Source organism: Typopeltis vanoorti, chromosome 4 (genome assembly GCF_054136105.1).
Source record: "Typopeltis vanoorti isolate ZY-2024b chromosome 4, IOZ_Tvanoo_1.0, whole genome shotgun sequence".
Classification (NCBI taxonomy): Eukaryota; Metazoa; Arthropoda; class Arachnida; order Uropygi; family Thelyphonidae; genus Typopeltis; species Typopeltis vanoorti.
The window spans coordinates 94,314,215-94,377,936 of NC_143552.1; the positions used below are offsets into that span (position 1 = coordinate 94,314,215).

Consider the following 63,722-nt stretch of genomic DNA (forward strand, 5'->3'; position numbering starts at 1 on the left):
TTATCATTTTTAGTAGATTTCTGTATACGAAATTAAGCAATTTAAATTTAGAGTTACAAGGTAGAGATAAAAATTTAATTGATATGTTAAGTTCAATTAAAACTTTCCAACAATACTTACTTTTATTAAAGAAAAATATAAATGACCGCGAATTTAGACATCTCCCATATTTATTAAAAATTTTTGAACAAAATCAAGAAATGCGTCGTTATGATTGAAAAGAATTTATTCGTGAAATAGAATTAGTTGAGGAAGAAATAAATTCAAGATTTAAAGATTTTAATAAAACTGAAATGATTGTATCTTTTATCAATAATCCATTTCAAGAAAACTTGAAACATCACAGAAATTTCAAATAACATTAGTCGGCTATATGATATAAACCAAGCTGAAGTAGAACTTGAGATAATAAACATTTAGAATAGTTGACATTTAAAATCAATAAACAATGAAGTCATTTGGAAGTATGCACATGAAAAAATTCCCAATATTAACTGATATTGCGCGAAAAATTCTGTCGTCTTTCGGATCTACATACTTGTCAGAATCCGCTTTTTCAAATATGCCTGTCATAAAAAAAAAATCAATTAAGAAACCAAATTACAAATGATAATTTGGATGATTGTCTGCGATTGGCCACTTCTTCATATCAACTTGACTATGAAAATATTGCGAGGTCCAAATAATGCCAAATTTCACATTAACTTTTTTTTTCTTTTAATCAACCAGCATTTCCTGTAACTTGTGAGTTTGTAATCAATCTGTTGTTTTTTCTAACTTTGGTTTTCCAAAATAGAGAAATAAATATTTTATTCCAATATATATATATATATATTCCAATTTATATATTCCAATATATATATATATATTGGAATATATATATATTGGAATATATATATATATACAGTATATATATATATATATATATATATATATATATATATATATATATATATATATATATATATATATATTGGAATAAAATATTTGTTGTATTAAAATAATTAAAAGTGATAAATAAATTTTTAAATACACCAATAAAGTTTTAATTGTGTATTTTTTTTGTTGTTTATTTTTAGTTGTTTATTTGTGCGTAATCAGATATCAGGTTGGGGGAACGTGATCTACATAAGAGAGTATATCGCTGAATAACTTTTTATAGAAAAGTAGCTCGCGTAGTAAAAAAGGTTGAACACTACTGGTATATGGGCTCAAACACTTGTACGTACCCAAACAGTATGCATGGTTGAAAAAAAGTTGTAAAATAAAATAAATTCTAAAGTGAAATACAACTCTGTAATACAAATAAGTTTTCAATCTTTGCAAATCCACCAGCGATATCGATTCACATTAAATGAAAAAAATAACTTTTGATGCTGGGTTGTGAGGAAACTAGACATCTATAGACATCCATAACTTTGTTAATTCGATCGCAAGCGTCATCCATAATGGACCTATGAAAGAATTATCAAAAAATTGTCAAATTTAAAGTTCAGAGAAAAATTACACGTAAAACGTATTGTACTTTAAATACAATATGTAAAACAGGAAACATGCCATCTCAGTTAAAACAAACTGAGTAGGGAAAATTCTTGTTGGACAAATGTTTAAATTGGGGGGAATATCTTTTTTTTTAATAATTGGAAGTTCGCTTTTGTGAATGCCCATTCGCAGAATGAGAAGAGAAGGAAAATAGAAGCATGAGGACTGTGCTACGTTCATTTCATCTAAGCGGAAAAAAATATAAAAAGTAACCACTGACTATTTAAGAAAAACATTATTTCCGAAACGCAAAAGTGTTCTATGATTAGGAATTGGAAAAATTGTCAGTTTTTCCAATTTATCTTGTAAATGAATAATTGATATTTTTTTCGATCTTCAATGGTCTTCATTGTCTCTCTGTCACGGTAGGCCTTATCTTTGTCGGAACAGACGGATCTATTTGTTTTTCTCGTTTCTTTATCATTTGCAACTACAAGATATTTCTTCCCTCCGTAAGGCGTGAAGGAATAACTCTTTCAATCGCACGGTCTCTTTCTGTAATTTAGAGGCAGTCACCCAGCATTTCCCTTTGAAATTCAATGAACATCAAGTACAATAAATATTAGTTTCGAACTTATTGTCTGAATTGGTTACGTGAAAGTTCATCGAAAAACAGTTAATCGAAAGACAGTTTATCAAATGCTATTCCACGTACGGCCATTCATCGAAAAAGTAATTCGCCGAATATACATTTCATCGAAAGACAGTTTACCGTATAAGTTAATTAGTAAAATTAGTATAATACTAATTGTTTTGAGCAGTGTATGTGTTAGCTGTTGAAGAAGCATGGTCATGATTATGTTAATATCTCCTATTAGGATGCGCCGATGTGTTGTACGGGGTTCAGTGCTGCTTAGCCATGATTCTAATTCATGTAGAAAACTGAGTGGATTACTAAAGGACGGTCATGTTTTAACAATTTCCTCATATTCTATAACATTGTTACGCTGCGTTGGATAAAGGGAATGGATACACTATGATAATGTTGGATTTTTCTAAGGCATTTGATAGGATACCACACGAAAGGCTGTTGCCTAAACCGGAGAATATGGGATTGGAATATAAACTTTTGTCTTGAATAAGGGGGATGGTTGACAGACATCAAAAAGTGGTATACAGTGGGTGTGAATTTGCCAGATTTATGGTGACCAGTGGTGCAACTCAGATGCGAAGATAGACTGGGAAATCCGGGATGCTACTGATATTCAGCAATCACAAAAGGATTTGAATAGACTGGAAATTTAGGCAAACGAAAATATCTGCCAGTTTAATGTTAGTAAGTGTATGAATTGGGACATTGGGAAATCCCAATGGAACACTCTAATTTGGAGTGTCCCAAATTAGAGTTCCAGCGGCATATTATATTAGCGGGGTTATGCTACAAGAAACTGAAGAGACAAGGGATCTTTGCCTATGTATTCTACCAGTAAGTAAGGAAACTACATTATATACTGCTTGGAAAGAAGTTATACACTCCCCCCCCCATGGGCAAGGTCCACCGTGCCATGTAATGAGGAACATGATGCTCCTAAGCCAGTGCAATTCTGTCCATGTGAAATGGCCACGAGAAGGAAACTAACGGAGTTTGAAAGAGGCGTTGTGATAGAATGTTGACTAATTTTGACTAATATATCAGATCACAGAAATATAAGTAAATAATTATTTTCCAGGTGTTCTATAAAAACTAGCTATCAATATCAATACAGCTACTCTCAAACCAACGCTTTGGCAACGCTATGTTGACGATACGCTTGCTATTTGAACACATGGTCCAGACACATTGGATACATTCTTAGCACATTTAAATAGCCAACACAAAAATCCACTTTACAATGGAACTTGAAGCTAATAACTGTCTGCCCTTCCTGGATACACTAATCACACATCTTTCAGATGGTTTCTTATCATTCTCAGTTTTTAGAAAACCCACACATACAGGGAAATATTTACACGAACAATCACACTATCACCCTTCTCAACAATATGGTATCTTAGAAACGCTAATCCACAGAGCGAGAGCAATCTGTTCCAATGACAATGCTGTTACAGCTGAACTGGCTCATTTACTCCACACTTTCTTAGCCAATGGCTATAATTCTCATAAGATAGACCAAATACTAAATGCTCTCAAGAAATCCCTCTGACAATCTGCCATGGAGAACTATAACAAAACAGTCACCATCCCATACATTAACGGCACATCAGAAAAGGTATCTAGAGTTCGCAATAAACATCAAGTACGCACTGTATTCAGATCGTGTGTCAAATTAGCAACTCTCATCCGTTTACCCAAGGATAGCATCCCTCTTTCATCACACCCTGAAGTCTACGATCACATGAGCAGTACCCTACTCATGTGATCAAACACATGAGTAGGGTACGGTCAAACAGGAAGAACTGTGGACATCCACCTCAGTGAGCATAAAAGATACATCCGGCACTATCGCTATGGCAAGTCGGGCCTAGAAGATCATGTTTTGGATACCTCTATACACGGGATCAACTGGAAGAAAAAAGTATTGCACAAAAACTTTTACAAGTCAGAGAGATTATTCTTAAAAGCAACAGAAGCCTTGAAACATACTCTGAATCTTAACAAATATGGCTATATAAATTTACCTAAGATTTGGGAGACAGTAATCTTAAGACATAACTAGTATCTGCTTTTTCTCTTTATTTTTTTTTAACATAAAGGGTGCCTAATTAGGAGTTTAGTCTTTGTGTTGTTGGTACAATTTTTCAAACTAGTCCCATTATTACACCATGTTGTAGTCTCGGGTATTGTGACAAACTATGTTTTATGCTATGAAGATGCTAGTTATAACACCAGCGAAATATCAGCAATAAGTCAATAAATAATTATTTACTTATCTTTCTTTGTTCTGATATATTATAGTCAAAATTGATCAACATGTACGACGAACAAATAAGCCTTTCTACACATTGTGATAGAATGTTGCAGGCCTATCTGTTAGACAAATTGGGCCACCCCAGATCAACAATCAGTGATACCATGCTCAGATGGAAACGTCAGGAGTCAACTGTAAGTGCTATCCACAGTGGGCGACTCACCACACTCTCCAAACTTGACCATAGGTTGCTATGAAGGATAATACGTAAACTGCCGTTCGTCTGACGACATGCTCAATGAGTAGTTCAAGGCATCGACTGGAAGACGAATCTGCACAAAAACATTCAGACTGAGGCTCATGACATGAGTTTCCATGGTAGGACTGCAATATTCAAACCCAGCGTTACCCGAACCAACATGCAGCATCGTCTTAAGTAGCGCAAAGAGCATGTACAGCAGGATGTGGAAGCTTGGAAAATTGTGTTATGGAACGATGAATCACGTTGCATCCTCTAGCGAGCAGATGGACGAATGTGGATATGGCGGATGCCTAGGTGGTAGTGTGATGGTATGGTCCTGTTTTGGCCTCGGAACTCTGTGATGCCCGAAACACAGAATTTCGAGAGGTATCTGATATCTGGACAATGTACCGAGTCATAAGGATACTACTGTAACTGCGAGGTTTGTAGATATGAACATCACCACACTTGGCTAACCTCTACAGAGGATCTTGATCTCAGCTCTGTTGAACATCTGTGGGATGAGGTCATGCCCCACACAAGTCCAGGGCCTCATTACATGCCTACAGAAGAATGGTCCAAAATTCCCATTGATCGCTATCGTACGCTTGTGGAAAGTATTCCCCATAAGATTGCTGCAGTCATTGCAGCAAAATGAGCTCCTACATTTTAAGGTGGGCGCGATGGCTGTCTGTTCCTCACACTAAGGTATCTGCTGACTTTTTTCCAAGCAGTGTGTTTCTTATTATAGAACTTAAATACCATATTTGAAAAACCAGGCGCAGAGACTGGCTCGACACCCCCAAATGAACAGAAGAGCGCTTTGTTCAGTGAGAGAGTGGAAGCACAAAGTTAGGAAAACTAAATTATTTTATTTTTTTTTTATTTATTTAGGCCTCCAGGGAGTCAAAGATTCATCGAGGAAGACTATAAATCGCCCAACCCAGCTATCATACCTTCCCTTAAACTCCACACTAGATGCACTCACTACCACTAAGTGCAAATTACTTAACTCACTCACCGCTCTCTGTGAGAAAAAAAATAGCTCTTACCCCCTTTCTTGACTGTGAACAAATTTAACTTCCGTGGATGCCCCCCGTGTTCTTTCCCCACCTTCCATAACTTTTTTTTTTAATTTCATCAGTTGAAATGCTATAACAGTCATTCAAAAGTTTACAGACCTCTATCATATCACTCCTCTTTCTCCTGTTAACCAGAGTCTGCAATCCACATACTTGCAATCTGTCCTCATAATCTAAATCTCATAATCCGGATATAATCTTTGAAACTATTCTTTTCATCCTTTCCACACATTCTTTATCCTCTTGGAACCCGGGAAACCAAATCTGCACACAATAATCCAGGTGTAGTCTTATCAAAGCCTTATGAAAAAGCAAAAATGACTCCCTTATCCTTATATCGTGTCAAGGCGCCCTTCAACATTGCACTTATTCTCTGGGTTGTATTTGCAACTTTTGATACGTGACCTTTGAACTTTAAATTCCTATCTACCAATAGGTTATCGCTCATAGATTAGCTGATTTTGATTTGATTTTTTTACTAGATTCGAACCAATGTCTTTCTTACGAAGGGCATTGTCGTTGCTGAAAGAGCAACGGAGGATTCAAAATCGGTGGATAGCTAGCTTTATCCTTAGCCGTCAACGCTAACTTACTTCACAGCTACAGATGATTTTGAAGACATTGGTGTGTGTGTGTGTGTGCGCGCGCGCGCGCTTGAGAGAGAGAGAGAGAGAGAGTGAATGAGTATAGCAGACAACTGTTTCCATCTCGTGATTTAAACCTAACTCGTAATATATTCTTAAATGCTGCGAGCTTAGGTAGCTGTGTGTAGGCCTGTGGAAATGGCATTTGCTTCCATAGTGTTAGGCCGCTTGAAGAAAGACCACTATAGTTTCGATTCTACTTGTCGATTAAAGGAACTTTTTCTAGTCTTTTCTTCATCAAGTTCCCAAGTTAGTTCTCCTTTGGCATCGGCAAGTGGGGTTTGTTCTCCTAGAAACTTGGGCTATTAACTCAGTAAAATTGGCTGTAGAACTCAAACTAATTCAGACGATATGACATACCTGTTAGGATTTGGAACCAAGGGATGTATTCCATACTCCCCCCCCCCCACACACACACCTCTGGTAAGCCTTGATTCACTGATGAAAATCTTAAGCTCAGTGAATCACTGAGCTCAAAGATGGAAACCGGCTGCACATCTGTCTTCAAAAAGTTAGATTTGAAAGAGCCCAAGAGGCCTAATAGAGTGAATTTTACAATAGAGGTTTATTATTATCATTGTTATTATTTTGAGGTTAAAACCCAACTTTCCAGAAGGAAAACTAAATTTAGCTGTATGTAACTAAAAATTGTCACTCGAGTACACGGCTTCAAAAAATATCATTTCAGGTTGTTTTGCCAATGAAAGAGAAATTATATTAGAATTGCGAGGAAAAAACAGGCGTACCGATTAATCACTTCGAGTCGTTTTATCAATTAAATAAGTTTTAGTCAAAAGAGGAAAAAAATTATTGTTGAAAACTGCATTGCTCATAAAAATGGAATTATAACGTTCATCTCATCTCATCTTCCTTCCCCCCTCTTTTACCTTGCAGTGTCGAGGGTTTAATAATCATCGGACCTCTAACCGTTCACAGGATAAGGTGGTCAGCCCTACGCCCTGGTGTATCCTATGTTCTGTAGTGTTGAGTTCTCAAGGCTGGCTTGCTTGCTTTGCGGGATGAAAAATCCCAGAATAAACTGGAGGGGAAAAAACCTACTGTCCACGCCCAAGACCGGCTAACTTGACTATGGCTGAGGAAGATCCTTCAGCTCCTCACTTCATCGATGGGAATTGAACCTGGGACACTCCTTCCCCAGGCATATAGTTGCGAAGCGCACAACCACTAAGCTAAAAAGAATCATAATTTTCCAAGTTAAATCTAGGCATGTGTTTAGTGATTACTAACGAAGAAAGATTTCAAACTAATAATATCTTCCTATATTAGCAGCTAATAAACTAAATGCTTCCACTGTACCAAAGATTTTGAAATTAAAAGTAAACCTTGCTAATTTGTCGAAAGATATGCTCAACAGAATTCGTTTTTAAAAACTGCTATTTTCATCTTAAAAAGCGCATGTATCATCGTATAAAGTAGACTATTAGAATTTAATTATAACTATATTTTATATTTACGAAAAGGAGAAGAGAACGTGAAAATAGATAGCTGCTGAAAGAACAGGACGCTAGTTTAAAAAAAATAATAATAAAATAAAAATCAGAATATTACATATTAAAATACGTAGCACATATTAAAACTAAGAAAATCACTTGTTTACATGTTACAGATCCAACAGACGATTGCTGCAAATATTACATTTCATGTTCAAAATCGGAACTCTGCATTTATACTAAAAGTTTCCTTAAAAATATCATCATAATAACTGAAAAGCAAGTCCAAAACAGTTCATCTCATTGAGAACTATTACACAAATTTTGTTTTTGTGTGTGTTCGTTCAGTTAAGTACTTACTTGAAATCGGAGTTGACAACTCATGCGACAGTATCACTAGGTGGCGATAAAAGAGATTTCTTCGAGATAAAAGATGATATTGATCTTGAGCTGTTTACCTACTACCGATGAATATATCGTGTGTCTAAAAATGTTTTGTAACTTGGCTCTAAATGAACTACTAGAACAAAGTTATTAGGAATGTATTGTACAGGTGTATGTGACTGATTCGACGTCATGCTTCAACTCTTAGAGCACAACATCGAGTTGCCGTGGTTACACCACGTGCTAACAACAAACTGGTACGGACGATAAACCACTGCACATACACACCGACATCTCATTCTTTTAGTTTCATATTCTGGTAACGGAAGGCTCCATTTGTATAGTATTGTTATGGCTACCAATCACGGGCGGGTAAGTAAAGAAGAATCATTTCAGAAAGATAGCCAACTTTAAAATCGTGTTTTGTTTTGTTTTTTCTCATAGAAGAAGTATGCTTAATTTTAAATTTCTAAGAAGTGTTTCGTAATTTATATGTATATATTTTGGCATGTCGATTGGTTACAGTTTATTAATCTTTTTTATTTCTTCTATATATTGTATTTCATATTCGATATTACTTTCATTAGCCATGACAACTGTGTTTTAAAAAACTCTACAATATTCACTGAGTCTTCCAAAGTTAAGGTAGTCGCTCTCCCTCTATCTTAAAAATAATTTCATCGCATTTTTTTATGTGTATGTGTGTAATATTAATTATTATAATAAGTATTTAAGTAACGTCTAAAATAATAAATTAATATATGTTGTATGAAGATATACAAATAATAATAATGGATCAAATTAAAAGTATTCAAAGTATAGCAACACTGGGGAGGAGTTATCTCTCTCTCTCTCTCCTCGCTTCACGACCAAGCTTCTGATCTTCGTTTCTTTGCTGGGCGTGAAACAAATTCCTCCACGTTCACCAACACACAAATGTCATTTAATTAAAGTACAAAGGAGTTTATTATTTTTCTGCGATACTCCTTCACTCTCCTCAAAGCCTCCGTAGGTCAGTCGGTATCGATGATGCCCATTAGTTGAAATCATCCGTCTAGTGCAGTGTTTCTCAACCGCCGGACCCTGGCATCAATTATACCGAGCAGCGAGAGGTTCTCCTCGCGACATATTTTCTTACATAAACGAGTTGAATTTAATACTTCAAGGTCCAGATACAACAACATTTAATGCTTGGAACAAGATCGAATCTTGGAATTTGTCATTTTAGTTTTCTAAGCATTTTTCTAAGTATAGTCACTAAAATTAAGGCTATGGAGGGCAAGAACCTATTGTCAACGCATTGCTACGTTCATAGACAAAATCTGGCCTCCAAAAAAATGTCACCTGAGCTTAATGAAGTCCTGTCTTAATCTGTTACAATTATTAATTATAGAAAAAAATTGCTTTAAATACAAGACTGTTAAAAGCATTGTGCAATGAAATGGGCTCTGATCATCATAATCTTCTTTTCCATTCGGAAGTTCGTTGGCTTTCCCATGGTAAAGTTCTCAAGAGGTTATATGAACTCCGAAAGGAAGTTGAGCTGTTTATAATTGATAAGAAAAGTGACCTGTCCCATTATTTCCAGGAAAACAAATGGGTAGCCAGGCTGGCAAATCTCAGGCGACATATTTTCTTACATAAACGAGTTGAATTTAAAACTTCAAGGTCCAGATACAACAATATTTAATGCTTGGAACAAGATCGAATCCTTCAAGCAGAAACTCAAATTCTGGCTTAATATGATTGCAGAGAGAAATAATGAAATGTTTCAGTCATACTCAGATTATATTATGGAAGTAGATGATTTCTATTCACAGAATTCAGTTTCAGATATTATTGCAGCCCACTTGAAGATATTGTTGTCGTTTGCAAAGTATTACTTCGAACGTGAGGATCCCCGGAGGCAAAACATGTGGATCGTGAACTCTTTTGTTGAACACAAACAGACAGCCCTTTCCTATGAAGAAACCCTTCAACTCATTGAATTACCATCGGACAAAGGACTGGAAAGTACTTTTAATTCTATGAATAATTCATAATTCTAGATAAGAATGAAAAATGAAAGATCCAAATTTACATGAAATAGCATTGAGACTTCTTCTTTGTTTTTCCATCACATATCTTTGTGAAACTGCATTTTTTGTCATGATTATGCTTAAAACGAAACAGAGGAACCGCTTGCAACTTTCTGACTGTCTCCGTTTGGCTGTCACTTTAATTCATCCCATAATTAATAAGCTAACGTGCGGAAAACAGCAACAAAAGTCTCACTAGCCTAACTAAAACCTTCAAAAACTCAGTTGTAATAAAAGAAACCAAGTTTGACTTTTTCAGTAACTTATAATTATAGTGTTAAAGTGCTCGTTTTTAAATTCAAAATATTAATTAGTGTCTTAACTAGTGTTTAGAATTGAGAGATTCATACATTTTTATTTATTAAATTACATACTTTGCATATATAAATATTTGGCGTGTGCATGTGATATTAAGTGTTTGAACCATATGCCTGGGGAAGGAGTGTCCCAGGTTCGATTCCCGTTGTAGATGTGAGGAATTTGAGGATCTTCCTCAGGCATAGCCAAGTTAGCCGGTCTTGGGCGCGGTCAGTAGGGTTTTTTCCGCCAGTTTATCAGGCGTTTTTCATCCCGCAAGCAGGCAAACCGGCCCGTGAACATACGCTTCTACAGTCAAAAATATATCCCTCCCAAGCGGCAGACCAGACGACCGGTCGGTTGGGAGTAGTACTAACAAGAAGTCGCATCTAAGTAACACGCGGACCCTGCATAGGAAGCGGGAATAACGCGTAGAAGATGGGATATTAAGTGTTTCGCCGACAAGTTGACATCCTTCTGCTGCTTCCCCTGCTCAGCTGACTTCTATGAATTACAATGCATAAATATTTTTCTCACTACCTTTTTTTTTTCAAACCAACATCATCAAAGTTAATTTAATAATACAATAATAAATTATTGTAATTAAATATAATTTTATATGTGTCAACATGCCACACCGTATATATAAGTGTTCTGATACTTTTTGTGATTATGCCATAATAAATTGTTAATACTTATGTTAGTTTAACATATGAACTTTAAAGAAAATGGAAAGGTATTTACGAGTAAATTTGTTGGGACCGAGCCCTCGTCTTATAAAAAAAAATTACAGGACCGCGGTCTCACACAGGTCGAGAACCACTGGTCTAGAATGCAAAGAATCTTTATTAGGACGTTTTTTCAACTGAAGTTGAGTTAGACTGTCTCATATGAGACAGTCTAGCTCAACATATGAGACTGTCTCTTTTCCATCTCTGTAAAATCTCCGGTTTTTCATCCCTCTAAACCGGCAAACCTCCCAGAAGAACACACGCAATTTACAGACATAATACACTGCCCTCATAGCTTTAGTTACTTCGGCAGTAAATTTAAAACAATCCCCCCCCCCACCACCACCCCCAATGACATACGTGCGGCCCATTAACGTTCAAAGCTAGAAAAGTTAATGTCCAAGCATGGTGCCTCTATTTCTTTTGAGTACGATAGCTATTGTGGTTTCTGAGTGTTCGACCTCCCGCAATGAGTTCGGATTCCATGGAGGCTTGGAAGTAATACTAATACTCTATACTTCATGGAAGCATGACTTTGCTTGTCGATTATCTGCTTGGATTAATGCTCATTAGAATTGTAATTGTTAATTGCTTAAATAGAAACTCTTTATTTGATTAGTGTCCAAAACTTGAAAAATTAACTAGTGTTAAAATGCATGATTTGAACTTTTTTTTTTGTATGAAAACTGCATCTGTTTACAACCTGCAACTTATGGAAGTTGATTTACAGCTGTAGTCCGGAAATTTAGGCTTCAACATTCCCACTTGTAAGAAGTCACATATAAAGAGATATGACCTTGAATGAATCTACTGCTGGCAGTAGTAGAAGTAGTAGTGACCAACCCTTTCACTCTTTTCCCTCCAACTTACAAAAGGAATCTGAGTGACGTTATTCCTGACTTCATAATGAGTTGCTGTCGTATTGAACTCTAATTGAAGATCAGCGCTCAAATACATTCATGGGCCAAAACATTATGATCCCACCCTGTAAAATAAAACCAATCGTTACGAAATCCAAAGATATAACTGCTGGATGGACTAAGTGGGAAATGTCTTAAGGATTTGAAAATTGGATCATGGAATGTACTTTCTCTTTACCGATCTGGAGCTTTAAAAATGCTGCTGGAGCAATTGGATAAATACAAGATACTTGTTATGGCTATACAAGAAATGAGATTTACAGGAGAGGGGATTATGGAACCGAAAAATCATATTATTTTTTATAGCTGCCAAAAGCACGATCACCTGTTTGGAACAGGTTTCATTGTAAACAAGAGGATAAAACATCTTATCATGGACTTCAAAGAAAACTCATCTCGAATGTGTAGGTTACGAATTAAAGGACAGTTTTTTAACTATCTGTGTAGATGTTTTATCTGTGTACATGCTTCAAACTGAAGAAAAGAATGATGCTAAAAAAAGAGTTGTTTTATGATGAATTAGATAAGTAAGATCTATGGGGAATGTCCAGAGAAGGATGTAAAAATTATTATAGGTGATTTAAATGCCAAGATAGGCAAAGAAGATCGACACAGGCCAACCTTTGGAAAATATAGTTTACATAATGAGACTAATGATAATGGGACTAGATTGATCAACCTTGCTTCTTCAAGAAATATGATTATTGGTAGTACAATGTTTAACAGAGACATAGTGAGGAATTTTGGCACCTATGGCCAGGAAAGAAAATTGCGCCGTTCTAAAAAAAAAACAAAAAAACTCAGATATTTTTATACTTTTTATCTCAATACAATAATTTTATTTTCTGAAGTTTTATTTGAACAAAATAAACTAGTGGTGTGCCGCAGGGTTCTGTTCTTGAACTACTACCATTTAATTTGTCCATTAATGATAACGCAAAGGATCTGAAATTCATTTGTTTGCTGATGATGCAAAGTTGGGTAGAGCAATAGTGAATGCACATGACGTCAAAATTTGGCAAGATGATTTGGATAGATTGGGGGACTGGGCTAAGGAGAATGGATGTCGATTTAATGTGGCAAAGTGTAAGGTTATGCATTTTGAGGTGAAAAGATTAACAGCAGTATACCACATTGGTGGAACTGCACTCCAGGAGATTGATGAAGCCATGGATTTGTAGGTGTTAGTGGATAGGGAGTTGAAGTTTGGGGGGGGGGGCACATTGCGAAAGTGGCTAAATCAGCTCATCAAATTACTTGGTTACTGAAGAATACTTTGACGAGCAGAGACAAGCAAGTTATTGTTCCTCTGTGTCGACCTTGATAAGACCCCATCTTGACTACTGTGCCCAGATCTGGACGCCAGGGTCTTCTTGATGGGGAGGAGGTAGAGAGGATCCAGAGGCGAGTAACCATGATGATAGCATGTCTATGGAATGAATCTTATGCGAACAGGTTGAAGATTTGTGGGTTGTAGACATTGATTGATAGGCGGAAGAGGGGTGATATGATTGAGACATTCAAGTTACTGAAGGGTATCTATAAGATTAATTCAGAGGATATTTTTCAGAACAGGTCTGGTGGTGGGAGGACTAGGGGCCATCCATGGAAACTGGGCAAGAGTGTGGTTAGCAAGGGTGTTAGAACTAGTTTTTTGGCATGGAGAGTCGTGAATGAGTGGAATAAGCTGCCAGAGTCTGTTTTGGGTGCCATGACTGTGAGTGGGTTCAAGGCAAGGTATGATACTGTGATACTGTGTGGAAGCTGAATAGTTGTAGACATGATGTTTAGGCCTCCCTCGATGAGTCTAAGGACTCCTTGGAGTTGCCCGTAATAATAATAATAATAATAATAATAATAATAATAATAATAATAATAATAATAATAATAATAATAATAATAATAATAATAAATTATCAATTACATTGTCGAAATTTGCTTCACAAAACATTTCAGATTCTATTGATAAAATACTTAAATTGGGCACACGTTCCTGACTCCTTTTTGATCTTAATGTTTTATCATTTTTAATTTACTAAAACTCCGTTCTCCTGAAGCAATTGTTATCTTTAAAGAAGTATTAAACGTAATAATATTACTATGTTAGGGTAAGATTCACGTAATTCAGATTATACTTTTATGATTTATTTAATTTATTATTCGGTATAATTAACAGTTATATAATACAACTAACAAAACTATAATGACATATATTATTATATTAAAAAATAACTTATTCCCAAAAGAAAACACTCGGTTTGTTTCACTAAATTTATTTATTGTCTGATATATTTCGGCTGTTAGGCTATTGTAAAAGACCGTACAAGAATGGTGTATTCGCAATTCGCATCTGTTTAAACTGATTCTCAGGTAAACACAGATGTTGAGAAACTAACGGATTAAGAATTACCAGAATATCTAAAGGCTTTATATGATAAGGCTATAAGATTACTGACTGACGGAAAATTGCTGGTAACTCAGTTACCAGCAATTTTACGAAAGGTGCGTCAAAGAGATCTAATTGTTCGTTGAGGACTGTTTTTGACGAAAATCTGCTGTTGAATCGCATTTTGTATTTCAAAAGCTTCTAAGAAATTCAATTTTACTGGATTATTTTCTACGTGCAGTATTTTTTTTTATTATTATAGTTTTTATTTATTATAATTAATAATTTTAATGGAAACAATTTTAATCGATTAAAAATGTATATTTTTCAACTCAACATAAAAATTACTGTAAAAAAAAAAAAAAACGAATGAAGCATTCTTTTGAATTTATCACGTGACTAGAACCGCAGCGTGCGAAGAAGCGGGGTATCGTTACCATCGTTACTTGAAATAAAATTCGTCACAAGATACACGAAAAGGTGGGAGGTGTTTTACAAAGATATTTTACGCGCGAATATTAGATAATTAATTACTGCCGTATTTTTGCAAATTATCAAAAATACAAAAATATGTCAAAAATATTTTTTTTATGTCTCTATCATTTTCAATTTTTTTAAAAAATGTTTTTTAATAATATATTTCGCAGTTAAAAATCTCAATTTTTGCGCCTATGTAAAATTAGCGCCTATGGCCGGGGCCACATTGGCCATAGCCTCATTACGCTTCTGAATTGTTTAATCATAAAGATATTCATGAAATGATCTGATGGACACACCTTTAACCAAACCGATCATCTTTTAATAGACGCAAGACACCTATCTAATTTGATGGATGTTAGAACCTACAGAGAAGCAAATATTGATTCGGATCCCTATTTGATTATATCAAAGATTAGAAGTAGAATCTCTAATACAAGGAAGATATATGAGTCACATGCTAGTAAGTTTAATAAGGAAAAATTAAAGGAATTAGAAGTTAAAGCCAAATATAGTGAGAGAATCAGTGAAAACCTGTCTGGTCTAACCATTGGTGAGAGTGTTAATGAAGCTTGGGATGTTCTTAGGGATGTCATAGTGACAACAGCAGACATAGTATTAGGAAAAGTCAGTAAAGTTAAGTATAACCATTGGTTTGATGCCGAATGTGAATGTGTGACTATCAAAAAAGGAGACATACAAACAAATGCAGCAAAGGAACCACACTCGTAAAGCTGTGGAGGAATATCGTTTGGCTACTAAAGAAGAAAAAAGAGTGCATAAGAATAAAAAGAAGAAACACTATGAGGATGAACTTAAGAAATTTGGAACATCTCAGAAGTATGAATGAAAGCAGATCTTTCTATCAAAAGCTTGGGATGTTCTTGGGACAGTAGTCGGAAAGATTTCCAGCGTAGAACAACGTTATGTAGGGATAAGGCGAGTATAATTTTGAGTGTGAATGAAATGATACTAGGAAGATGGGCAAAGCATTTTGATGAAGTATTGAATTCAAATATATCTGGTCAATTAGATGATATGGAAGAGAGCCAAGATATAGATGTTGAACCAGTACCAACAGATACAGAAGTGGAGGCAGCTATTAAAAAAACTTAAGAACAATAAGGTCCCAGGAATGCATAGGATACAAACAGAATTAATTAAAAGTGCAGGTATAGAATACTTTAAGCAGCTGTTTCAACTTGTTAACAAAATCTGGATTAATGAAACAATTCCAGACGAATGGAATCTGAGCGTCATGTGCTCCGTCCATAAGAAAGGTGATGTAATGATAGGTTCTAACTATAGAGCAGTCAGCAGGTCTTAACCAGTGTTCTGCGAACTGGTTACAAGTGTTCCGCCGGTGAAAGATATCAGATGACACAGTTCTGAGTGTAATTGGCTACTCTGATCCTAACAACTGAAGACCACTTTTTGAAATTTTAAAATTTCATGGGAGCTGTGTGTGTGTGGGTGTGTAGAAATTTGTACGGACTGTGCTCCATCAATGGTAGGCTCTCTTAAAGGATTTGTTGCCCTTGCGAAGAAAATAAACCCAAATATTATATCTATGCACTGTCTCTTTTTTTGGCACAGAGAATCTCTAGTTTCAAAAACATTACCGGCAATATTAAAACCTGTACTAGACTAAGTTATAAATATGGTAAACTACATGAAGTCAAGACTTTTAAAAGAACGCCTTTTTAAAAAATGCATATCTGTGGAAGCCAAGTACAAATCTTTGCTTTTGCACACTGAAATAAGATGGTTATTCAGGGATAAAGTGCTATTCCGAATTTTAGAACTTACGAATGAATTATTGATCTTTTTTTTTTTCAAAATGAAGGTACACATGCTTTTGTAAAAAATGTCTTCGAAAGTTTTAATAGCGTTAATACAAATATCCAAGGGAAAAATGAAAATAATTTGACATCCACTTACAAATTGTCAGCTTTTCAGAAAAAAGTATCTCTTTGGAAAAACCGTATATCAGAAAAAAAAAAAACAATAGATATGTTTTCCTCGCCCCATAATAAAAATATCGAGGGAATTATTTCCATTATAACAGAACATTTAACAATATTGGAAGAAAAGATTTCAAGTTACTTTCCTTCCTTAAATACACACAATTATGACGATACGAAATCCGTTTCGCAAGTTGATACATTGAGTTGAGAATTTTCGTTACAAGAAGAAGAAGAACAATTCTTTACCTTGTCAACGGATCGTACCCTCCCCCCCCCCCCCTTTCACACAGACGTATGGTCTCTGCAGTATGTATATTCTACAAATATTTGCATGGGAAATGCTCATCTGAAATAACATCAATAATTCCTCCGCTCAGTACTAAACTCATTAGAACACGTGCAGCTGCTGCACAACATCCCTTCACCGTACACCTAGAAACAAACAGAACAAATTTCTTCATCCCTGCAACTGCTGCACTGTGGAACAGTCTCCCACCTGCTGTGTTTCCCAACGAATACAATTTAAAGTCATTCAAATCAAATGTAAACAAATTCCTCCTTTCCCAACCTACTATCCATACACGGTACTAACGTACTATAGGTTGACCAACCAACCTCCTGTGTATGGGCCCAACATTAAAAAAAAATTAAAAAAAAACTAAACATGAAATTCTCTGAAATAACTCTTGAAGAAGTTTGGATTTTTGTCCAAGCCGAATACCCAGCTCTCTCCACAAGGACGCTGAAAATTTTGTTACAGTTTTCAACATCATATTTGTGTGAGCGCGGTTTCTTAATATTAACCAATATAAAAACTAAAAAGCGTGAAAGACTTACTAATATACTCGTAGACAAAGAGATGAGGATAGCTATATCACATATTAGACATGATATTACTGAAATCTGCAAAAGCAGACAAGCTCAAGTATCGCATTAAAATAAGTTCCATTTTTATAAAAGGCAACTCCATGCATAATTTTATTGTTAGTTTTATGATGACCTTAATGCTTTCGGTGTTCCCCAAATTTTTCTTATAATCAAGAGTGTTCCGTGACTTCGAAAAGGCTAAGAACCACTGTTATAGAGGAATTAATTTACTATGTACAACTTATAAAATTTTCTCTAACATTCTATTTAAGAGACTTTATCCCTATGTAGAGAATGTTATTGGCGATTATCAGTGTGGATTCCGTCAAGGAAGATCCACGGTACTTCAAAAATGTAATGAATTTGGAATTGAAACACACCACCTTTTCATAAATTTTAGAGACGCATATGATAGCATAGATAGACCGAACTTATTTATTGCAACTGGAGGAAAATTATAGATTCCACGAAAACTTATTGCTTTAGTTAAAGCTACAATTTATTTTATTCGTGTGGGGAGTTCCCCCCCCCCCACTTCCACGACTGCCCCTTAGAACTGGTTAAACCCTCCTAATGAGGGATTAAGTATGTATTTTTGATTGTAGCCTGTATGTTCACGGGGTCGGTTTGCCTGCTTGCGGGATGAAAACCCCCAGATAAACTGGGGGGGGGGGGGGGCTGTCCACGCCCAAGACCGACTAGACTTTGTACATCATTTGGAATTGAAACACACCACCTTTTCATAGATTTTAGAGACGCATATGATAGCATAGATAGACCGAACTTATTATGGCGGAGAAAGATCCTTAAGCTCCTCGCGACGTCGACGGGAATCGAACTCCTTCCCCAGGCATATGGTTGCGAAGCGCATAGCCACTACGCTAACCGCGCGGACAAAGCTAAATCAGAAATACTCATTGTCAGATCAAAATTCAGAACATGTTGTCTGATTCAATATATATATATATATAATGGTATTGGACAAGGGAATGGCTTAGCTTGCTTACTGTTTAACATAGCACTTGAAAAGGTTTTCAGAGAGATGCTGGCATTAATACAAGGAGAACTATTTTCTACAAGGCAGTACAAATTATGGCATATGCAGACGATATCGACATTATAGGAAGGACACAAAAAGCAATGGAAGAAACTTTCATCAGTTTATAACAGGCAGCAAAGAAGATGAATTTGAAGATTAACCAGGAAAAAACAAAGTATATGCCAGTAACTAGAAAGATTCGTGATAATAATCTTTCTCAAACTGAAATTGATTCCTATAAATTTGAATTTGTACATAGTTTCATATACTTGGGATCAGAAGTTAATTGTAAAAATGATATCAGTACTGAGATTCAGAGACATATTCTTTCCATAAATAGATGCTTTTGTGGACTTAGGAAACACCTAAAGTCACATCTGATCTCAAGAAAAACAAAGTAATGATGTACAAAGTACTTGTAAGATCAGTGTTAATCTATGCCTCTGAAAACTGGGTATTATCAATGGCAGATGAAAGATTGCTAGGTCTGTTATCGCCACCAAGCATCGTCGTAGTAAGTCCATTCAAATTAGGGAACTATTTACATAATGCATAGATAACTGATAAATGATACATGACACGTTGCTGATTGGTAATAATTCGTTTCTTTTCAGCTCGTCCATCCCGTAGCACGAGTAGAATCCACGGATTAGGAATTGGTATTTTAATACAGCTGGTATACCACTCCTCTCCCTCATCCCCTAAGAACGAGTATTTTAATTCTCTAGATATGTGTGTTCACGGGACCGGTTTATCAGTTTTAAGGAATGAAAATTTCGAGTTTCCGGAGAGAGAGAGAGAGAGAGAGAGAGAGCAAAAAAAAAAAAAAAACAGACTCTTCTCCTCCGTATGAAGCTTACTAACTTACCTCTTACCTTTAATTGAAAATCGAACCTAGATCTTTCCAATTAAAGGGCTTGGTCGAAAATGACTGACCTACGAAGCTCCAGTTGGTAATATTAATATGAAATTCTAACCGTGCATCGCTAAGAATTTTTAGTTCGAGCTTTGACGAACTAAAAATTTTGTACAGACAGAATTTTTAGTTCGACTAGTTTCGACTATTTTGTACAGACAAAATGAAAATAATATAAAAATTACAAATGCGATCAACAGCAGTTTAATCCATCCTCCACAGCAATGAAATTTTATATAGAGCTATACGATTGTTATTTTGTTTCCGCCTTCTCTTTTGTTCGACCCTGAAAAACTGTAAATCTGGCTTTTTTGGGGTGCAGTGCTTCCTTCTCTGTTGGTACATGATAATTCAGCTAAAAAAAAAAAAAAAGCCTTTAACTTTCTAAATGATATAAATTTGCAGCATAATAATATTATGGAGATGAACAGTTGAATATCTTGGTCTGCCGAAAAAATGAGAATAATTTAATTCATGTGCTGGGTTGGCTTCTCTGTTCAATTGCGTTTATTCTTTTGCCCGGTTATGCCTATTTTGTGGGAGAAAAAACTCAATTTTCCGAAATGAAAAAACCCTTCCACCTCTATATGAGAACCAGTTAATTCACTTTTAGTTTAACTGGATCTTTAAAGTTTCTTAGAATTCGAGAATTCGAACCCAGATCTTTCCGTGTGATGAACAAACGTGATGATAGTTTACAAACTGCTTATAAAGACATTGCGTAGGGGCTTCTAAAAATGAATGAAAGCACCTTATCCTACTCGTATACGCAATGCATACGCATGACATCATCACTCATGTTTGAGTTTATAATGCTCTTATTTATGTATTCACTTCGAATAAAATTATTTTCAAGCTTTTTTTTATCATCTACAGCTACATGCCTGAATTTTTTATCACGCTAAAAATACTTAAGTGGAAAATGATGCCACGAACACAATTTACATATTGAATAAAGCTCTCAAAATAATTAAATGCTTTGTACAGAATTAGAGAGTTTAAAAATTGTAAATGCTAATGGAAATTCATATTCCATTAGTTCTGATAACATTAACGTGTAGCCCAGTTAAGTAATTGCTGTCAGTATTTTCATCCACATTTCACATTGACGCTGTGAGTATTAAAAAAATGCAATCCCTTATTATTTTCAAGTAATCGAATCCAAATTAAGGATAGAAACCAAAGCTTTTAAAAGTAGATGAATGACTATATTTGTGCTAAACTTTTGAGAAGTGGCGCGTGTACATTTTAGTAAGTTTTTATACCAAAAAAATGTATATACATCAACAGACAATGTGTGAACTGCTAAATGAATCCAGTAAAGCCTAACTACTGTCCGACCACAGATGCGAGAACCCTGGCTGGCAGATTGCCAAGAAGAGTCAAGGGAAGAAGAGAATAAAGCAATTCGTCATCAACACGCACGTGCTTTATACGTACAATTTTCCAACTGTTGTACAAGCAAAATAGTAAAAAACGAGAATTTTCATAAAAGAAAAAAAAGCTAATTTTCCAACGTATAATAATAAACACTCATTCCAAAACGCATTGATTATCGGAATGGATTCGTCTTCTTCTGCCGTGCGCAGAAGTGTTGAAGGGTCTCGCATCTGTGGTCGGACAGTATCTGCGTGTACAATGAATCATCGATGTTCATAATAGTTCATAATAGCCGGCCCTGGTTGGCCAAGTGATTAACATGTCCTCTCTGCAACCAAAAGGATGTGGGTTCGAATCCTGTCCTGGGTATGAATGTTTGTGATTTCGTTTAGGAGAGAGATGAATTTTGTCGTCCGGTGTGAGACCCGCGCTCCACTTTTTGGAGGCCTGAAGCGGCACTTGAAAATGCTCTGTATGGTTTCTAGAGCAGGGTTTCCAGATCGCTTAAAAATCAATAAAAATACAACCAATGTATCATTATAAAATACAAAAAAAAAAAAAAAAAAAATTAGTCCACCCATATTTCTAATGTTCTGATGTAAAATTACGTAAGTGAGAGTAATTAAAAAAGTAAATAGTTTTTCACCCATTTAATTTACGGTGGAGAGAGATCTCGGTTTGAATTCCGTCTAGTACGCGAAGACCTTTATAAGAGTTTTTCGACTTAAGGTGAGTTAGCAGTTTTATACGGAAGTGGAAAGGGTTGTTTCCTTCCGAGTTTCTGAAGGAAATAACCCTTTTCCTTCCGAGTTTTTTCATCACACATATTGGCCTCATAATTTTAGGGCTTCGACCATAATTTACCACAATCGATTTACCTGAATGTTATCCCTGAATGCCCTATTTGGAAAATTATAGAAATATGCTTTGATCTTTACTAGCATTCTGTAGTTTTGCTTTTCGATTTAACTTTCTTTATTTCAGCATTCATTAAATAAAAATTAAGGTGATGAATCAGCTTCACACTTATCATTAAGAAATTTTAGTTTAGCTATTTGAAGAATTATCTTACAGCAAATTCTTCCAGATGTGTATCAGATCATATTTAATACTCCACGGTTCAATTTCAACAATATATGCTTTGCCGACTAGAGGAAATTTTTCTAAGCCTTTCTTCGACCGGTTTCCGAGTTATTCGATCTCTGGCACTGGCAAGCAGGTTTTTTCTCCCGAAAACTCTAGTTTTTCGTCCCATAAACTCAAAAAATTGACCGTAGACCCGCAGTATTTCAGACAATAACATATTCTGTAAGAGTTAAGGCCTACGAGATTGCAACACTGGTTCGCCAACCTCTTCATCGGTTGGCGCTTATAATTAGTGATATTCTTCAGCCAGCTATCTCTGATTGGCTACTAGTGGATATTGAACTTCCCACTTAGTGTCCATAAGTTAGATAGGACTAAAATGATCTCGCCTACTCTCTCTAAGGAAATAAAAGGCATTAACTGGTTTTTTTATGCTGAGATGAAATTTATAATTCTTTTGTTTTCACTACTGTGATAATCGTTAAATTTTTTTTAGGGAACCATTCATGGAGTGGAAAATTTTAATGCTGAAAAAGCAGCAAGTCGTCTTCGAAAAGCCATGAAAGGAATAGGTAAGTATACTATGAACTTAAAAAAAAAAAACAACATGAAATTATTTAAAGTGTTTAAAATTTACCAGTATAAGTTCAATGTTTTGAGAATGAATATTTAGGTGGAGAACAATGATTATTGTTCGCAACACCATAAATGGTATTTTAGCTAAAGCAGCCTTTTATTTAATAATACCTGCATTCACACTCTGAGCTACAATGCCTCTTTTCGAGACCGATGTCTCGAAAAGAATAACATCATTATTCTTATAAAGATTTACGTATATGAAAACTAAGAGTTGCAGGTTTTCATTGGAGAGGGAGGGGAATGTGACTTTCTTCAATTACCTCCTTCCAAGAAACGAGAAAACTTATATTTGGATATCGGAAATGTCATAAGAAATCAGAAAAGGGAAATTCTATTCTGGTGCTATATTAATTAATTCCACATCCTAGAGACTACTCTGGTACATGAGTGCCATGTGGGCATGCAGCTGAGAAGAAAGAACGAACGACCCAGTTGATATGTTTCTTGAACATATAACAGGTTACAGTTCTTTGGGAAAAACAGTGTAATGAAGACCATTCCATAAGAGAGGCAATATGGAATGAAAGAGGAGGAACAGAAGCCAACTAACAAATAATGAGAATAACTCTGACAGTGCAGTAAAATTAGTTGTATCAAATCCCCATTACATAATAGTGACGACTTCAATAAGTTCTTTCTTGAAGTATCCTGCAGTTACTGAAAGATCTTCTTTCTAGGTATAACTTGAGAATAAACCTAAAATGTATTTTGAGATGAGGAATTCCCTTACAAAATATATATATATATATATTATTCCTATATATTTTGTTCAGTTTCTTTTGTTATATGAAGTCTTGTTGAAAATTATGTTGTTATGTACACTCTTTTAAAACTATACTTGACATAAAAAGGGAAAATAAATTACGAATAAGATTTTATAGTTTCCAAAACTGACAAATTTAATTACAGAACTATATTTTCTAATAATAGAAAGTGGTAAAAATTAATAAATCAAACTTGACTCAAATTCTTGTAGACTGAGAATAACGGCTCAAGGAAAGATTTCATTCTTTTAGATGGCAGTTTCGTCTTGCATGCACACATCCCTTGCTATATGACGTGGTCTGATTTCGTTGGCACAGCAGAATCATATTTGAGATTTTAGGAGTGGGACACAGGAGCTTCTTGTTATTTAGTACTTCCGCTACATTAAAAATGGGGGGGGGGATATTCTTTATTACGATAAATGATAACGAATCATTTCACTGTTTGAACATTTTAAACTCACGATTTGAGGTTCATTGTTCTTATCCATTCTTCCTCTGCGATGCTACATGAAGTTTCCCAATCTGTGAGTTAGTCATCTGATTTGAATCACCTGTGCATATCGATACTTCGCAACGATTACGTAGACATAAGTTGGTCTTGGTTATTTCTATTGTCTTGAATTTGTTTGAGCTCAGATACTATCGTGATTCGTGTTAAAACTTATCGTTGGTCTCTTAATGAATCATAAAATAGTTTTGGTGTGTTTTTGTATCAAATATACTGTGTGGCATAAAAACTCAACAGAATCGTTTTAATGATTGAACCGAAGGCACAGTCACTTGAAATGTTTTCAAAGAAACTTACTCCGTTATCCTATATGAGAATTATTTTAGTTGTTTCTTTCGGAAAGGAATAGGTAAGCAAAAGATACGTATCTTGTTCATATCTGATTTAACATGGTACATCACGAAGAAACAAGATTTACGCAGCTGTGCCAATTTGCTAGTACTGCTACCAATCTTGGATTGCACGCCATCGTTAGTGAGTAAACAGCACGTGGTCAATTACAATAAAACATTTCGTGAGAAACTTCCTCCTGTGGTAATTATGTGCCTCAGATATGTTTTTCAAGGAAGTTTATCTAGTCATGACTTTGCTATAAGATATGCTTATTTATAAGCATGACCGAACGAAAACAACTGCAGATCTATTTGAGAGAGAGAGAGAGAGAGAGACAGAGAGAGAGAGAGAGAGAGGCTACAGGTAATCGTCATAAAACTATCTGAATAACAATTTAGCGATCGTTATACTGACCTTGGCTTCAACACGCAGTTCTCTTGTGCTGACCCCTTCTGGACGCTTGATGATGAATTCCAAAAACGTAATAAAATAGCAACGATGTACTAGAATCGAAATGATTGTATTACACTTCTACTAAAATTTGAATTTCGTCAAGGTTGCGAGGAATCTTTAAAAGGATTTTTCTACTAAAGTCAAGTTAACAATTCTTGATAAAGGCGACAGTCTTATTTTTTTTTTTTTTGCTAGAAATCATCCCCCCCCCCCCCCCCATGCAAAACGACAAACCGGTCAGAAAGCACACCCAATGGAAAGCGATTATTACCGACGTCTAATTAGGACGTGGCATTCGATCTGAGTGTGGAGTCCTAATTAGATTCCCCTTTCATTCCCCCGATACTATCCCCTCCATATGTATTTGTTTGGTTAAATGTGAAAAATTTAATAGCAATTTATTCTCCATTTATAACTTTAATTTCATTGAAAATTTATCTTTCGAAAAAAATGTTCAAAAGTAAGTAGAACTTTCTGAAGTCATGTGTTAAAGATCATTCAACTTATTCCAAAGTCTTCTCTTCTTCTTCTTCCTATCCAGGCTTATAAGCCAAGTGGCCTGTTCCAGACTCAATTCCATCTTTTTTTTTTTTTTAAGGAGCTTTCTCTGATTCGAATACCTTTTGGTTGGTAATTTAGAATTCGTTTAGTATTCTGCTTCTCTTCATTCTTAGTATGTGTTCTTTCCATTTTTCTTTAAAGCAAATAATTGTTTCATTTAGGGAGGTTGTAATTCCAATTTTTTTTTTTCTGATTTCGCTGCTTTTCATTTTGTCCATTATTGTGACTTCTTCAGTTCTGCGCAGAAATTTCATTTTGGATGATTCGATTCTTCTTTCATCTACTTTTTTTATTGTCCATATCCCACTGCCATAAAGTAAGGTTGGTTTAGCTACTATATTGTAGATTCTTATTCGTTTGTGGTTTTGTACATAATTGGGTTTAAAAATTTTATTTATAATGCCTGTTACTTTTAAAAAGTTTGATATCTTTGGTTCTATATCAGCTTCATTTTCATATGACATTGTGCAACCTAAATATTTGAATGTATTTACTTGCTCTATTATTTTGTTGTTTATTACTATTTTGCTTCTTATTGGATTGGCACCTTTGAAGGCCATGACTTTTGTTTTGTCTGTTGATATTTCCATACCATATGTTTTTATCAGATTATTTAGACTGCATAATGATTTTTGTAGTTCATCTTCATTGTTTCCAAGTATTATTTGGTCATCAGCAAAAATAAGAGTAGCTAATCTGGTGTTACGGTTTATCTTGAATCCTCCTTCATTAATTATCTTCCATTCTTTTATGATTTTATCTATGTATATATTAAATAAAACCGGTGAGAGAGGGCGACCCTGGCATACTCCTCTATTTATTGGTTTCCAGCTTGATGTTGAATTATTGTACTTCACAGATATTTTATTATCTTGATATATTATTATTATCATTATTATTATTTGACATCTCCAGGGAGTCCAAAGACTCATCGAGGGAAGGCACCTGCTCTACAACTCTGTCTCCATCACTCAATCCACCAACTGACCGCAACTACACCAACGCCATCTACCGCCAACCACTACCACCACCACCAGTTTTTCCAGAGACAATCACAACATCCATGCCCATATATTATATAAGGATCGAAAGAGTTGGTTTGGTATTTCAGATTCTTCATGAATTTTGTCTTTTACTTTGGAATAAGAATTCTAAATTACAACTTGGAGATTCTTTTCATTTTTAATAATATTCATGAAAAATGAAAAGAATCTCCAAGTTGTAATCCAGGTTTAGGCAGAAGAAAGTGGTGTATCACGGTATTGCAACATCATAGCCTCAAAAAGAGAAGGGAGAGTTGATTTCTGACATTTTTTTTTTTTTTGTATTCTTTTCCCAACATGTAAAGATAATTTTGAGTCTTCCCTTTTCCCCGCCGAGTTAAGCCCAGAACAACTTCCTCCATTCTGTTGTCTGTCACTGTACTTCTGAACAACAGGGGCGAATTGCTGCGCAAGCTCATTAATTGAGAAAGAAGTAACATTTATTTGTTAATAAATGCATGCATTTATAAGCATTCCATTTAGGCTTATATTTTCGTAGACAGAAGACGTCTTAAGCTTGCTCGGCAATAAATGAGCTTTGCGTTGTTTATCGAAAACAGATGCTTTGCTCGTCTAGTCAAAAGTTACCTTGGTTTGCTCGGTTGTAGGAGCTTCCAGGTCCTCGCAGCAGCAGCAGCACTGTGATTTCGTGCGCGCGCATAGCCATTTCACGTCGTCTCATTCTGTTGCTTAAACACAGGCCATACGCAGTCAACGTAGCTCTAGCCAGTGAGCTTCAACCAGCCTTTACAAGTGTGCGTGTTGCTTGGGAAAATTAAGTTACAACCAACTTTTTTTTATGACGATGTTATTGACCACTTCATAAAGAAGAACTGTAGGGTAGAATTTGTATTCAAATAGCTAAATTGAAAAAAGATAGAATATCATTTGTAAAATAAATGTTGTATTTGTATAATTAAATGTACATAAATTTCTAAATATAGAGTTTTAAATGGTCAGCAATTAATTATTCCGCTAATTAGACTTCAATCACACCTCTCACTTACTGAATGATAACAAGAGCAAGCGTGAATTTCAAGACCAGCATTCGCCCTGCTGAACAAGGTGCCAAGTTATTCTTTACAACTAAAAATATTCTCAAATTGATATTCTGCGGTTGTAATCAGTAACATATCGTTGCTGTAGGAATCTATTATCGAGATGATGCGATAATTAAATGCGAGTTGTGGACAACAGCACTAAAGAGAGAGAGAGAGAGAGAGAGAGAGAGAGAATTTCATTCCACATATACCTCATCGATTATTTATAGCCAACGAATTTCTGATCAACATTTTTGTAGAGGAGTATTCTCGAAATATTTGTGAATTTTATTTTAATCTGAATAAAATAAATAAATAAATAAATAAATTTTATTTAATTTAATTCACACTTGTTAGATGTATTCTGAAATCTTATAAAGGATTAGGTTTGTTTAATGACCTCATTACCTTATTGAATAATTTAAAAAGAAATGCTGAATCATTGGAAGGAAGGTCGTCATCTGGAAAAAGAGTCCGTTACCAGGAATTTCGAAGTTAACGCACGCGAATCAGAACATACGTTTGGCGATGCGTGAACCACAAAAAAAAAAAAAAAAAAAAAAAAAACTATAATCCATTTAATAAAGCACTTTACAGACCATCACGTAAATGCTGATGTAAGCTCTCAGCCCTTTTATAATTCTCACGAACCAAACCATATAATAATTTTTTTCCTGCTGATATCATCATAACATTTATGGCTGCGAACGACTAATTAAAAACACATAAAGATGAGTTGCCGATTGGTTGGCCAAGTTGTTAGCGTACCCGCTCTAAGAGGCTGCAGGTTCGAATCCCGCATTGAGCATGGATGAGAGATGAATTTCATCGCCCGTTGTGAGGCCACCTCCCCAATTATTGGAGGCCTGAGGTGGCTTGCAAACAGTTTCATGTTTGGTTTCTGGACTATATAAATAAATAAAAAAAAAAATTAAATACAATATATATAATTGATACAAATAGGAAAAACATTTTAGTCCACCCACGGTACAAAATGCACTATAGGTTTACTAATAACCTTTCGTGAGTGGGAGCAACATAAAAAAATGTACATAATATTGCTGAATAGAAGTATAATGTTTATCGTCTATCCATTAAAGTAACGACATAAGCACTTAAAAAAAGTTTGTTCTAACTGTGCGTTCTTGTCTCTTACTGATTCAAAGCTTCATAAAACTAAGCTGATTGGCAGTAATTTATATTCGAATCAGACAAATTGGAAGTTTGCAGTTTTGTTTTTCTTTCTTAAATATATTTTATCGTTTGTTAGTTTACTGTTGTAGACGAGAAATTGTAATCACTGCGCTAATGGAACTGAAAATAACTATAAGTTCTGTTTTTATTATTGATTCTTTTTCTTTTAGTTGCAGGATTAGGCGGTGTCGTTATCTTTTCCCCATTACTTTCTTAATTGCCAGGCTAGTTGGCATGTTTAATATATTCCGTTGTTGTTTAAAATATCCAGAGTTAATTTCACGGTTCTTGCTATATTTTATCGCGGATATTATCATTTTTAATTTAGGAATACTCAATTGCGTCACAGGTATAAACGCCACTTCCTGTGAATACGAGCCCATCAAAAAGAGGAAAGAAAAGATCGGATTATTATTATTATTTTTTTTTAAATCTGGTTCACTATTTTTGCTAATAGATGGGTTATTTTATTTACTCAGCAATACCAACACTGCTCAGAAATAAATATTAGCACTGTTGGCAATATGCCAAAATAGTTAATATCTGCAAAGCTATAGAATTACTTTTTTTTTTTTTCGTTTTAAGGAATATTTGGTGATTTATAAATAATAATCTTGTGGCCATTACTAAATAAGGTACAAAGACAAATAACGTCCCCCCCCCCAACATCATTTGGTTACTTCTAAAACATATTTCAATTCCATAAAATGGAGCATGCATTTGGTTCCAAAAATATTTCCTTTTATGCTTGTATATTCATAATTAATCTCATTCATAAGAAGACTATGTTGTGCTATTTGCTGATGACCAAACAAAATGCTTTTTTGTAGACTTAATAGATCCAATTTTTTGAATCCACAACGTGTGGAAGTTTATATATGCAAAACAATAGTGTCCCTATATTTTCTAAGATATTTACTATTTTAACGAATGATTTCAATGTTAATTGTAGATGTCGCTGTGGGTGTGTCTCGTTAATTTTCATGTCAGAGCTTCAGTACGTACTTCAAATGTCCTGATTGCGTGGCGGAATGTGGCATTTTTCTTCTATAGTAACACAAGTCATATCGATCGTAATTTATTTAACCGTTACATGCACACATATATAAAAAAGTAATCAGCCGAAGTGCTAAAACCAATTCAAGTAGTAGTAGTGTCACTAGTAGTAGAATTAGCTCTAATAACATCGTTATCCGTGACAAAATTAAATGCATCTACCCCGATCTTATTAAATATATATATATATATATATATATATATATCCAGACAAAATAAAGACATAGAGTTCACTGGAACAAGACAAGAGTTATATTTATATTTTGATAAACATGCTCGTAGTCTACTTTTTTCTTTTTTTGCTTTGGCAGGGACAGATGAAAGAATTATCATTGAAGTACTGACGACACATAACAACGCTCAGAGACAAGTGATCAAGAGAAAGTACAAGACGATGTATGGGAGAGTAAGCACAGATTTTACTTTGTCATTTTCTTAGAAATAATTCTAGATCACATTTCGATTTCTTGGAAAACTCGAAAAAGATAGATAATGTCTGTAATTTGACAATAACGTTAGCATGTATTCAGTAATGTCCTTCACATTTCATATATCTGTTATTGCAAGTTGGCCGTATAGGTAAAAGCTACCCTGGATATTTAGGGTAGACGCTGCATGTTCATTCAATAGAACACATCTGTGTTTATTTTCTTTCCTTCATGTTATTTATTCATCAGCAAGTTTTACTGCAGCCACTCGAGAGACATCAAAACTGACCATTATGTCAGTGTTTTGGCATGTAAAGTTTTCTATACTGGCTTCAAAATGGGCTGAGAATATCTCGGCACCTTGGAACACCTTTCATTGAACAGAGAATAAAATGGTTAGTCTTTTAAGTACTAGATTAACTGGCTTTGATCGGTCTTCGAGCACAATCTTTAAGGTTTTTAAAGAGCGATAGGATTAAGTTCATGCTTGTATGAACTTATCTCTGGTGGTTTACTTCCAAGATAACGTGAAACCTCTTGGTTTACTTCCAAGATAACCTGAAAAAGACTGTAAAATAAAATACACGCTAAGGATACTATAGGTCAATATTGTTTTATGAAAGGTGTAGGGGGATCGCAAGATTTTTTTTTCACAAAAAAGAGGGCGTCTCTTTAAGAGGTTTGAAAACCACTACTCTAAGTCATGATAAGAGTACAGTATATCAAAATTGTTGGGCCTAATTCTTAAGGTGATCTAAAATAATTCTACTTTCTAAGATGCAGAAATTTATTGTAATAAATAAGCATCACTAAAACTATATATTATATAAAAAGGAAAGACTAATGCCATAGTCTTTCCTTTCCTCTTAGGACACGTGATCGTATCTTTCAAGAAGTTTTTTATTATTTGGGGGGAGAGGGGAATAACAAATTACAGAATTTTGTATGATATATTTAATTTATTATATAATATTATTATAGTGATATCTAGATAAAAATATACCAAAATGTCTTACATTTCGGGTTGGATAAATTGATATCTATTTTTTTATATTCGATTTCTGTTGATATTTTTGTGGTTTACTTTCTTAGCATTTTTTACAATGTCTTCTCAAGACAATTTTCATATATGATATTCTAATATGAGATAACACGTTATTCCATCCAGGATCTCGCCGAAGATTTAAAAGCAGAACTTGGTGGACATTTCGAAGATGTATGTTTGGCTCTCTTAACTCCGATGTCAGAATATATTGTAGACTGTCTTTACAATGCTGTAAAGGTAAATCGGAAATATTAATTTTAAAACAAAATCTTTTAGAAAAGTAAAGAGACTGTGTGTGTGTGTGTGTGTGTGTGTGTGTGTGTGTGTGTGTGTGTGTGTGTGTGTGTGTGTGTGTGTGTGTGTGTGTGTGTGTGTGTGTGTGTGTGTGTGTGTGTGTGTGTGTGTGTGTGTGTGTGTGTGTGTGTGTGTGTTCCACCAGCTAAAAGTTGTAAACATAGCGAACATTTCGTACTACATGTTGCTCTGCTCTAGAGATCAAATACAATACTTTTTCAGCCATTTCAACACTATAATAATGATTGTGACTTCACACTGGCTGGCGAAATATGTCTGTTACCTAAGAAAGGTCAACCCAATTTCCTTTCCACAATAATTCAGGAGTTTTTCATCCCTCCAAAACAAGCTAAGCAAGCAAAAGAATACACACCGTTAACAAACATATTGCACTGGTCTCATCGTTTAATTGCTTTTGTCATAATAATAATAATAATAATAATAATAATAATAATAATAATAATAATAATAATAATAATAAATAATGTCTTAATTGCTTCTGTCACACGTATATTCTAGGATTAAATATTATGTCAGATCTGAGGCGATGCTTCTCAGATTATAAAATCGCTTACAATGAAGAACATTCATGGACAAATACATTGTCACATTTTATTATCGCTGTACGGTCGCATCGTTTTGGTGGTCAGATGATTTTGATCGTCCGGTGTGAAAACACTACTTCGCTTGTTGGAGACCCTAAGTGGCTTAAAAAAAGTTGTGGTCTCTAGAGCGGAGTTCCCGTATTAAAAAAAGAAGTGAAAACGAACTCTTTGAAGTCATTAGTACTGCTTTATAGGATAAAGTGCTAAAATGTATCCTTTTTTATTGTTTCAACTAACTTATTTGAATATCGCAGTACCTCTGAGGAATACGAATCCAGCCTTTTTTTTTTCTTTTCAGGGTTTTGGAACCAATGACAAGTGTATCATTGAAATCGTATGTACTCTTGAATCACTAGTAAGTGTTTATTTTAGTATTTTTAATCTATAGAGGATAATTTCTTTATAATCTGATAAAATTAACGGATTACTTAAAGTAAATTTCCCTTGCCAAACTTTTTTTTTTTCACTATTCTTGTTCAAGAATCGTATGACAAAAGTCTCGAGCTAAAGTCCATATTTCTAGTTGTTATCACAAATCGAGGCACTGATAAAAGAGTTTCTTGAGAGTTAGAGAAAAGCATGAAATGTAGGATTGACAGATAAGTACCATTCTCTGAAAATAAACCGCATATCTCGGTTTCTAAGAAACACCAAATGTTACTGGGTATTCAGCGTTGTGACCAATTCAGTAAGATCACAAAAAATATTAGGCAACACTAGAAAGATATTTTCAAGAAATATAAATAAAAAGCTTACTAGGTGGAGTGCTTAAACGTTATCAACATCAATTGAGACGATCATAAATCCATTTATATTTTATGAAGTTTGAAACCGACAGTTCTTTAAAAATACTTTTTTTTTTTTTTTTTTTTTTTTCATGAAGCATTTTCTGCTTCCTAAACTTCCATAAAGTATTTTCTGGATTGATGAAATAAACCTATGAGGTTTTGATTTTCATTTGAACTTGAATTTAAGAAGCTGACTGATACAAGCTGTCTGTTTAAACTTAAAATAAGAATCTACATTGAGGATATAATTTCTCAGGAAAATTGACTGCGTTTATTATTATTATTATTATTATTATTATAAATGTTGAAGTTACAAGGATTCCATATATGCACTTCTAGTATTACGGCAAATGTTTAGTATGTACTCAAACTCCCGGCAATATAATAATACATCAATCTAAATTGATTCGTTATTTAAAAAAAAAAAAAAACGCAGATTTAACAAAAGTTTTAAATTAGTTATCAATATTATCATTAAACGAAGTAGCGCTCGGCACGCCGAGCACTGCTTCGTTCGCCTTGCGTTCACAGCGGCCATGATTCTCGAGAGTTATAGGGTATTCCCACCTTATGTGACCGCTAATTCATAAGTAGTATAGAAATAGAAGACACAACTTAAATAAAAAAATGAATTTTAATTAGGAAAAGATTTTTGGAAATTTTTCCAGTGTTTTTTTTTGGGGGGAGGACCTTCCCCTCCCCCCTCTCCCCCCCAAAAAATGTAGACCTCACATCCCTGCTAACAACTCCTTTACTCAAATTTCAACAACAACCTGTTGTTCTTTACCTTCCTGACATATACTGAAAATTTTACTCCTCTCTATTCTATAGCGCGTTTTCTATCATATTCCCTCTCCTCCGTCTAACAACCAATTAATATCGATAATAAAAAAATCGCGTTCGTTGCTCATTCAGCTGAAATTGTTTAAACGACATTGCATCGTATACGATCGATGGACATAACTTAGAAAACATAACTTAGAAGACATAACTTAGTACATCCTATACGAGAGTACGCTTACGAACATCGTAGGACTCCAATCATGCTTCTTTCCCAAAGCATATACATATGGAAACCGACCTTCAAGGGGTTTCAACTCTGCATAGATCATATTAAATATTTATTATGATTACTAGCTGCATATTGGTATGCAATCTAATTGTTTTTTATATAAAGTTTATTTCATTCGAATCAATAAAAAAGTACATTTTATTTCGTAAGTGCCTGACAATACTGCAGTCTGGGACTATTGGCTACGAGTGCAATCACCAAAGCAACGGATTCGGGAAACTTTCACTTTCACCGTGTTCTTGTAGGGTAGAATGTAAACACGTTCTGTGATTTACCTGCAGAGATCTAGTCACGGTATGGAATTAATTATTTTCTTCACGACTGAAGCTTTTTGATTTGACAGTTAATTTTTTATTTTTTATTTTTTGCTTCTAAAGTAACATTAGTGATATAAGCATTTCATAAAGAGCCTGACCGATTACAAATGTAATCGATTAGGCTTTATGAAACATCTTGTATGTATATATATATATATATATATATATATATATATATATATATATATATATATATGCATATATATATATGCATATATTTTTCTTTTATTCATTGTTACTCCAAAAATACTGTGAGTAAGATAAGCCCCCCCCCCCCCCCAATAATGAAATAAATTTTCTGCGACAAATTTAACGTTATTCATAAAACTTTTGAAAGGACAGAGGTGAATGGATAAATGAGGAAAAGAGAAGAAGATATTCGCTATGTTGGACTGAAAAGGGATGTTGAACACTTGCTGCTCTTGTTTTCACAAGTCCAACAGAAAGGGTTGGAATGATTGCCAATTCAATGAAGCAGAGGCTGTAGAAGTACCTGTAGAAAAAAAAACCCAGAGGTGATACGGGGGCTTTTGTTTGTGTGAGATAGTGATTGAAGTGAGCCAATGAGAAAGGGATCATCTATCGACTAAATCGTTCTCCTTTGGACAGCATCAGGAATTTTTAAAGATGTTTTGGGTGCGCTTCCCCAAACATGTGAACCGTATTCTAAGGATGGGTGGATTTGGAATTTATGTAGATTTAGTAGCTGGATGTGTGAAAAGCAATGTCTAGATTTTAGCGATTGCAGAAGTTGTGGATGTGATGCATTATGCTAGGAGAGATTAGATGTAAACATCAATCCGTGGAGAGAGAGAGAGAGAGAGAGAGAGAGAGAGAGAGAGAGAGAGAGAGAGAGATCTGGTCCTGCCTAGTGATCTGTGTGTTACTGAGGGTAAGAGTAGATGAGCTGCGATCCCTTTTACGGAAAAAAGAAACTCAGAACATCTATTTTCTATTGACCCCCCCCCAACACACAGACGTACGTGTGTGGGGGGGGGATGTTTATGATAACAAAAAACTTAGAATAATGGAATATTAAAATATAACAACATAATAAAATCCCTGAAAGTAATTTACTTGTTGTTAGTCGCGTGTTACTGTTGGTTTCCATTTAAATTGAAGATGCTTCTAATATTCAGCTTCTGTGGCAAAAATATTAGAAGCATATTTTTATTAAGTACTCGTAAGCTAACCCGTACATAAGCTATAATCCTTCAAACACTCAAAATCACGTGGTTCCTCTCTCTCTTTTCGAGAAAATAAAAGGTGGCCCGATTCACTTAAGTCATTAACGAGGGTAAAAAATCTAGTGGAGAATTCAACTCTTTAAATCTATAAGCTTGTTTTCATCGAGTTGATTTTGACTGCTGTATGATACTCGTGTAATAATCCTTGCTGTTTTTTAAAAGGAAATTTACTCTTTTTTCCCTTTGTTTGTTTGTAGGAACTGAGATACATTACGACTGTCTTCAAAGAGAGTAAGTATTTTTTACGTACAAAATTAATTCAAAATATGCATTTATGAATTTTTGATAGGTAGGTTGAAATATTTATTTTCTTTAAACAACTGAGACATGTTACTACATGAGAACTACGTCACCAGTTTTAAAAATTTCTTCATTTTTTGTGGGGAGTGAGGAGAAATGTAAATATTCAAAAACATCTCGTTTGAAAAATGAAACGGAAAAAAAAAACGAACTTCACTCATTTAACGTAGATTTAAATCATATTAACTATTAATATCTAGCTACATCTTTCACTATGGATAGTCATTATTTTTCTGATATACAAACACGCTACTTAACACACACACACACACACACACACACACAGTACATACATACATCTATACATACTGTTTTCTTTATTATTGCAATTTTCTAGCAATCAAGAATTGAATTTTCCCATTATGTTGAAATTATTGCACATCCATATCATATTCAATGAAATAAAGGCGATTGATTTAACTTTTCTTAAGTGAAACTAGCTTATTAACCCACCTGGTAAAACTGCAGAGATTACCTTTCTTTATATTATCGAATATAGCATATTTTATAGCAAAAGTCATTTATATAACCGATTGACCAGTTGACTCTGAGATTGCTTGCAAACTAAAAAATTACATTATTTATCTAGATGTTAATGGGAGTTGGTGTTAAGGATAACGCTGCATAGCAACTCTCTCTCATAATATTAATGAATTCCACTGTTTGGAAGGATAGGCTGCTCGTTAGTTTTAGATTCTAGAATACACAAATTCGTCTTACAGAAGAAACAATCTCACTACATATATATATATATATATATATATATATATATATATATATATATATATATATATATATATATATATACACAGTATATACATTTGTTTATAATTTACGTGCTACGAAGGTTCTGTGAATTTGCACGTTCTGAATAAACTTTATATTCAGAACGTGCATATATATATATGCACGTTATAATTTACGTCTTTTTTTTCCCCCATAAACTCGTATTTTATTTTATTTTTTTCCATCACGCAAAATTGACCGTAGAACATACATGTAATTAATTAACCTTCTCCCGACTACAGAAAGACCTAGAAAAAATAGTAATTAGAATGCAACAGATTTTGGGGGGGGGGGGGGATCTATCATGAAAGTTGTCCAGAGGCTGTGCTATCATTATTTATATACCATGTATTTATATTTTAGTGAAACACTTAAAAATAATACATTCTGAGTCCAAAAAGATGCACTGGTGCAAATATATCCGCTAACTCATTTTACTCCCCAAAGGCAGTAGGTGAAGTCGTTTTTAGTCCTATCTAACTTTTGGAAACTGAGGAGCAGTCAGTCTCTCCACCATTAGCTAATCAGATTTATCTGGCTCAAACTATCTCTGAATTTTTAAACAGCATCTGGTGACGAGAGTACGTCAAACTACTGCTATCATGTCGTGATCCCTAACTCTAACTTTTGAACGTAGTTTCATATTCTAAATATCTCTGAAATGTATTATCACTAGACGACCCAACCCATCAGCAACAATGTTGATGCAAAAATTATTTACTGAAAGAAGATTAATGAAATTCATTTCTAGGATTAGAACTGCAATTTGTATGTTCGTGTAAGCAATTTTCAAATATTCGCGTTCATTATACATATTCGTTATCTGGGGGATGAGGAATAAAATTTAAGTTTTAAGAAATTACTAAGTATCTTCTTTAAACGTACGCTGTCCAGAAAATTCCTTGTACGTTATTACTATGGTAGAAAGAGAAACAGATGGTGTTAACGAGAGAGAGGAATAAATTGCAAAACAGCGTACATTGTGGATTAAGGATTATGTTTTTCTTATTGCTGAATTTTTAATCTGAATTTTGCGAGGGTTGGTTGAAAAGTTTGGTAAATTTCCAATAGACATATACAGCGACATAATTCGTTCATTCCTACCAATGTCGGCATATCATCTTTTTCATGACCCCTGGCAAAATTTTAGCCACCTGTGATGGGTAGTTTTTGTTTGGCAAACATTTAAAATGACTGTGTTTGCACTTTTCATAAAAATGGAGAAAAATGAGTTTCGTGCGGTGATAAAACACTTTTATTTGAAGAAGTGGACGGCCGCGCAGATCAAAGCCGAGTTAGGTGCAGTTCATGGGAACTCTGCATCAGCATTAAAGACTATTTATTTTTGGATAAATGAGTTTAAACGTGATCGTAAGTCCATCGAAGATGAGGCGCTCTCCGGATGCCCGATTGTGATCACTACGAAGGAAATGATTGACGCAATCCACACTGAACGGGTGTATAATATCCTGCACGAAAAATTGCACATGAAAAAGCTGTGTGCGCGATGGGTCCCGCGATTGTTGACTGTCGATCAAAAACGCATGCGAAAAGATATTTCAACGCAGTGTATGGCGATGTTTAATCGCGATTCGCAGAATTTTTTTGCGCCAATTCCTGACTGTAGACGAAACTTGGATCCACCAGTGGCGCACCCAGAGGAGGGGGGGGGAGCCTTTCCCCACCAAAGAAAAAGGAAAAAACACTAGAAAATTTTCCAAAAATATTTTCCTAATTAAAATTCTTTTTTTTTTTTTATTTATGTTGTGTCGTGTCTTCTATTTCTATACTACTTATGAATCAGCAATCGTTGCAGATGCTTAGTCATAGGTCGTGTGACTGAGCATCTGTATTCTGAAATATATTCTCAAATCATCTACTCAAGTCGGCTTCCCCCCCCCCCCCCAAGATTAAATCCGGAGTTGCCTACTGGGATCCACCACTACACACCTGAGTCCAAGCAGCAGTCAAAATAGTGGCCAATGCCTGGTGAAAGAGCACCAAAAAAAAAAAAAAAAAAGCGAAGACCGTTTTGTCAGCTGGGAAGGTGATAGCCACTGTTTTTCGGGATTCCGAAGGAATTATCATGATAGACTATTTGGAACTGAAGAAAAAACGGCCAAGATTGGCGCATAAAAAAGTGCTCTTCCATCATGACAATGCACCTTCTCAATGGCAAAATTGCACGAATTGAGGTTCAAATTGGTTCCACATCCACCGTATTCTCCGTGTCACACTTGGCCCAGTGTGACTTCTTCTTGTTCCCAAACTTAAAAATTTGGCTCGATGGGAAATGTGATCAAGGCTGCTCCTGTGAATAAGCTTCGTTAAACTTGTGATCCCGAATTTTATCATAATTGCAAGTATTTTTTATGCAAAATGATCAGTAAAAGGAAAACTAACAGAGGGTACTAAGGAGCCACTTACTTCCACACAACTCGTAAGTAACCATAATCCTTCATATCAGTTATTTTTGCGATAATAATAAAAAAACAGCCGCGTGAAAGCGCCCTCTATGCCTACCATTCGAAGTAAAGATGGCGGCAACAAAGAAAGATTACTTCGAGTCCCGTCAGCGTAGCGCAGCTAATAACCAACAAACCGAAGGACAATACGAAGTGCCGCAGCTGCGAATCCGAAGTTACCGAAAGAAAAAACGATATATTGTGCGATTTCTGTTGCAACTGGCTACATACTTCCTGCATGAAAATAGCTGAATCGGCGCACAAGCTTTTTATCGAACTGAACCAGCCTTTCTTCTGTTCGATGTGCCTTCCTACCGTTAAACACTGCTGAACTTAGGCAAACGAGTTGAAAATCTCGAAAAACACCTTAATAATACGATCGATACTTTCTCTTCCAAAATCCGAAAGAAGTTGGAAACTAAGCTCGAGATACCAGCGGCCAATCGCAAATGCATCCGTACCAGCTAATGAACTCTGCAATCTAATCGCATCGCTCGAGACCGAAAACAGGAGACTCGACACCGTTATTCTGAACTTTCCGGAGGAAAACGGTAAATCATTAAAAGTAGACGTCAATAAACCAGCCGGTGAATGCAACTTCGATCCCAGAAATATCGTCAAATGCCATCGTTTCGGACCCATAGACAAACGAAAGGACGGAACGTTTCCACGTCTCGTGAAAGTGATCTGTGATACACCAACAAACACATCCAAATTAATAACAGCGATAAATAGCAAGTTAAAGGACAGTTGCCCTCAATCGCGTGTACGTGCTCGACCTGATTTAACTTTTGCACAAAGGGAAAACAGACGCTAACTCCGAAGACAGCTAGAAGAAAAACTCTGCAATGGAGACAACAGCTGGACCATAGACTAAAAACAAACCAAACTAGTGCAAAAATCAATTGACGCCACTAGTAGTCTCCAAGGAGACCAGTAAGCCGGCACTGCATAGGAAACGTGCAAGACCCTCGCGGTCGAAGCCATGCCTCACAGAACCTTGCATATCCACTACACCAACATCTGCAGTCTCAAATCCAACCTTAACAGTGTCCACTATCATCTGCAGTCTCAAATCCAACCTTAACAGTGTCCACTATCATCTGCAGTCAACCAAACTCCACCTACTCTTCTTAACAGAAACTCAAATCTCACCTTTCCTCAGCACTATCCTCTCAACCATCCAAACTATACACTATTTAACTCCTTTCGACTCAAGGGTGGTGTCTGCGCATATATCCGCTCTGACATATCCTGCGAGAGGGCACCTAACTTAGAATTGCCCAACATTGACCTTCTTTAGTTGAAAATATCCTTTCCCCCACTCAGCAAATTCATTTGCTGTCTCTATCGCTCTCCTAATACCACCAACCACTCCGAGCTCTTTAATTTCCCCTCCTTAAATGTTGATTTTCTTCATCCCCAGTCTCCTAATAGTGAAATCATCCTACTGGGTGATTTTAATGTCCATAAAACTGGCTTTCCTTTTCCAGTTGTACAGGTCCTGCAGGCAGAGATGCTGAAACATTTGTCATCACCAACGACCTTAGACAAATTGTTCACAAGCCGACCAGAATACCAGATAACCCAAATCACTCCCCAAATACCCTAGATCTCTTCCTTACCAATGACCCTTCCAAATATACAGTGAATATAGTGAGTCCTCTGGGTAATTCTGACCACAAACTAGTGCTCATCTCCTACCTCATGCAACAATGCTTACACAGTCATACCCTCACAAGAGTTGTTTGGCTTTGTTATATCTGTAATTCGTCGTCTGTGTTATTGTTATATCCTTACTTTCATATAATTTTATTTCGTAAGTCGTAAGTTCAATCTTATTATACATTAAGTTACTGTCTCTAGAATCTATCCTTTTGCTTACTCAAAACTGTGTACAATCAAAGTCCTACCGGCTACTCTATTGTTATGTCACTATCTCTCTATATTATATCTTATTCTACCTCTATAATAATTCTCCTTCTAATCTACGTGCTCTTAAAATACTAATCCAGATTTATTTCCTCTTCGGATATTGGCAAAATTTATATTTCGCTGCGCCAGCCAATATCCTATAACAGAAGAGACTCTTGTTCAGGGAAATAATTCAAAATTTAAAAGGATACACACAATAATTTATCTCACGCTAGCGCTGTGCAGATTCAGTTAGCAGTCGTAGACCGAATCTCACTAAAACAAATATATCTAAATTCTTTCCCGCCAGAAAGGTTCAATTTCATAAGTGGTGGTTTGAATTCGTAATCAGGCATAACTCAGGTATAAGGTACAAAGCATGTTTATTGGAAAACATAAAACATTTTACAGTTATTTAAGTTTAAATACTCAATGGATCAAAATTCACTCTAAGTTAAGGGTTATACTAAATCACAATGAATCAGAGCAAATTAAATCCTTCAATTATGAAAGGATTAGGTTTAAGCAAAGTACTACTACTATATAATTCCCTTCACAAGTTACTCACAGAATACTTATTTAACACTTTCATTAATACTCTATCAATGATTACCTTAATTCTAAATTTTATCTAAGCAAGTCTAGCCATTCACAAATCACTGCCTATTTAACAACTCTTCTTTGCTCCACAAGGGTTTAATTAATTCAGTCAAATTCTCACTAAAAGTTCTCTACTAGTGTCCTTTAGTTACAACACACACAAATTTCCTTTTCTTCTAAACAAATTTTTACATTTAACGAAAACGCTTACATTACCGGATCCTTTCAGATTTCATGTGCCATCTCATGTAGGTCTGGATTACCGTACTGCATATTCTTCGGCTGTCTTTGCGCCTGGCGATGTACTACTTTTTTCTTCTAATCGTTTCCGACTGTTGCGTGCTGTCTACCGCTCCGCAGGAAACTTTCTCCAATGGGACATTCTGCTAAGGCTCGATTCCACATGGGCCATCATATCGCGATCAGCTCTGCTTGAAAATCTTCAAGCATTCTCAAGAAAAGAACCTGCCGTCCGTCATTAACGTAGAAGACCCACCGCTCTCTCACGAATCCTCCGACCAACTCCCCTAAAACTTGAATCCTGCACTCGAAGATCAAAAGTTCAAAAAGCTCCTTAAAACGGCATGCTTCGTCTTTTATTCGCCCTATTCGGCCCCTTGGGTGATCCTACACCCTCGCTAACCTGCCTGGTTACATTATTCTAGGTAGGCGCTCTGACGTCATATTTCCGCGTAGGTATAGCCTCCATCGCTACGCTCGACTCGTACCGATTATACGCAATTATTCCGGATTACTATTATAAACTTTTCTCGGAATTTCGCAAAGTACTAGACAGCTTACTTGGGAATTACAAATAACCTAACAATAACTCTCACTATATGGCACACATGGACTACAATTATTACAAAACATAAAACAACACTTTATAATTATTAGCCGATCTGCAGATATCTCCTTAATAAGTAGTTTGTCATGTTAAATCCTGAATAAAGAATTTACTTGTAAAGCTCTGCATTCAGGATCTAACAGCATTATAACAGTGCCAAATGGGATAGCCCCCAAGATTACTATGCTTCATTTCCATAGTTGGACTATTGTCTTCCAATCCGAACATATGCACCAAACATCACCAAAGTAATCCTCACTGGCATGAAAACATACATTCCCCCACACTACTCCGAACTGTCGTCCCCTAACTAAACCCTGGTTCTCCAAAAGATGTGCCAAGGCTGTACAAATGAAAAATCAAGCATACCATAACTGGCTCAAAGCAAAGAACACCATCCTCCTTCAATGCCTATACTGAAGCCCGAAACAGATACAAGAAAATTATCAATGCTTCTAAAACAGAAATTGAACGGGCAGGAAGCTTGCAGCCTGTGCAAATGGCAGCCATGCCTTTTGGTCTCTTGCCAAGACAAATGGCCGTAACTTTTGCCTTACACTATTTCCACCTCTATCATACCCAGATGGCTCGATTGCAACATCACCCACAGAAAAAGCTAATCTCCTGGCTTCACACTTTGCCTCCAATGCACGCATAACTGACAATGGCAAATACCCCCAAGTCATTCCAACTGCCAAACCTACAATGTCCCCTGCATCCTTTTGTCAGAAAGAAATCATAAACCTGTTGTCAAAATTATACACAAAAAAGCTCCTGGCCCTGATGGCATTTCTCTAATTATCCTGAAGGTCGGTGCAGCAGAACTGACTCCTATCCTATGCCATCTGTACATACTCTCTTACTCCACTGGTATATATCCCAAAGCCAGGAAATTGGCCTATACTCAACCCATCCCTAAAAAGGGTGACAAATCGCTGCCATCTAACTACCGCCCTATCTCACTCACCTCAACCCTATTTAAATTGATGGAGAAAACCATCAATTCTCAACTGTTACTCAGGAACCCAGCTATTAAGCGACCACCAGTACAGATTCCGTCGATGTCAATCAACAGGTGACCTGATTTCATATATCACCCGTCTCTGGACATATGCCATGGAAAATTTAGCGAATCCCAAGTAGTTGCACTTGATATGTCTAAAGCCTTTACTCGGGTCTGGCACAAAGGCTTACTAAGCAAACTTCCATCATTTGGACTGTCTCAGGACTTCTGCAGATGGATTGCCAGCTTTCTGTCTGGACGCACACTATGTGTGATAGTAGATGGCTCCCTATCCTCCCGCCATCCAACTAATGCTGGGATCCCACAAGGTTCAGTTATCTCACCGACCCTCTTCCTTCTGTATATCAATGACCTACTTCAGTTGACCTCCAACCCAATACACAGTTTTGAAGATTACAGCACATTGCACTCCTCCCTTTCATTTGATAAACCTTACCCTACACAACTCACTTCAACCCACAGAACATTAACCACAACTTCCCTTAATTCGGACCTCCAAACCATCCTCCAATGGGGCTCAGATAACCTCGTCAAGTTCAACGCTAGTAAAGCAAGTTCTACTTATTTCCCACAAAAAAGAACCATTTTTCTCCAGTATTATTTTTGATAACACTCAAATTCTCAGACAAGATGAAATTTCTCTTCTCGGAATTACCTTGACATCAAGCCTCTCCTGGCATAAACACATCACAACCATTGCATCCTCAGCTACCAAAAAAACTAGGCTTTCTCTTCAGCTCAAGATGTTACTTCACCTCAAAACAGCTGTTAACCTTATACAAATCACAAATCCGCCCAGCTATCGAATACTGTTCTCACATTTGGAGTGGGGCTCCTAAAAGCTCCCTCAAAATGCTTGACTCAATACAGAGGAGAGCAATTAGACTGATAAATGATCCATCTCTTACCAACTCGCCCCCCCCCCCACTTTCACATAGACGTTTAGTCTTTGCAATTTGCATATTCTACAAATATTTTCATGGAAAATGCTTATCTGAAACAGCATCAATAATTCCCCCACTCTCTACTAAGCCCATTGAAACACGTACAGCTGCCGCCCAACATCCTTTCACAGTACACCTTGGAACCCACAGAATAAGTTTCTTTTCCTCCTCCTTCATCCCTGCTACTGCTGTACTGTGGAACAGTCTTCCCCTGATGCATTTCTCAAGGAATACAATATACAGGCATTTAAATCGAATGTCAACAAGTTCCTGCTTTCCCATCCCACTGCCCATATACGGTACTAAAGTACTATAAATTGACCAGCCAACCTCTCTTATATGAGCCGAACATAAAAAAATAAAATAAAGGTGATTGTTTCCGAAAAAAAAAAATGTGTTTAACTTATTTTTTTACCCAACTTTTCAAACAACCCTCGTACTCTACTGAATTCATCATCTAGGAGATGCAAAATTTAAGTTTTAAGACATTATTAAGTACCTTCTTAAACGATTAAAAGATTATTTTTTTCTTATTGCTGAATTTTACTCCCTACATTACAGATAATAGCACTTTCTTTTCGTGAGCTTCTACAATAAGTAGCCTGCTACTTAAATTGCTATCATGACACATTTCTTTTGTTGCGTTGTAATGTAATCCGAACTATTAAAATGGAAACTGTTTTAGTTCTGCAGACGTTAGATTTAGGGGATATAATTGTACATGACGAACGATTTAGGTCATTCATCACGCAGAGTTATAATAATGATCATCCATAACGGTGGACTACATATAATGGGTGAGAAATGGCAACCTTTCGAGGAAGTTTTTTTTCCCTCTCTCTCTCTCTCTCTCTCTCTCTCTCCCTCTCCTTTCGTTGGGCTTTTATTTCCCAAATGATTTAGAGAGTTGCAGGTTAGCTTACTAGAGTCTGGACACCTACTAATTTCACGATATAGATGACATTTCAGTGCCACTTTGCTATAGTTACCAGTTGTGAATGTTGTCACGCTTGCCTATTTTGAGAGAAGAAAGATATGGGAAATATAATGTTATGAGAATTGCACACGTTAAAAGACAAAATATAAATTCTGTCAAATTTATAGACAATCATATAAATTCTCTCAGAATTTATGTGATTGTAAATCTGTTAGATATTTATTCTCTTATCATTAACACTATTTATAAGAACCGTAATGTTTCGAGAAAATTATTTTTTATTTCTCATTAATCTTATAGAGTACAATCAAGATCTGGCCGAATTCGTGTGTAATGAGTTAAGTGGAGATTTCAAAAAATTAATCCGATCTCTCTTAAACAACGAAAGAGAAGAATTTGCAGAAATAGATGAAGACTTGGCACAAATGGAAGCACAGAAGCTTTTTGATGCAAGTAGCTGTTTTGTGTACTCGCTATTATAAATACTGTATACATAATATACTGCATCCACATGTTCATCATAAGCTTAAGCCACTTCCGAGTGATTCACAAAGTTGTTACATTTTAATAGAAACACTGTCCTACTCATTATTGCATAGTCCAATATGTTTTAGAAGAACTGTTATTTTTATCTTTCAAAGAGGAGCTCTTTATTTACTGCGTTGTTCTTTAGGCAGGTGTAGCAAAATGGGGTACGGATGAAGAGGTGTTTCTCATCATTGTAGGTAAAAGAGACAGAAATCAACTCCGGGCTACATTTCAGGCTTACGAAGTGCTAACAGGTCACACTATAAGACACGCAATCGAATCCGAGTTCAGCGGAGCTTTGAAAAGTGCTTTGCTTGCAATAGGTAAGTTCCTCTCTCTGCTTTTGTTTTTCTTACTTAGCCAGTAAGAAATATACAGTGTTAAAAACAATTTAGTACCTTGGTTTCAAGCTGCAAATAAATATACTTTTATAATGCTTGCCTAAAAAGTCATAACTTATTTTATTTATTTCTTATTAGAGACAACTCGTGAGAGGTTGTGGATTCCCTAATGTTGTTTACTTATTGTATAGGATTTCTTTGTTGAGCGAAAGATTCTGTTTGTTTAGCTAAAAATTCGTGCAATAAAAATGAATTTTTAATTTAACCAAGGCTGAGTAGATCGAGCACTTCAAAATTAACTCCGAAGCAGCGATTGCGTCCTTTTATAAATAAAGAAATTGGCTAACGCCTTTTATTTACCCACAGGAAATAGCGAGGTCGTTTTAGCCATATCTAAATTTTTGGAGACTGGGGGGGGGGGGAGTCAGTCTCCACCATAGCCAATCAGAGATGGCTGGCCCAAAGAGTAACACCAGTTTTTAAAACGGCTTCAGATGAAGAGAGGTAGACAAGTACCGCCATTTCGTGTTCTCTAACCATAAGGCGGCATATTATTGTCTGAAATAAAATGAGTTCTTTGGTCGATTTTCTTCAGTTTACGGAATGAAAAACAACCCGAATTACCGGGAGAAAAAACCCACATGCTTGTGCCAGAGATCGACTAAAAGTTTTAAAAGAGGGTTAAAATGGTTAGATAAAAATGTAATTTCCACAGGGATAAACTGGTTAATCTTTTTAAATCCAGTGTCTTATATGCATATGTTATTAAAGTTTTGTAAACAGACACCTTTTGTAACTTTTTCCTAAAAATCAGCGCTGTTTTTTTATTTATTTATTTTCATATTATTGTTGTTATTACGTGTTGCTTCTAACGGGGTTCAGATATTCGCGGGAGGGTGATCTTCTCCACTTCACACATCCTGCCATATCCCCTGTTTAATCCAATAGCATTTTTTAAAATTTTATGTTGCCACCGTCAGTTTGTTTGTATGCGGGATGAAAAAACTGAGTTTCCTGGAACAAAAACTCTGCTATCTACGTTCGCGTGAAATCGGCAAACTCACCTTCAACTGAAAAAGGCCATATGAAGGTTCCTCACATCACGACGAGAATCGAAGTCAGGTGTTTTCCAGTCGAAGGGCGTAATGTTTCGTTGTTCTTCATAGGGAGGTAAATAATTCACTTGTTTAACACCTCTGCAAAGCAAGTCCCTAAAGCGAATTGTATTGCGAGGGGAAAAAAAACACTCGAAATAAGATAGCAAAAATGAATTCTTTAAAGTAAAATTTGCGTTACAGAATGATTCAAACGTCATATTACATTATTCAGATAATAATTTTATTACATAATACAAAAAGTTTACAGAAAATCACAATCGTGAACGTGTAGTAGTTGCAACAGTTGTTGCTCAAAGTATGATCAACTGGCTAGAATACAAGTGTGTACTCGTACTGTTTGCACTGTGTTATAATAGCAGCGTTGCTACGACTGCAGCTGTGATATTAGTTCCTCTGTGTGCGCGCGCGTGCCTTTTTCCTATTACTCTTTTCAGATAGCTTCCAGGAAAAAAAGAATACGAGTAGTAGCGTTAAATCCAGAGATCTGGCGGGATGGGAGGGGGGGTGCGAATGAATTCTTTGGAAATGAGAGTATAGTTGGAAAAAAAAAATAATGAAATACGTATCGCTGTGTTGCAGAAATCAACGGTAGCGTTCACCCTCTTCAAGTAGTAAAAGGAACTGAGTAAAAGGTGATATCCTGGTATATGTTACCATCGACTATTGTCTCAAAGACGTGCTGAAGAGACATCTTATCCCACTCTTTTTTTTTTTTTTTCTTTTTGAAGATGCAAGGGTAAATGATAAAGGGTAAACATTTGAGTTTTCACTAGATGAAATCCTATGGTCCTATTTATAAATCCGCTAAGACAAAAACCAAACTTCCACACAGAGAGCCAGCTCCTTCGTTTCCCATTGGGAAATTTTCATATTATTAAGGACAGGTGTATGAAAATATCTTCCTTGAAACGCCTCTTACTCCTCTGCATGAGACCGAATTTGCAAAACAATGTTTTCAATAACGAACACCCGCTGTGTGTGTGTGTGTGTGTGTGTGTGTGTGTGTGTGTGTGTGTGTGTGTGTGTGTGTGTGTGTGTGTGTGTGTGTGTGTGTGTGTGTGTGTGAAAACAGCTTGCCTCTTTGAACGAAACGCTATTGGGGGTTTGGCCGGAACACGTTCATCGTACTAGTCTGCTGTTGCTACTAGGAATTTTGAAAGTTTCCACGATTTCAAGTTAGATTGTAATATATCGTAACATTCATGTTATGTGCACTGCTGCATTTTACGAATACTTTCGACATGAATTTGTTAAATAAACGGAATAATCGAATTAAAGAAATGACCCAGTTGGGAAAAAAAAATAACAAGAAAGAGCGAGTTAATTGCGAAACTGATGACGAAAATAGGAAATGTTTAAAATAATTTTATTGTAATTATATTCTTATTTCTTTTTATACTTTGTATTTTGTGTAATACTTTCAACTGCATCGATTTTAAAATCCCCCTCCCCCTTTTTTTTTTTTTTTTTTTTACATTGCATTTCGTGTTGTGAGCCTGCATAGCTCAGTGGATGTGGCGTTTTCACACACATCCACTGTGTAGCTCAGCGGATGTGGCGTGCACAAACCCAATAAGGAAGAGGTGGTATACTACCAAAACATACCTGAATGTAACTATATATAGAATCAAATATGATTTTTGAAAGAGCAATTTAAATGTTAACATAAATTCAGAATATAGAATTAAATCAGTATATAATTTATAATACACTGAAGGGAAAAAATGCTCAGATGATGTAAAAGGACTTTAGGAAGAAGTAGACACTGAGCTTCGTGTTTTTAAACTTACCATGTTAAAAAAAAGGAAAAATATATTGTAGGTGATATATATGTTGTTAAGATATCAAGAAATGTAAATCAAAATGCCAATTAGAATAATCATAAGAATAAATACAAATGTATATATTGTAAACAGTTGTATATATATATTTATTCTGAGTGTACATAGATGCTTTGGTGTGAATAAAATATACTTAGCGGATGGTGTTTGCATACCACTGCGCTTGGCCGCACGAAGGAAGACTTGGTTTCAAATCTAGTCGGCGACTAGAGGAAATTTTTCTAAGCCTTTTTTTCATCCGGTTCCTAGTTAGCCGATCTCTAGCACGGACAACTGGGTTTTTTCCTCCCGGAAATTCGGGTTTTTCGTCCCGTAAACTCAAGAAAATCGACCGTAGAACCCGCACTGTTTCAGACATCAAATATTGTATATTGTGATAGAGTTAGGGACCACGAGATGGCGGCACTTGTTCAGCCGTCTCTTCATTGCGTACCACTTAGTGATAGCAATATCTGATTGGGTACCAGTGGAGATTGAACTCAGTCTCCACTGACTCTCCAAAAGATAGAGGTCTAAAACGGCCTCGCCTACTCCCTATAAGGGAATAAAAAGCGTTAACTGATTTTTTGTTTTTTCACAATTCGTGTTCGGCTGTACGTCTAACACGAATGCTAGCACCAACTGGGAGAAAGAAACAAAAATCTTCCACCAGGCTATCACTAAATAGGAAACGCTTTCATAGCAAGTATTTGTAACTTTCGAATCACTCTGTATTCATATTAAGTAAATAAAAAAAAATAGGTGGCGCAATATTTTCCAGTACTGGTTCAGAAATGTTTTTGATATTCAAGTTTTCACACTAGATGGCAGTACTATTGGTGCATTTTTATCGAAGAACTTCGAGAAATCTCGCGATCAGTTTTAATTAATTTTCATTAACGAAAATATGAATAAAGCTATACGAATTAGATGATAAACTGCATATAAGTGGATTGAACCACATATGTCCAGATTTGACCATTTGTTAAATTGTTTATTTAACAATTCCGTTTAAATTGATAATATTTTTAGGTTGCTTCTCTAAAACCAGCTTCGGGAACTAAAAGCAAAACGGAGTTAGGTTTTTGGTGCCCTTGGAAAATTCGTAGCTACGCGTTTTTTATTTATTTATATTATTATTATTATTTTTTTAATGCGACAATTGGTAACATATCCTTTTCACTTCTGACGCTGAAAAAAAAAATTATAATCACCAATACGGTAGATGTTTAAAGGAAACTTCCGATTTTTATGTTTGTTATCAGGAAAGCCCAGTATTTACTAGCAATCGACATTCTCGATATCAATCGGACCACAAGAAGTGCGATGTTGCTAGAGAGAGAGAGAGAGAGAGAGACGACGCGTTTAATTCAAAATTAAGTTTTTACATAGTGATCATCCCGGTTAAAAAAAAAAAAAAAAAAAAAAAAAGAAAAGAAAAGAAAAGTGTTGGGTACTATTCTCACAGTGGTAATGTTCTTGAAGCAAACCGCTTCGATCTGCTTCTTGGGGTCGGTAAAGATTTTTTATTGTGATATCAAAAGTACGAAATGATAAAAGCAGCACAAAGAAATGCCAGTATATTAAGAAGAAGAAGACAAGTAGAGATAAGGATGTGGTCATTCTGCCGTACAAGGCTTTGATTATACCACATCTGGACTACTGCGCATCGATTTGGTCACCTGCGTTCCTAGGTGAGATGCAAGCCCTGGAAAAAGTCAAGAGACGAAATAACAAAAGCAATATCGGGATTATGAAATACTAATTATGAAGACAAGTTGAGAGAATGTAAATTGCTGACTGGTAAATAGGCGGAGGAGGGGCGATATGATTCAGGGATTTATCATCATCATCATCATGCGTATGAAGGATTTAGGCCTAGCATGGCCTGTTCCGGCCTTAGAAGTCATCGTTGAATCGTTTAAGAGGACGTCCTGGTTTTCTTTTTCCTAATGGCTTGTACTTTAAGGCTTGTTTTGGTAATCTTTCTGTTTTCATTCTTTGAAACGTGTTCCATCCATTTATGTTTATATATTTTAATCTTTTCTATTACTAGTTCTTGGTTTAATTCTTTCATAATTTCTTCATTTCTTTTGTGATCGAAACAATGAAGTTAATGACAAAGTACACCCTTGTACTTTGTCATGAACTTCATTTCTGCTGTTGTTAATCTATGTTTGTCTTTTTGTTTTATTCTCCAAATTTCGCTTCCATACATTAAGACTGGTAGGGCTAAGGTATTGTATACTTTTAGTCTGGTTTTTTTTTTTTGAACTAGGTTGGTTTAAATATAGAGTTAATTACACCTGTTATTTTTAAATATTTTGCAATTTTTATGTTTATATCTTTTTCATTTTCATAAGTGATCATACATCCTAGGTAGTTAAATGAATTCACCTGTTCCAAGATCTTGTTATCTATTACTATTTTAGTTCTTGCTGGATCTTGTCCTTTAATGACCATAGTTTTTGATTTTTCTGTTGATATTATCATACCATAATCTTTGGATATCTCATTTAGATCTAAAATAGATTTCTGTAAGCTATTTTAGATAGTTTTCAGAAATCTGAAATTATTATTTGGTCGTCGGCAAAGAGGAGAGTGTTTAAGTTTAGTGTAGGAGAAAGTTTAATTCCTTGATCTAAATTTTTATTCCATTTTATTATTATTTCATTTAAGTAGATATTAAAAAGGGTTGCTGAGAGGGGGGGCATCCCTGTCGGACCCCTTGGTTTATCTCTCTCGTATATGATAGCTCGTGATTTAATCTTATTTGTATTTGATTATTTTCATATATACTTGTGATAGCTTTTAGGATATTATTTGGTATTTGTCTTTCTTTTAATATGTTAGATAATATGTTTCTTTTAACTTTGTCAAATGCTTTTTCAAAGTCAATAAATGCAATGTGTTTCTAAATTGTATTCTCCTCTTTTCTCTATTATTAATATTAGGCAAAAGGCCCGGTCCATATATGATCGTCCCCTTTTCTAAATCCATTCTGTACTTCTAAAATAAAGTTTTCGGAATATTTCATTAGTTTGCTATTTAAGATTCTGCTATATATTTTGTAACAGGAATTTAGTATACTGATACTCTATAGTTTTTAGGGTCATCTATATTACCTTTTTTAAAGATAGGAATTACAATTGCTTTTTGCCATTCTATTGGGGGGGGATACCAGTTGAATAAATTTTATTTAAAAATAATAAGAGTCTTTCTTTGAATCTTGTTCCTGCGTATTTATATAGTTCTGAACCTAGCTTATCTTCTCCAGGTGATTTTCGGTTTCTTGTTTCTTTCAAGCTGATTTCTAATTCTTCTTTAGTTATTTCCTTTTTATTTTCGTTAATTATTTGCCAGTTGTCTTTTTTTAAATATTTGTCTGTCCACAATTCTGTGTAGTAATTTAGAAATTCTTCTAATTTCAATTCAGTGTTTAATTTTATGTTTTCTTTGGTATCTGCAATTAAGTGTTTCAAAATCTTATATACATTGGGTCTTATTTTATATAAATCATGTTCTAAATTAGAAACAAATTTGTTCCATGATTCTCTATGTCTTTTTCTGACTTCTCTTTTAGCTATGGCTCTTATTCTTTTATATTATATTTCATCTTCTAATCTTTTACTGCTTAACCATTTGTGATAGGCTTCTTTTTTCTTTTTAATTATTTCTTTGATTGTATCATCCCAGATCTTCAGTTTTTTCCTTTTATTGAATTTTTTGGTCTTTCCTAAGCTTTAATTTGCTGCTGCATTTAGTATCGTTTTTATATTAAGCAATTCTATTTCTATTTCTTCGTTTTGTTTTATTTTATCTAGATATTGGTTAATTCTTTGTTCATATAGCCATTGTACATTTGTGTCATTCAAGAGTCTACTTTTATAAACAAATGTTTCAATTTTTCTTTATGTTCCTGTTACTTGTAGCCATTTAGGTGGTAATCTTAATTTTATTTTAACAAGGAAGTAGTCACTGCTTATTTCATATCCTCTGTGAACTCTAACATCTAGTGAAAATTTTGATGTCTTTTCATTTAATATAAAGTAATCTAATATTGATTTCCATCCTCTTGCTGCCCAAGTATATTTATATATGTTTTTATGTTTATAGAAGGAATTCATTATTTTTAGGTTATTATAAACTACAAAGTCAATCAATTTTTTACCATTCCTGTTTAGAGCATGTTCTCCATGCATTCCTATATTATTATTAATTTTCGTGTTTCCAATTCTTGCATTTAAGTCTCCTGCTAAAATTACGTAATCATTTTTATTTATTATATATATATATATATATATATATATATATATATATATATATATATATATATATATATATATATATATATATATATATATATATATATATATATTATATATATATATATTATATATATTATATATATATATATATATATATATATGTATGTATATGTATATGTATATATATATATATATATTGTGTGTGTGTGTGTGTGTGTGTGTGTTACATATTTTGATATGGCTGTTTAATCTTGTAGAAAGCAGTTGCTAACGAAATTATACTTTTCTAGTATTGGCTCTGGAAAACAAATTAATATTCTATACTCAAGCTCTTCACGATGCAATGCAAGGCCTCGGAACTGATGATAGGACGCTCATCAGGATTCTTGTATCAAGATCGGAGGTAAATAGTTTATGAAAGATGCGTCATTTAATTTTGTCAATTTTTGTCTTCAAGGAAATACTTTAATCAGTAATGAAACTAAACCTCGAAATGTATATATGTGTGAGGGGTACAACTGGTTCATAGATGAAACCAAATGAAAATCTTTTTAGCTCAGCCACTGAATTTATTGCGAGTTTTGTATGTTACTGAATCCATAGATTACAAAGTTAGGTTAACCTGGTTTTCCCTTTCAGTAGTTTCCGACCGTAGGTGACTTTGTAGGCATTGCCCACAAAGTATTCCTGGAGAGATTTTTACAGGGTACTTCGCCACTGCTTTCCCCTAATCCCCCAATTTTATCCAGGCTCGGGACCGGCATATGGCTGGGACGTATTCATGACTACATCCCAGCCATATATGTAATCCATGTGTGTATGGAGCCGGTTTGCCTGTTCTGGAGTACAAAAAACCCGAGTTTCCGGTTGAATTTCCCATCTCCATATCCGACTGGCTAACTCACCTTTAGTCGAAAGACCAGATAAAGGTTCCTCACGTCGCAGACGAGAATCGAACCCAGGTCTTTCCGACCAAAGGGCTTCGTCTATACTGAAGTTAGGTTATAAGACTTTAATTACAAATAGATGTTATCATCGGTAAGTTTTTTTCTGGTTCTTTTAGAACTGTTGTATTCACCTATATGTTGCCATTCAAAATAATAGCTTTTTCCCAAAATTTAAAAACAAGGAAAAAGTTATATCTAAATCGACCTAATTGAAACTGAATTGCATTACAGTTAATGTTAGCAAATTCTTTTGCGAGTACTCACTAACCTGTTAACCTATGATGCGCTGCTAACATTAAATATTACGAACAGCTTTCGCTTGGATTACATGAAGTAAATTTAGCTAACCGATAAACAATGTGCTTGAAATAGGATGTTTCGTATAATGTTTCATTATATTACTGAGTTCTGATTTCATCGCCAGTAGCCTTAGTACTACAGAAGAACGGCGCCTCTACTATAAGGAAGAGCGAGTCATTCTTTGTGTTGGGGGAGGGGGAGGGGTTCACTTTTAAATATTCCTATAATATGGAATAGAAAGGTCCACGATTCTGTGCTTGTCCTTAGGAATTCTTTTTTATTTATTTATTTATTTAAATTTTAATTAGAAGGTCACAGTACGTTGCATGGCATTACCATTAAGCCACAACTCTCTCTCTTGGTTTCCCATCATGCCACAGAATATCGTGAGCTGAAATTATACCAGCATCATAAAAACGTGATGGCATTTTTACGAGAATGCATATGTATAAAACCACGCATTTAACTTCATTTTTTCTAAACAAGCATATTGAGAATATGAAATAAGATGTAAAAGAAATACAACCTAAAATATAATTTATAGAATTTTTTATATAAAAAATTAGTTGTTTTTTCTCTAAGGAGTGTGTTATTCATTAAAATATACCTAATAAACGATTTTTGCAGTTTATTGTATGATTTTCAATCCAAAAAATATCCTGTCAACCTGTATTATCATTATCCTTATTTAGGAAAATCCACATAGAATTCTATTTTTGTTTCCATTGCAATTTCTTGTCATTTAAAGGTTTTAATTAAACAACAACAAAAAGTGCTTACTGGTTTTTCTATTTTAGAACAACATCCCTCTCATTATTGGGATAACTGCATGATGTCATGAATCTCTTAATATTTGTCTGTAAGATGACTTTGTAGCTAGTCTAAAAATATATGAGATTAGTTCCTAAGGAAAGTTGGTGTTTCTTGAAAATTATGGAAGTGTTTAATTTATGGAGAATGACGAATCAATGTAAAACTGTGTCTAAGATATAAATAAATGGTATACCTTTTTTTTTTTTTTTTTTGATACAGATGGATCTGTTAGATATTCAGGAGGTGTATAAAATAAAGTTTGGAAGGGAATTGTCAGAAGATGTTGCTGATGATACCAGCGGCGACTACAGAAAAATTCTGTTAAAGCTTATTAATCCCAGCGACGAATACACCAAATCAATAAAGCTGTTTCGGTAGGTTCATTTATTATTTTAGTAGTATTGCTTCTATTACTATTACTAACAGCACTACTACAATGCCCATATCCTCGATCAACCTTAATGGTGACCCACACTCGCCTTAGTTCCATGTTTTTCTTTCTTATGTCCTCGTCGCTTTTTCTGCAATGTACTCTGCTTACTCATTCCTCTCTACGTGAAGACTCTTGTTCACTTTCTGACTTCTGCTGCTGTGTGAAAAATCGCATTATTCCACTTTGTCTCAATGACATTCTCTAAATTTTATCAGGTTTTCCAAACTCTATAATTCACGCAGTTCAGTCAGCGATCACGAACTGTCTGCGTTATGTGACATATGTCACATGCAGTCAACAACATCTCAATTAGACCGAATGTGTTTTCATCCATTCTATTTCACATACATTTCGCATTATCTTTATTTCTTTATTTTGATCAGAAGCATTTGATCAATTCTTCACCACTCTAATTTGCAGCGTGGATTATATATCTGTTATCTAACAAATACGCTCTTTTAGTTCGAATTATTCTGTGGTATGGATATTTCCATCACCGTGCTTATTAAGATTCTCAAAGTAGCTTGGAAAAAGTTCCATGTTGGTCTCCAGAGCAGCATTTCTGGAATATCTAATCCTAAGTCCATTCAATAGCAGAGGCAGTTATGTGTTATTGGTTTACAGCTTTCATGGCTGGATCTCACCAGTCCAACCAAACTCTAAATTTTACTTAACCAGTTAAGGGGCGGAATATCTCCTAAATCATAATAATTGTTCAGTGATATGTTGAATCGCGTACGTTGTAACTGTTATTATGAACAAGAGTAAACATATATTCATTTTAAATACTGTTTTTAATTTATAAAGACATAATTTTTTTTAATTAAATAAATACTTTCAGTATAATATTTCAAAACAAGCATAGCATTTTAACTATTAATTTTCTATTTAAAGTGCCTACAATTTTGAAATATAAAGGATTTCAACTAAAAATTATGCGGTGATTCTCAATATTTTGTGACATTCGTATAACATTCATCTGGAGTTAAATGTAAAACATTAAAAAAAAAAAAGTCCTAAATACTGATTTTGCAGCCCCTGCTAACTACTGGATGAAGAGCAACAGCGAAAGATAGAAGGAACACTAGAGCTTTTTAAAAACCGATCTCTTTTTTAAACTCATAAGCAATATTATACAAATATACGTTGTAGGCACTTCTACATACAAGGAATGATAAACGCTGATTTTCTATTGTCTCATTCAGGTTTCGATGCTGTTATCTTGGCCTGATTAAGCTTCTGCATGTGGATAAACAGAATGTGTTATTAGTTATTATCTATCGATGATAACTTAAAATAAACGGGAAATCCAGCTATTGTAACAAATGATAACTATACCACGTGCAAGCATAGATTGCGACATTCAAAGAACCAAGTTCAGTGAGTGTACACGGTATCTGTTCCGAGGTTAAGTGCCAGTGTTAACGTTGGCGTTTAATCAATTATGACAAATCCTTTATGTGGAAAATAAGTCATTTGTCAACAACAGCAGTATTTTCCTTGCTCTTTTCACCCCTGCTTACCTATATAATATCAATGCAGTTTCCATAGCATCAAAAATTCATTCATCAAAACTTCATTTTCAAACTTAAGGCTAATCAAAATTGTTCTTGAGATAGTTGATCTCATAATATTTTTAATTTGCAGTAGGCAATCTGCGAATACAGATAATACAGGGTGGCTCATAAGTCAGAAGGGGTTTAAACATTTAATAACTTATTTATTAATTAATTATTATTAATCTGCAATTATTTGGCCATCACGTTCTCCAGATCTGACGGCTCTCGACTTCTTCCTATGGGGGGGGGGGGGTCCCATACAATCCAACAGCAGAAAAGAAGATTTGTACAAAAATTAGAGATCTGCAGCGAGAAACATTAACAGCTGTCATGGAACATGTCGTAGAAGGGGCCCGTCTCTGTGAAGCCGAAAATGGAAGGCATTTACGTGACGGTGTTTTTCATAACTAATAATAAAAAAAAATCTCCAGGTTCCCTATTTCATTGTAATACAAAGGAGATCGAAATGTTTAAATCCCTTCGTGGACCACCCTGTATGCTTACAGTGATTTCATCTTTTGATAAAATCACTAGCAAGGGAAGTTTTTTTTTTCCTCCTTCCCAAATCTGATCAATTTTAATAATTATTACTATACTTCATTATTCTGAAAATTACTTTATGAAATTTTCAGTACTTTTAAACTATCTTTAATTTATTTTTCTTAATTTTTCTTAATTTTCTTATTTTTCTTAATCTTACAACATCTCTGTACATGCAGTGTAGTTTTTTTTTTTTTTTTTTTTACATCTTTGGAATTTCTAAATTAAAATGTGACTAGTGTTTGCAAAATACAATTTTTATCGAACACTGATATACATTATACTTTGCTTTACAAATAATATATTTTGTTTTCATGAATAAATAAGTATTTTTCTGTCGTGAACAAAGAAAAAAAGCAACAATTTTGTTTGTTGCAATTAGGCCAGACCTGGCACTTGATTTCGGTATTCCTTTCTAAACATTGGAAAGATAAATAAATAGAAATAAATAAGCAAGCAGGTGTGTGTGTGTGTGTGTGTGTGTGTGTGTGTGTGTGTGTGTGTACTGTTCCTCTTCATTCATTTCAATTTTAATTCATTCGTATTATTTTTATTGCGTAATTTAGCAAAACGATTCAAAATGATATCAATAATTCTTCTCTGGCAGAGAGAAATTTAATAAAATTTGATATTTAAAATTCTTACTAAAACCTGTGGAGTCCTTTCAAGTTTGGTTTCAGTTGGACCATTTGTAGTGGTAAAATTAGACAAAACAAAATTATTTCTTTTAATTGTTTCTGGTCATTTCCTTAGTTCTTCGTTAATGGTCTGCAGACATATAACTATTATATGTCTGCAGAATTGTCTAGTCCATGTTTAGGCTTCTAAAACAAATTTCCAGATTACGGTATGTAAAATAAAATAAAATAAAATATTAAAAATGAATTAAAATGGCAAATATAAAATAATAAAATATTCTTAGCAAACGCATATAACACATCAACAAAAACTGGCTTCAGCAGTTAATTGGTTAATATTTATTTTCCAGATAACAACCAGAAGAACGAAGACAGTGGAGATTTTTTGCATCAAATTTTGAAAGATGTACATCTTGTATATATATTTATAAAGCTATTGTTTATAACTGATAAACTATAAATAGTACGACTGTTGCTGTAGCCCTCAGAAACAGGATGCTATCTGTATTATGTTACACTGATATTACTTGCATGTTCAGCAGGAATCTGTGTCAGCAATTTGTGCTCCTTCCAACCAAACACTTGATTACTGTCACTTGTTTTTAATCTCCAACATTAATCTTTTTGAGAGTAAATGCTATGCACCTTCAGTAAAATTTCACTCATCTTATCTTTATAATAATAATAATAATATCCACTTGATTTTATATAATTATTATTTTCATTTTATATACTTGTAAAACATTAATGCAGTTAATTAATTTAATTTATAGATCGATGTTAATTTAGGAATTAACCACTCATAAGGACATCATGAGTTTAAAAACTCATAGTGTTTTCAGCTTCATAGAAACATGCGGTTAAGGCCATTACACGTAACGCGCGCGCGCGCACGCACGCACGCACGCACGCACACACACACACACACACACACACACACACACACACACACACACACACACACACACACACACACACACACACACACACAAACAAACAAACTCGAAAATACTTGACTCAGGTTGTACATTTGTAGACATTATTCTGTACATGAGTTCACAATAAAATTAAAAGTTTATTATAAAGAATATATGTGAGTACTCGACGACTACTAAAAAATATTTTGCATTCTCATAGTGAGAATATGAAGAAATTAATCCATAGTTGCAAAAATGCCGATATAATATAGGAATATTACAATTTCAATTGAATATCGTCTGATACCAGGATACATATCAGACAATAAGTCAGAGTCGTATAAACAAGGTTTAATTTAGGATTACATTTTTATAAGTGCTCAAATGCATAAAAAAAGAACGTCTTTAACTTTTGCATCTATGTACATAAATTCTTAAAGATATCTCTTGAAAATAATAAATAAATAAACCAGCTTGTTTGCCTATTTGTTGCTCGTGTGTTGATATACTTTTAGAGGATGAAACCGAAAACAGAAAAATATCACTTAGTAGCTGAAAATTCGTTCTTAATAGATATTGCGAAATTTTCATAATAGTTAGGGCTAAAGGAGTTCTACTTACTCTCATTGGGACATAAAAGACATTAAATGATTTTATTTATTATGGTGATACAATATGATTTTAAGAGTTTAAGTTCTCAATAAATTCTATTGCATAGAATTTATTGAGAACTTCTGTTCTCAATATCCTATGCAATACTACAAGAAACGAATGTTTCAAGTGAGATCTTAAACGTATGTAGCAGTAAGAAGCCGAAGATGTAATAGAACTTCGTGATTTCTTAGTAATCATTTTAGAGTAATGCTAGATCTTTATCTAATTTTGTAAATGATAGCAGCGTGATGATGAAATATTATATTCGTGATATTACCTTTTTTTATTGAGTTCTTATGAATTATCTGGTCCGCGCGATTGGCCTAGTGCCTGTGCGAACCACTACAAATTTAAATAAATAAATTAAAGATAACTATGACTTCTACTTCACCAACTAATTCAATAGATCTCCTAAAACACTTGTCCAAAAATTACTTTCCTCTAATGTGCAACTCAGTGGAATCGTTTGCATCCACAGCACTAAACAACCCAAAGGCAGACTAGAGGAACCTTTTCTATGCCTATTTTTTTTCGACCGGAGTCCCGAGTTAATCTCTGGTATGGACATGTTGGTTTTTATCTCTCGGAAACTCGGGACGTTCGTCCCGTAAACTCAAGACAATCGACCGTATAACCTATTTCAGACCACGAGTTGGCGGCACTTGTTTATGGCATCCAATGCACATTTCTGCATTGGATGCCACTTAAAATTAGTGATAGTCTTGGGCCAGCTATCTCTGACTGGATATCGGTGGAGAGTAAATTGTTCATTCAGTCTCTGAAAATTAGACAGGGCTAAAACTGCCTCGCCTTCTCCTTATATAGGAGGAATGAAATGCATTACGTTAAATTTCAAAATACCATTTATCAGCAAATTCCGTTATGCACTATAAACTGTTTTTATCCATTATAACTGAATTTTCACACAAATTTGCTAATCTTCTTAAACTTCATGATATCAAAATGACTTTAAAAGTTGTTTTCACTCTGTGTAGTCTTTCCCATCTGATGAACACAGCTGCAAACATCTAGGGTTTAAATTCCTGGCTTATATGGAGTTCATGCTTCTAGAAATTTTGATATTAGAAATAAATCGTCTGAATAAGAGTTATATTCCCCTCATAACAATTCCATCTCTTGTCTGATAAAAGAAACAACTATGGTCATTTTTTTTTCTCATGGCATCCTTAATAAGAACTAAGGACTGATTCTGTGTGACATTTGGAAATCTTTAATTAGATCTCTACAGACACCAGATTTCAAGGTTTCAGCAAATCATCTGCAAAGAATGCTGGGTAGTGATTGATTCGTCCCGTCTCCATAGTTCTCTACATGTTTCCATTAATACTCCAACGGTTCTCGCTAGATTCGCTTGTTAATTTTTTATTTTACAGTTTCTAACCTTGTTTTCCCTGACAAAACCACAAGATTTTGGTGGTAAAAAATAGTGTTTTTTACTGTTTTTTTTTCTGGAAAAAAAGGTGCCAGTACTTACCATGAAGATGTTATTACCGCAACTTCCACACTTTTAACATATCCTCCGATATACCCTCGTCGTCTCGCTTTGTTGGCATGCTTTGTGCGCTGCGCTCTGCTTATGATCGTAAATCTTTTTTCTTAATGACATTAACTGTTGTTTGCGAGATTCTCCAAAATGACTGATTTTACCATTTGACCACTCCACTGAAATTTTCGTTCCCATGTGTTTATCGACGATAAGACTTCCGACATCACAACATGCTTTGCAGCCCAACATTTTATTCTTGACATACAGCCACTCGTTTCTCTCGCAGAAGTCATTTTTCTGCAAAAATGTCCAACATTTGGGCCAATCATTATCAGAAGCTGCTTCCTTTTGACTATGTGGATCTTCATCTTAGGTTCGTGATCCTCTTCACCAAGTGTATTTTCGGTGTTAGTTTTCTGTTTAACAGGAGCACAAGTAGATTCAACAATTTCTGCTTCTTCAGCCTTACTTTTTTTTTTCATTGGCATAAAGTAACTACTTATTTTACTCATTTTGAACAATGATTGCACTGATTTAACTTAGATTAATTCAAAACTCACGTGAACACCTGCCTGTTGCAGAGTGAATATAGAATTGATAAACCGATATTGGAAGCAATCGGAAGTGAACACAACTTCCTGTTTCCGGAAGTACCAACCTATGAAACAGGAAAGCAGGGTACCAACTTATGAGTAATCAAAACTGAAAATTCAATTCGTGTACACAGTACCACCTACCGGAATATTTATAATAATTTTGCTGTCAATAAACCGAAAATTTTTAAAAACTTAAGAAAAAAGGTGCCGGTACTGCGTACCGTTGCGGACCGCCAGAAAAAGAGCACTTTATTGTACTATTATGAACAAAAAAAAATTAAAAAAAGTTATTTTCAGAAATGAACTTCACAGGTCGAAATTTTTCCTTTAAACCTGAATGTATCCAACTTCGAATATATATTTTTCCCATTCCATCACAAATTCATCACCATAAAAATGGCTTTGTACCCTAGTAAACCCATCCCAAAGGGTAATCAAGGTAGGTTCTAAACTAACTACCTTTCAAGATAATCTCAGTAGTTAACTGAGAAAAAGAAATTATTCCTTATTTCAATGGTCAAAATAGCAAATGAAGGTTGTTTCAGCAGGAATGGGTATCCCTAAACTTCTTGGTTTTCATTTCTTTGGAATCAGTTCTATGTCTATTGTAATAGACTAATATTCCCGCATTAAAAGAAGTCATGGACTCCTTTTCCAAGTCGAGACTATCGTCACACTTTCCATCCTCACCGCAACGTCTACATAAGTCCTCCAGCAATAAGAAGTGGCAATGAGGATATCACTGTGAATCTGAAAAGTTCCTGGTAACAGACCAGAACAAGGGCGATGGTTTTTGATTCTGTTGTTGATTTTTGAGGATTGCGGCAGTCAAAGGTTTCGGCAGTGGCACCCTTGTTTGGCAGGATCCACTTTTCTCATCCCAGATGGGATGGAGGCCAAAAAACAAAATGAACCCTAAATACAATCCCTATCTAGATAATAGTTCATTGACTTTTGCATTGTTTCGACCTGCAACGTTCGAACTCCTGTGGATAATTATCCTGCTGACTGACCAGAAAGATGGACTGCTTTTGTGCCAGTGAACTGATGAGGATAATATTGATGTAGATGCCCTCTCAGATATAACCCTTGATGGCGATAATCAATTAAAAGAGAGCTTGGGGAGGCACGTATGCCCGCTTTTTGAATGAAAAAGCAAAACGAGGAGCAGAACGGATTCACGGAGTTGATTTTTATTG

The 63,722-nt window shown here is 35.0% G+C and overlaps 1 protein-coding gene across 3 annotated transcripts; it reads left to right on the top strand.

The window, feature by feature from the left end:
• Positions 1-8,302: 8,302 nt before the first annotated feature.
• Positions 8,303-60,251, top strand: LOC150107503 (annexin-B12-like). 3 transcript variants are annotated; one of them, XM_090391350.1, is made up of 11 exons: positions 8,303-8,565; positions 22,834-22,909; positions 30,243-30,337; positions 31,528-31,641; positions 32,602-32,658; positions 35,925-35,958; positions 45,845-45,997; positions 46,222-46,395; positions 53,910-54,022; positions 55,899-56,053; positions 59,200-60,251. In XM_090391350.1, exons 1-11 carry the CDS (start codon positions 8,545-8,547, stop codon positions 59,201-59,203), a joined length of 996 nt encoding a protein of 331 aa, XP_090247476.1. In that variant the 5' UTR covers positions 8,303-8,544; the 3' UTR covers positions 59,204-60,251. The 3 variants fall into 3 exon arrangements, with proteins under 3 accessions (XP_090247476.1, XP_090247477.1, XP_090247478.1); XM_090391351.1 differs by having other exon boundaries at positions 30,249-30,337; XM_090391352.1 differs by lacking the exon at positions 32,602-32,658.
• The last annotated feature ends 3,471 nt before the right edge of the window (positions 60,252-63,722 follow it).

What these genes read in the sequence shown, in the direction of transcription:
- LOC150107503 (XM_090391350.1), top strand. Translation starts at nt 8,545, where the DNA reads ATGGCTACCAATCACGGGCGG. An exon ending in TGGCTACCAATCACGGGCGG is followed by an intron (nt 8,566 to 22,833) that starts GTAAGTAAAGAA and finishes AATTTTTTTTAG; the next exon opens with GGAACCATTCATGGAGTGGA. An exon ending in GTCTTTACAATGCTGTAAAG is followed by an intron (nt 31,642 to 32,601) that starts GTAAATCGGAAA and finishes TTTTCTTTTCAG; the next exon opens with GGTTTTGGAACCAATGACAA.